At 51.8% G+C, this 69,957-nt stretch overlaps 2 protein-coding genes across 10 annotated transcripts in view; one reads left to right on the top strand and one right to left on the bottom strand.

Annotated features, from left to right (window-relative positions):
* Positions 1-7,924, top strand: part of NECAB3 (N-terminal EF-hand calcium binding protein 3) — a 26,633-nt gene extending 18,709 nt beyond the window's left edge. For all 3 annotated transcript variants that reach the window (XM_042050810.1, XM_042050791.1, XM_042050800.1), the window contains 8 exons: positions 2,698-2,834; positions 3,014-3,135; positions 3,557-3,636; positions 4,011-4,064; positions 4,605-4,717; positions 6,256-6,333; positions 6,587-6,678; positions 7,441-7,924. In XM_042050810.1, coding sequence (XP_041906744.1) covers positions 2,698-2,834; positions 3,014-3,135; positions 3,557-3,636; positions 4,011-4,064; positions 4,605-4,717; positions 6,256-6,333; positions 6,587-6,678; positions 7,441-7,469 — 705 coding nt within the window. In that variant the 3' untranslated portion in view covers positions 7,470-7,924. The remainder of the gene's footprint in view (positions 1-2,697; positions 2,835-3,013; positions 3,136-3,556; positions 3,637-4,010; positions 4,065-4,604; positions 4,718-6,255; positions 6,334-6,586; positions 6,679-7,440) is intronic.
* Positions 7,925-9,695: 1,771 nt separating this feature from the next.
* Positions 9,696-68,198, bottom strand: CBFA2T2 (CBFA2/RUNX1 partner transcriptional co-repressor 2). 7 transcript variants are annotated; one of them, XM_042050781.1, is made up of 12 exons: positions 42,890-42,894; positions 41,019-41,022; positions 25,287-25,430; positions 21,918-22,159; positions 20,211-20,300; positions 19,301-19,482; positions 18,428-18,681; positions 17,694-17,779; positions 16,568-16,763; positions 15,174-15,245; positions 14,651-14,841; positions 9,696-12,259 (listed from the first exon to the last, which is right to left on the bottom strand). In XM_042050781.1, exons 3-12 carry the CDS (start codon positions 25,402-25,404, stop codon positions 11,972-11,974), a joined length of 1,719 nt encoding a protein of 572 aa, XP_041906715.1. In that variant the 5' UTR covers positions 25,405-25,430; positions 41,019-41,022; positions 42,890-42,894; the 3' UTR covers positions 9,696-11,971. The 7 variants fall into 7 exon arrangements, with proteins under 7 accessions (XP_041906715.1, XP_041906663.1, XP_041906682.1 ...); XM_042050729.1 differs by lacking the exons at positions 41,019-41,022; positions 42,890-42,894 and adding an exon at positions 68,110-68,198; XM_042050748.1 differs by lacking the exons at positions 41,019-41,022; positions 42,890-42,894 and adding an exon at positions 68,110-68,198 and having other exon boundaries at positions 14,651-14,838.
* Positions 68,199-69,957: the final 1,759 nt, after the last annotated feature.

Below are 69,957 nucleotides of genomic sequence, written 5' to 3'. Positions count from 1 at the left end.
ACATCCTCTCGGGAAAGCCAGGAAACATGGAGGAGCCGCCTGAGAGCACGATGTTCCCCAGGATGTGCCTCCTGGCATGGTCAGGCACCGACTGGAGGCTCTGCCCGGCCAGCCGGTGCAGCCCGGGGCAGCTGTGGTGCAGCAGCTCTGGCCGGAACAGCGGCTCCGGGCAGCAGAAGCGCTCCTTGCCCAGGGTTATCCAGTGCCCATCGGGGGTCTGGAATCTGGCTGGGTGATGGGACCCTCTCTCCCAGAGGTCTCTCTCGTAGTCCAAGGACACGTAGCAGCATTGCTCCTTCAGCCGGGTCAGCGCCGCCTTCGTCAGGGCCTGCAGCACCGAGGGCTCCCTGGGGCTCTCCAGCAGCAGCCGCTGCAGGTGCCTGGACAGCTGCTCGCCGGCCACCCCCAGGCAGCGGCTGCCCTTCCTCAGGGTCCGGCCCCCGCAGACAGAGGTGACGTGCGACATTGCTGCCCCGGCCTCCACGGCCAGCCCGGTGACCCTGCCGTGGGCGCAGAGCGACAGGAACCCGGTGTTGGCCACGTGCAGGGCGGGCACCCCAAAGCCCTCGAACAGCACCTCGGCCGCCTTCTCCCTGTCGGCGGCGGGGCAGGACGGGGACTCGGCCAGGAGCACCGGGTGCTCCTCTGGGGGCACTTTGAGGCAGCAGCAGAAGAGGTGGCTCCACAGGGTTCTCATGGCATCCCAGTCTTCAACGACGCCGTACTTGAGGGGGTAGGACAGGGGTGCTGCGGCCCAGCCGCCTGTGCTCTCAGTGGCAGGGAGGTGCTGCTGGGCACTGTGGGGATGCACCAGCACGGTCCTCAGCACGCACTGGGGCTGCTCCTGGCCAGCAAAGCCCCCCCGGGTGAAGTGGCTGCCGCTGTCTATGACCACTGCAGGCTTCAGCATGGCTGGCGCTCCGCAGGGATGCTGGGCACAGGGGAAGAGCCTGCAGTGAGACAAGAGGTGTCTTGTGAGGGCAAACCAGGCTCAGGTAGGTGCTCTGCAAAGGAGGCTGGATCAACCCCACTGGAGGACAGCAGTGTCTGCTCTGGAAGTGTCTGGGTACGTCACAGCCTTCCCTTCTGTGTCCTCGCTCCCTGTCTCGCTGAGCATCCCTCCTTGGGTACCTTGTCTCCATCCCCGGAGACTTTCTAACAGCGCAAGGACAGAAATTCAGGTGGTTTTAAGGAAGCAAGTGAAAACTGGACAGGAAAGTTGAGCGGTTGGACCAAATGGGCTGTGGCCAAAGGAGTGTGGCCAGCAGGTAAGAAGAGGTGATTCTCCCCATCCACTCTGCTCTTGGGAGATCCCACCTGGAGTACTGTGCACGGTTGTGTTTCCCCAGCATAAGAAGGACATGGAACTGTTGGAGAAGGTCCAGAGGAGGCCATGAAGTTGCTGAGGGCACTGGGGCACCTCCCCTCAGAAAGCTGGGGCTCTTGGGGCCGGAGAAGAGAAGGTTGTGTGGAGACCTCCCAGCACCTTCCCAGTGTGTGAAGGGGCTGCAGGGAGAGTGACTCTTCCTCAGGAACTGTAGTGACAGGACAAGGGGGAATGGGATCAAACTGAAAGAGGGGAAATTTGTGTTGGATATTAGCAAGAAACTCTTCTCTGTGAGGGTGGGGAGGCCCTGGCACAGGGTGCCCAGAGAAGCTGTGGCTGCCCCTGGATCCCTGGCAGTGCCCAAGGCCAGGTTGGACGGGGCTTGGAGCAGCCTGGGACAGTGGGAGGTGTCCCTGCCCATGGCAGGGGGTGGAACAGGATGATCTCTAAGGTCCATTTCAATCCCTTAACATCCTATGATTCTATGAATGCTGCTGCCAGCAGAGCCCATAGCACATGGAGAGGAGCCAAGAGGATCTGTGATCCCAGCTAGCAAAGAAAGGAAGGAATTCGGGGTGCCTCTGTGTATGTCCCGGCACTTCCCCAGCTCTCTGTGCCTCCCAGACCTAGTCCTGTGGCATGGTGTTCCTCTTGACCCACTATTTGGGCACCCTCTAGGCCAGGTGACCTCTTCATTCTCTCCAGAGCTTCTAATGTGCCCCTCTGGAGCCACCTTTACACCCCCCAGTGTAAGCACACATCAGAAATTCATCAGGGAAGCTCTCATGGAAGCAGACAGGCTTGGCGCTATCTCCCTGGGCAGAGAGGGCATGAAGCCAGCCCTGCCCGGGCGTGCCAGTGGTGGGTGGGTCCCTGGAAGGAGCTGCCAGCACCTGGGGGGCCACTACAGGCTCCCAGCCTTGTGCCAGAGCCCTGGAGTGAGCAGAGCAGTGTGTGAGTGGGGGGCACAAGGGATGCTGTGCCGGCCCTGGAGCCCTCCCTGGGGCTGGGGGCTGTCCCTGAAGGTGCTCTTTACCTTGTGGCTTGTGTCCATCTGCCCTCCTCCACGGCTCCTGGAGCTGGGAGTGCTGGGGCCAGAGCTGGGAGTGCTGGGGCCAGAGCTGTGGGTGCTGGGGCCGGAGCGCTCATGGAACCGTGCGTGCATTCCCCTTGTGATCTCACAGGCAGTGCACCCCGAGGGTTCTTCTGCCCTCCAGCATCACTTCTGCCCTAAAGCATCACTTTTAGTGATAACTAAAAAATCTGATTGAAATTCACCCCATCTGGTTTACTTCAGGGACCACCCCTGTCCAGGTGTGCCCCTGCGCAGAGGCAGAGGTGTCTGACAGATCCTCTCCCCTTTGCCCCAGAGGTACGAGACCTCCTCGAAGATGGAGCAGTTCCTAACCCGGTTCCTGCTGCGGGAAACCATGCACCAGCTGCAGTCCCTGCAGGCGTCCCTCGAGTGCGCCGTGGACACCGTGGAGGAGCAGGCGGGCCGGGAGAGGTAACGGGGTGGGACGTGCTGGTCCCCCTGTCCCCAACCCCCGCACTGGGAGGGACAGCCGGGAGCGGGATCTGCCCTTTCCAAGCCCCCAGCGGAGCTGGCACCTCTAGGAATGACTTCAACCCCTCCTCTTGCTTTTTTTTTTTTTTTTTTTTTTTTTTTTTTTTTTTTAATTCCAGAAAGGACATCAAGAAATCGGAGACTTTGGTTGGCCTGAGGTCAGGGAGGCGGTGTGGGCGCAGGGGACAGAAGAACGTCTGCCTGTCCCCAACAGACCCCTATTCTGGGATGCTGACAACAGGTACCTGCTGTCCCTTGGGCTGTTTGTGCCCTGCTGCAGCCTGGAGGGGGTGTGGGACCAGCACAGAATCACAGAATCAGTCAGGTGGGAGAAGATCTCCAAGGTCGAGTCCAACCATTCCCCCAGCACTGCCAAGGCCGCCACTAACCCATGTCCCCAAGTGCCACATCTGCAGCAGCACTGGGCAGTGAGGGCTTCTCCAGAATGGAGCCTGGAGCATCTCACCCAGATGCCAGCTGGAGCTCCTGTGAGATGTTGTATCTCTTAGGCAGTGGGAAAAGTTTCAGTAGAAAAAAACCAACAGTTTTTTGGATTAAATCAGAGGTTTAGAAGCTTTTGTGTTGTGAGGTGTTGAGCAAGCTTTTGCAATGACAAAACGGAGCTTTTTTTGGGTGACGTCCCTGTGCCCTTTGCCATGCAGGGGTTTGTGTCGAGGACAACAGCCAGTGGATGGCTCAGATCAACAGGCTCCAGCAGCTCATCGAGAAGCTGGAGTGCAAGGTGTGTGCCCGAGGGGGGTGGCTGGGACTGCCCCACACCTGGGCATGGCCAGAGCAGTGCTGAGACCCCCCCTGTGCCAGCAGCCCCCCTCTTCAGCCCTGGCATTGTCACAGAGCTGCACCCACGCACCAGCCCTGCAGTCTGCAGAGCCACCCTTCTCCCTCACCTCTGGTGACCCTTTCCCGGCTTCCCCAGGATGCTGACGAGACAGTCGGGCCTCACTGACCCCACAGATGAGCAGGGCACAGCCCTGCCCTCCCCCAGGTACCACAGGGAGTGTCCCTGGAGCGGTGCCCACCTGTCCCCTGGGTTACAGCCCCTCCTGCTGCTGAGCTCTCCCAGTAACCTCGTTTTTCCCCTGGTGTTTGGCGCAGAGCCCACGCCTGGAGCCGCTGAAGGACGAAGCCATGTGCAAAGGCCAGGATGCAGTAAGTCCCTGTCCCTGTCCTCGTGGTTTGCAGGTGCCTCCTCTCACACACGCTGCCTCTGTGCCCCGGCATGGGGGGAGCTCTGGCTGATGGAGCAGGGTGGGATTCAGGGCTGTGGGCTGGGTGTGGGGCCAGCCACGGGACAAACGCAGCTCCCTCATGTCCCTGACAGCTCCAGGCAGTGCCCACAGGCAGCCCAGGGAAGGCAACACTCTGCTTGTGAGTGCCCAAAGCCCCCAGGGGTGCTCTGAGTGCCCACACACCCAGGCAGAGGGGTCCCCAAGCCCCTTTGTGCTGGGGGAAGCACACTGGGAACTGCAGCAGCCCCAAAGGACCCCACTGGGGGATGCAGCATGTCCTGTTGGTGTGGTCCTTGTAAAGACAACCTGTCCAGGTGGGAAGAAGCCCCTTTGTGTCCCCGTTGTCCCCAGCACGGTGGTGCCAGAGCCGCTGCGGTGCCACAGGATGGCACAGCAGGGTGGGAGCAGGGAGGGCAGGAGGGGACAGGCCAGCCCCTGATGCCGCGCTGTCCCTCGGCAGCACATCCTGGTGGCCAAGAGGCAGATCTCGGTGGCCACGAGCAGCATCGAGGAGTTCCGGCAGGCGTTCCGCTCCTACACCGAGGGCACGGCCGGGCACAGCAGCTGCCTGCAGTAAGTGGGGGGCTCTGGGGGGTGCTTTGGGGGGTGGCTCCCCCAGAAATGGGGGGTTTAACACCCTTGGGGGACGCAAGGGTTTGTATGGAGTGTTTTGTGTGCTGGCCAGGGCACGGGCGGGCTCGGACCTTGCAGACAGGACGCGTGTCGCGGCTGCAGCGCTGTCCTTGCACTATCACCCCAGTAAGAACCAGTGCCTGGCAAGGAGTGGGGAAGGTTTACGCCAGCAGGAGCGGCTGTGGCGTGTTCCTGTGAGCGAATGCACGAGCTCCTCCAGCACCGAAGGACTCGAAAGTGATGGAAAGGTCAAGGGCAGAGCTCCTGCAGGGCGTTCATTTATGGGGAGTGTGTGGGAAGCTGCCAGGAGCACCTGAAGCTGACCCTGTGTGAGGCCAAGGCTGCCCCAGCATTGCTGCTCTGTCCCTGAGGTGGCACAGCTGCTCCCTGAGCGCTGCTTCCCTTCTCCCACGGGACACTTGAGGCCGCTTGCAGCCGGCAATGTTCGTGCCGTTCCCGTTTCAAGTGTCATTTTTCAGCTCTTCACTTCCAACAGCACAAATTCACATTTTCAGCGCAAACAAAAGGAAGATGCTCGCTGTGACACGTGCAGCGGAGAGAATGGGAGGCTTTTTCTTTGGAATAGATGGGCGTTTTTGTCATCAGGGCTATTTGTGGAGCCAGCGGGGTGGCGTTGCATGGGCTGGCTCTCCACGTGAGCGGAAAGCTGGAGCCGAGCCCGGGGAGACTCCGTGGGCCTGGTTCACTCCAGGGAATGGCGAAGCCCCTCGTGGGAGCAGGGAGCCTCAGAGCTGCTGGGTGACACGCTGTGCTGTCCCCCCGGGGCTTGGCCCCCTCCAGCAGCCCTTGGCAGCAGCTGGAGGAGAGGCTGGTCCTCAGCTGGACTTGCTGCTGCAGCAGCCGAGCGCAGCTGCTCCCCTGGCCCTGCACTCGCACCCCGCTGCTGCCTCCCACCCACCTTCCCACGGGCTGGGGACAGCCCCAGCCTTTCCTGTGGCAGGAGGGAATGTGGGAAGCATCGCTGGCAGCACAGCATCGCTTTGGGGGCAGAGAGCTGCGGGTTTGTGCTGTGAGCTCAGCTCCTGCAGCCGTGCCTCAGTTTCCCCCCGTGTCAAGGGTGACAGGTGCCACACACCTCCTCCGAGGGGCTGGCAGGATGAGCTGTGCCCGTGCTAGGGATGAGTAAGGAATAATAAAACACAGAACGTGCTGGTTCCTGGGCAGCAGCAAAGACCTGTGCAGGAGCTGTGAAGCTCCTCTGCCACCTGGACATGGGAGCTGTGAAGCAGGATTTGGGTTCAGGATCCCCTGGAGCTGTTCACAAACTGTGAATGCATCCAGACTGTGCTCTGGAAGCCTCGTGGTGAGGCTGATGTGCAGAGCAGTGCCCCCCTGTCCCAGGCTGCTGGGGCACGTGTGGCCACGCCACTCCAGGCTCATGCCAGGGCCGTGCCAGAGCTGTGCCAGGGCCGTGCCAGCCTGCCCAGCCCCGGCTCAGGGTCTCTCTGTCCCCACAGTGTCTCTGCCTGCAAGCTGACGGACGAGGCCTGCTTCATCCTGTACGAGTTCTGGCAGGATGTGACCTCGTGGAGAAGGTGGGACAGTGTCCGTGTGTGGGGCCGGGTGCTGGGGGCTCAAGGGGGTTGCCCACTGCTCCCCCTCCTTGCCCTGCCCTGTGTGCCCTGGGGCCGTCTGCAGCTCGCCGGGGGTGAACACCCCGATAGAGGATTTGGGGAGCAGGGCAGGAGCAGGGGCTGGTGCTGGGGGGTGCAGAAGCTGCCCTGTCCCTGTGTGTGGGCAGGGGGGTCCTGGCACCACATCCCCCTGACCCTACACCGTGTTTTACAGCCACTTGCAGTCCAGCTGCAGCAAGACTTTCCAGCAGTCCATCCTCAGCTTGCTGGAGTCCCCGGAGCTGCTGACCACCATGCTCTTCCCAGGTGAGGGTGCCTCAGTCCTGCTCCGGGTGTGCTGCAGAGGGCAGGAGCAGGGCAGGAGCAGGCAGCGTGGCTCCCTCCAAGCAGAAGATTGCTTTGGGGTGACCTAAATAATGTTTTTCAAGCCAGGGTGAGACCCGTTGTCCCCAGCAGGTTTGGCTGTGTGAGCTGGGGTCTGTCCCCTGCCCACGGGTGCTCTGCAGTGGGGACAGGCAGGAGCAGGGACACTTCCCGGGTAGCAGATGAGCTGAGACCTGTCTCAAATACACCTGGTGCCTCGTTTGTTTTCCACCTGAGCCCTGAACCCGCTCTGCAAAGCGCTGGTGCTCCTGGGTCAGTCCCAGGGGCTGCATGCAGGGCTGGGATAGGGGAGAGGCCAGCACAGGGAATGTGCACGTTCCCATGGTCCCGTGAAGTGTGACCAGATGTGGGGAGCTAGAAACAATATCAAGCCCCAGTTTGCTTCCAGGCATCCCCTCAGGGTCTTGTAGAATATTTAGTCCATCAAAGATGGGTTAATTTGGACTGAACCCTGTGCTGCTGGTGCTGCTCCTGGCTTGCCAGTCCCGCTGACCACATTCCCTGTGCTCTGCTGCAGAAGCTGCCACAGCTCCAGGGGATCACCCCTCTCCAGGCCGTGCCATGGGTGGGGGTGGGTGCTTTAGAGCCAGAGACCTGCAGGCTCAGGTCCCCCATCCCTGCCCCCCAAACCCCCATTCCCACTTTAACACAGCCCTCACCTCCCTGGTTTCCCTCTCTCCCCAGCTTCCTGGTGGATCATGAACAACAACTGACCCGGGGCAGCCGTCTCCAGGACACCATCAGCATGCGGGAGGACGTGGAGCCCTGGGCACAGCCATCACTTTTGTCACCTCCCTGTCCCTCCTTCCCTCCTGTGGCCTGTGGGGGCTGCCTGCCCTCGGCCCTGCCAGTGTTTTGCTCCTTTGCTCTTTTCATGTTAATTTATTTATTTATCCTGCTCCTAAGACAGTGTCTGAGCTGCCTGGGGGAGCTGTGTGGGGGTGGCAGCCTGGCCTTTGGGGGAGCACTGGGCTGGTGCTGCAGCCCAGGAGCCCTCAGTCCCTCTTGCACTCCAGCTCCTCTTCCTCCTGGCTCCCAGGCTCCACAGGGTGCTGGGATGGGCAGGGGGACAGGGCTCTGGCCAGCTCTGACATCCTGCCCAGGAGCCAGGTGGCTTGATATGGATTGTGAAGAGTGTTTTATAGGGAAAAAAATATTTCATCAAGTACTTCTGGCAAGGTGTGCCTGCTTGTGCCCTGCCACGCTGGCAGCACGTGCTGTGGCTGTGAGGACTGGCTTTGTGCCCATGGCTGTGCCTGGCCCCAGCACATCCCACTCCCTGCTAAGGCCAGAGTGGCTCCAGGCTCTGCTGCTCCCTCAATTCCCATAAACCAGCAGTGCTGCCAGAGGTGGAGCTGAGTTAATGGGGAGGGGTCTGGGGTAGGGGACACTAAAGGAGGGGGGAAGGCTGGAGAAGATCCCAGCTGCTCCATGGCTTGCACTGGGGCTTTCCTTGGTGCTGCTGCAGCAGCAGATCCTCTGCTGAGCCAGGGAAAAATGCACTGTCACAACCAGTGTGGAGGGCCTGCCAGGGCACAGGAGGGACCCTCCTGGCATGGAAAACGTCATCCTTGTGCCCCTGCCTGTCCCCAGCACCAGTGTGGGGCACCATGGGTGCCTGCACCCTCAATCCTCACTCACCTGGGACCTGCTACCACCCCCCCAAGCTCTTTTCCCACTCCCTGTGGGTGCTGTTCCACCAGAAACATTCGAGTGTTTCTCCCCCAGTCCCTGGGTGCAGTCAGTAAAATCTGTGGCTGAAGGGGCAGTGGGTGCAGCTCCAGCCTGGGGACACCTCATCCACCCTGTGCTGGGCGGGTCTGACACGGTGTCACCCCTGGCTCCAGGGGGTGACACCACAGGAGGGATTGTTGGGTTTTAGGGTGCTTGTTTTGCTCCAGCAGAAGCTTCCTGCGTTTGGGGTGCTGGGGGGGACCTGGCTGATGCCAGGAGCAACCAGCAGAGATGGGATCAGGGGCGCTCCTGGCTGGAGGAGAGGAGGAACAGCAGCTGCTGCTGCCAGCTCAGCTGGGCACTGCCAGATCCCAGCCCAGGGCAGGCTCGGGAGCCAAATCACAACTGCCCCTCCCAGGGCAGGGGGAGCAGAGCCTGGCCCTGTTCCCATGGGGACCCATCCTCCAAACGCCCAATTATTGACCTGATTCTCAAACCCCGCTGCTGCCCCTGGCCAAAGCCATGACTTGCTGTGATCACGGGGCAGCAGAAGTGGCTCCAGCCCCGTGCAGGAGCAGCTGCTGGGCCCAGGGCCACAATCCTGCCCCTGGGAATGACATCCAACGGATCCCAGGATGTGCTGGAGCCACGGCAGGACCGTGGGCCATCAGTAAGGGACGAGCTGTGCCAGGGCACAACCAGGGGGGTTACAGAGGCCACCCGGGGCAGCCACAGAGGCAGAGCTGCAGCAGGCACTGGTTTGGGACTCCTGAGCTGCCTCCCCAGCTCCATGTGGGGTTCACGCCTCGGTTTTGGGTTTCTTCACCACCGGATTAATGTTTGCAGCAGCCTGGAGACCAAAATCCTCAGGTGAAGCCACAGCGTGTGCAGGGGGCATCCCCGGGGGCACAGGGCCGGCAGTGGCAGCCAGCTGTGCCAGCACATGGGGCTGCAGTGACAGCCAGCTGTGCCAGCACCCTGCAGGCTGCTCTGTGCTCATATTAAAAAAACACTTATAAAAAGCTCAGGAAACAACACATTGAACTATAAACTCAAAGACATCCAACAGCACTGAAGATAGGGCTGAACTCCAGCTCTGCCTGCACTGCTCCCAGGCTTTGGCCACAGCATCACCACCACAGGGGAGGCAATTTTTGTCCCTAAAAGTCCCCTGGCCAAGGCCAAAGCCACGGTGTGGCAGAGTTCCCCAAAAACCTCTGAGCACTGCTGAAAACCTCTGCCCCTTCCCAGAGAGAAGGGGGAGCTGGAGGATGAATATAGTCTTTTTATTGACTACTTTTGAGTAGAACAAACTAAATACATCTGTAACAGTTTGGGTTCCTTTATACAGGACATTAAATAAGTTATGCACAGGAATGAAGTAACAAATTTCTATTACAGAATTAAATGTCAAAAAAAAAAAAAATAGAAACCTCAACCCAATGTCTTCCCACACCCCAAGTTCACATTTATCATTCCATGTTTAAAAAAAAAAAAACAACCCAACAACAAGAAAAAAAAGAAGCAATCATTCTAATCATGACTGTTAGTATTTCATTCATTTACACCGGGGTTAATTTTAATACACGGCCATCAACGTCGCATGAGAATTATGGAAGACAATCTATTTACAAGCAAGTCCTTCCAGCCCTGCTCTGCTTCCCCTTCCCACCCCACCTTGCCACTGTCACCAAGGACCCACAGCACGAGGAGGGGCTGCAGGTGAGGAGGGGACGTCACAAGCATGTGGGATTGACCTGAGGCTGCTCCAAATGTGTCCCTGTCCCCTTAGGGCAGGAAATCCCTTCCTAAGGCCCTGGGGTGAACACCCCTAGGACGGGCTGCTGCAGGTCAGGGTGGCTCCAGTGCCACCCCCACTGGGAGCTGCCTCAAACTGGGCTCCAGCACCGATTCCTAGGGACACAGGGGACACATGCCCAGGGCCACTGGAGCTGTCTGCAACACCAGGAGACCTCGTGGCTTTTTAATAAAACCTTGCAGACAGGGAATCACCAGCTCTATCCCACAACAGCAGCTTCCCAAGGAGCCTTCCCAAGGGGCCAGGGCTGGAGCAGCAGGTCCCCTGCTCATCCCCAGCAGCGCCGTGATGACTCGTTACAGCTCCGTTATTCCAACTGAAAAAGTGATCAAAAATAATTTGGGAATTACTCACCTCACTGGGCTGCAGCCCAGCATCACACACACACAGTCAGGGAAACACAGCTCTGCTGAAGAGATGGATTTCTAGAGCTCCTGTGTGTGGCTGTGGGAGTTGGGAGCAGCTCCTGGAGGGCACGTCCCCCCCATCCCAGGGGCTGTGCCACTGCCACCCTCTGTGCCACAGCCCTGCTGCAGGGCAGTGCTGATCACAGCCTGCACTGCCCTGAGTCCCTGCAGTCCCTCCTTCCACAGCACAGCAGGGGCTCTGCTGTGGATGGATCTCCCCAGGCTGTGCCCGCAGCCCCACGGAACCTCGCTCCGAGCCGGTGTCTTTGGGACAATCTCTGAAGGTGGAGGCACAGCCCTGGGCACCTCTGGCTGCAGCACCGCAGGAACCCCCTGGGGCTGGGGTAAGGATGGACACAGGACACCCAGTGCTGCCTTTCTTCTACCACTTTGCCCAATGTGTGTGGAGAGTGCCGGCTGTAAATAACCCCTCGCATCAGTGAGGGTCCCTGGGCTCAAAAACAACAGCAGCAACTCCCAAACCAGCAGCTTCCAGGCAGTGAAAAAACCAAACACTTTCTGCACAGCAAAACAACAGCCCCCAGGTGGAAAGGGCACCTGCACCCAGCCCAGCTCTGCTCTGCACGTGTTCCCCCGCACAGGCCCCACCCAGGAAACACCAACTGTCTGTCTCACCACAGAGCAGGATGAAATCCAGGCCATCCAGCAGTACCTCCCTGCCACTGCCACTTGTCTTAGAGCAGACAAATCCTCTCCTCCCTCTCTGCAACCCTCAGCTGCCAGCCTGGAGGCAGAAGTGGGCTCAGCTTTTGCCATTGCACAGAGGATGAAATGCTCCTGCTGGGAAATTGGCTCTGGTCTGTTCACAGCAACAGCCAGCTAGGCACGGCCACCTGAGGCACAGCTGTCTGGGATGAATCAAAACCCGATGGATGTTATGGAGAAAAGGTGGCTGAAGGAGGCAGTGGTGGCTCTGACACCCTGGGGAGCGAGCCTGAGCATGCCACAAGGACAGGACTCCCTGCTTGGGCACCACACTCTCAGCATCTCCAGCATGTGCCAGTGCCCTTCCCTGAATCCAGGTCCCCTGAGCAGGTGCCCAGTGTCCCCCAGGCCCTGACGACGCTCTGGTGTCCCCCTGAGAGGAGCAGAGAGATGCTGCAGGTGAGGCTCACCCCAGTTCACGAGCCATAAAGGAAAAGGCAGGACGAGAGGGCAAAGCTGGAGTGCCGGCGCTCCGAGGAGGCAGCATGATTGTGACAAATATGCCAAGTGATAACAGTTGCTGTGGGGCGTTTTTCAGCTTAAAAAAACCCAGGGAACTCATCCAGGGGAGTGAAGCAAACCCTCCCTCCTAGAGTCCGTTCGTGTCTATGGCTGTCACGGATGCCGGGGTGGAGGAGCGCGAGGTGGTCGCCGAGGTCTTCTCGAGGGCCGGGCTGGGGATGCCATCGAGGCTCTTGGCTGCTGCTGCCACCCGGCCCGTGGGCAGGGCCAGGGGCTTGCTCTGGCCGTGCAGGCCTTGCCCACAGATGCGGTGGTGCCTCTCCCAGTCCTTGTGCTGGCAGAAGGAGCCGCAGTACCGGGCGATGTTGCAGCCGCTGCACGTCTCGCTGGCCTTGCGGCCGCAGTTCCAGCAGCTCTGCAAGACCAAAGACACCGCGCTTGAAAGGGGTTTAGTTTTCCTAAAAGCTGCAGGATGGTGCTGACTCAGCTCTGGAGGGGACTGTTCATCCCCTCAGGCCCAGATTTGGGAATATTAAAATGAGCAATCCATTAATTCCTGCTCTTTCCCAGCTCTTTGCCAACGGTTCTAACCCCCACTGCTATTTGCCCACAGCCGCTGTCACACTGCTCCAGGCACATCCTCTCCCCTAGACCCACCCGAATGAAGAGGAAACAGCAGGCATGGACTGAAAAACACGCTGCAGATGCTGCTATTGGGCCTTTTTATTTCCTGTTTTAAGCAGCTCTGTTTTGGTCTCGCTCCCAGCCAAGCACTCTCTGCGGGGATCACGGTGCGCTGCACAGGCACCATTTGCTCCGCACCCTGCCTCGCTGCACAAGAGGTTGGAGCAGGCCAATTTGGAAAAGCAAATGCTCATTTGAAAGCCTCCCAGCCAGGTGGAAGCACTGCCAGAGCCCGAGCTTCAATCTGGAAGCGGAGCAAAGCCCCTCTGGCCGCTGGGAGAGGTGTCAGCTGGTGGCTCCCGGCGTGCCACCGCTTCCCTCGGAGCGCGGGGCAAGGGGCCAGCGCCGGAGCGGCGGCTGCAGCTGCTCCGGGGAGGGGAAGGAGCGGCGGAGCAGCTTCCCTGCAGCTGGACCAGGGCGTAGCAAACACACACTGGGGAGGGCAAGCTCAGCTGTGGGAACGCAGCCTCTGTCAGAGCTGGCCTTTGTGGGGACACGGCTGCTGTGAGTGCCAGCAAAGAGCTGTGGGAGCAGGGTGGTGGGAGATGCTGGCTGTACCAGGCAGCCCTGTTGTGGGGAAGGGCAGTCAGATTCCCACTGCCAGGCTCAGCACTGGAGCCACCAGCTCATGGTGATGTTTTATGGGCTGGCAGTGAAGCACCCAACTGGTTCACTTTGGAGTGAGCTGCTCCAGAGCCTGTGTGTCCCCAAGGCTCCTCCACCTTCCAGGGGAAGCAGGACTTGTGACCAAAAAGCCCCTACACCAAGGGCCGTGGTAGTTCTTGGAAAACTGGGTCACTGCTTCACAGCTGTTTACACTTCAAGTGTTTTTCAACTGTGTTGCAAAGGTTACAAGATGGGCCAGAACACAGGACAGCTTTTAGACAAGGGCTCTGGGGCTTGCACAGAGGGTGCTCAGCAGCTCCCAAGGTCCCAGAGTGCTCCTCAGCACAGCTGGAGGAGGAGGACACTCCTCTGCTATTCCCCTATGGAGAAATCACTACTTGCCTCATTCCTTCCATGGCTTCCTGAGCAGTTCCACCCACTCCCATCATGTGTTTATTGACTGGTGTGTTCAACCCTCAGCAATTTAATGGGGAATTGCAGTATGGACATCATTCTCTGGAATGACACCTAATTATTCCATGGTTCCAGCCATGGAACCTTCCTGAGGCCCAGTTGAGCTGAAACCCACCAGCAGGAGGGGATGGACCTGCTGCCCCCACATCCCAGCAGACATGAACAGCACGGTCCCATCAGATTTCTGCTCCACAGACACAAACCCTCTGCTCTTGCACGTGTAGAGAAGTTAAAACACGGAGTAAAGCCCACATGGATGGGATGTGGTAGTGCAGGAATGAACCATGTGACTCCCCTTACCCAAAATCCCAAAAGCTCTACCAAGTGAGCTTCCTGTTAAGCAACAGGGAGGGTAATTGATGACTGAAGAGTAGAAAGAGATTCTCTGAGACACCCATTCAGCACCTGTCACTGGCTATGACAAACCAAGAGCCATTCCTCCTTTTCCAACATGCAAGTGTGGTACAGACCACCAGGAATGTGCAAGAGCTTCTCCTGCAGCCCAGCTTCTGCCCTGCCCTATTTTCAAGCCCACAAACGGCAATTCCTTTTCTGCAAACATCAAGTACCCCACCATAATTTCTGAGCTAAACTGCTGCATGCACCAGCATCCTTTTCTTTTTGCTTCTACACCTCTTTCAACCCCACAGAATCCCTGCTCATTACACTGGGTGCAGCTCAGGGTGCCCAGTGGTTGCACACACATGTCCACAGACATTGTTTAGGGAGAACTCCCTGCCAGCAAAACCTAGAAAGGATGTTTTATGATGTTGGTGCATTGCTTTAGTTGTTGGTTGGAGAGAGACTTCCAAAAGGAAAATGTGTTGAACACTGGATGGAGTTTGGAGCACCCTGGTCTAGTGGAAGGTGTCCCTGCCCATGGCAGGGGCTTGGAATGAGATGATCTTTGAGGTCTCTTCCAACCCAACCCATTGTGCGAGATCTATGATTCTATGAAAGGGGATGGGGGACCTGCAGGCTTGACCTGGAGACTCTGTGAGCCTTGGAAAGCCCTTTCCCAGGTTGTCCCCTGGCACCTCACCTCGGTGGACTCCTCCTGCTCATTTATGACGAGGAAGGCATCCTCGGTGGCCTGGCGCTTGGCATCAGCAATGGTCTGCTCCATGCGCGCCCGCTCCGACGCGATCATCTCGAACGCCTTCTGCTCCGCCTCGGCCACCGCCTTCTGCACCTCCGACATGGCCTGGCGCTTCACCTCGTTCACAGCTTCTTCTGGAAGGAAAGAGCAGCCTCACCCACCCGTCCTGGGAGCAGGGGGAGCCTTCCACAGAAACACAGTTCCAGCAGCGCGTTCCCAGAACCAGCACCCTGACCACTCCCGGGAGTGCCGAGGCCGGGCTCAGTCCCACGGGATCCCCGCTGGCATCACAGAGGAGCAGAGCCCTTTGGAAAAGGCAGGGTGGGGATGTTGGCAGCCAGATGTGCACATCCTAGGGTGTTCCTGCAGCTGGGCTCCTGCTGTTTCTGCACAGCAAATCCGCAGCATCTGTGTTTACCCAGAGCGATCCGGCAGGAGCCCGGCCGGGGTCACCGCAAACACTCACCGGCTTTCTTCCAAATCTCCTCAGTGACGTAGCCCGTCCCCGACCTGCTGCTGAACTCCCGCAGGGAATCTGCTGGAATAAGGGACACAGGGAAAGGTTGGCAAAGCCTCATCCCACTCAACTGCCGCTCATGTACCCAGTGGTACCTCAGGAGGTCACGGGGCAGGGCAGGATTGACCAGCTAAAACTCAAAGCAGAGGATCCCTACGGTTAAAGCTATTCCTCAAACACTCAGATGATAAATGACAACATTCAATTAGCACCTTGCATAATTTATGACACTGTATAACCTATCTCCTGGTACTCTAAAGCAACAGGCAATGCTTATAGATGTATGTTATCCAACTCCTGCACTGTCCAGAGGCTGTGAGCATCAATCTGTAGGCCAGCAGTTTACATTAAGCACAGCACTTCCCAGTCCCAGGGCAATTCAAAGGCTTGAACAGAACAAACTGTCCTCCCAGACACCTGGAGGTGCTGCTTGATGCTTAACTGCACCTTCTCACAGGAGCAACAGAGATGAAAATTATCCCTAGGTCCCACAAGGGGAGAAAGCAACAGCGTTCCAAAGTTATATAACATTTTTTAATTACATCACCTTTAACAACATGGGGCTGGAAGTGTATTAGTCATGATATATTAAATATAGAAGGGCTAAAAGCTGGCTGTGCCCCCCAGACCATCACACACACACCCACTGCTCCTCAGGCTTTGTGGCAACTGGAGCCAGGGGCACTTGGATTCCTTGCAGGAGGATTCCCTCTATATTTTGTTTACAAACAAGTAGAATATACATCAAATTGACATTTTTTCTTGCTAGAAGAAATCCATTTTTATTACTGAATAATCGGAGGGGTTTTTTTCCCCAGAACTTGATTTGCAGCAGATTTGTTTGGATGGAAATCAGAATTGCATTTAAATAAATCAGCATTTTAGACTTGTTTTTTGTATGGGGTCAAACCCTTGCGTACTGGAGGGGGAAACTATAGTCTGCTTTGATAAAGTTGACTCATGATACAAAAAACAGAATTAGTAACACAGGTAGCTATTACACTTACAAAAGCCTTTGGTATTTTTAAAATAAATAGACCTTGACATTTAAAATCCTTCAGGCAAGAGGGACTGGAAGGGGGAGAGTGGTGGAGACAAACACCTCTCTCCTGCCTTTTCACCCCCAGATTTATCAACTTCGGGCAGCAGTGACAAGGAAGAGGCCCTTCCACCATGAGCAAAGGTGCCTTTAGCTATTGCCAACAGCTGCTTCCCTGCATTCCCTCTCTTCAAAGCCTCGAGAAAAACACTTAAGCAGCGCCCAACCAAACTTATCCCACAGCTGGCATAATTAATCCTCTCTCTCTGCCTGGCAGAGCCGTGGCAGGCAGCCCCCTCCTCACCGCTGCCCACGGAGTCGGCGCTGGCGGGGCTGTGCTGGCGGCTGAGCAGCTCCGCGCCCGCCTTGCGCGGCTCGGCCGTCTCGGAGCAGCGCCGCTTCCAGTAGTTGAGCTCCTCCCTGTCGGCCTCCTGGCAGCGCCGCAGCACCGCCATGGAGCGCCGCGTCTTCTCCACCATCTCCATGATGCAGTTCAGGGCCTGCGGGAGGAAATGGTCCTCAGTCAGCCCGGATTTCACCGTGGAGGGACCGTCCCAGGGTGATTTCGCAGGATTTGGGATGGTGCCATGGCCCAAGGTGGGGGTCACACACAAGAGGTGGCTAAATGCCTCCAGGCCATGCTCCTAAAAGTGGAGAGGAAAACCCCACCACTTTCCTATGGGATTAGGGTTGGTTATGATCCTGGTGCCAGCGCTCCACAGTCACAGCCTCACTCCAAATATTCAGCTACAGGGCCTTTGCTCCACCCGAACCCCATCCCCTCCAAAAACCCATTAGCTTTAGACCATGAGGTCCCTCTGCATTTATGATCAAAGCCGAATTTTAATCCCATCTCTTGGAAGGAAACAGCAGTGAAGTGCCTGGATGAGCCGCCTCGCTCAGAAGGAAAAAGCTCAGCATAAAATCTGCCAGAAGCACCAGGTCTTGCTGTTGGTGCCTTTTTTGGTCCATAAAAGGCTGGCACCTCAGGAAAAAAAAAACAAACTTAAAATACAGTAATGATAGGTTTACTAATTTTCTGAGTCCATATCCTGACTGCACTTAGCACATCTGTGCACTTGTGCTGGCCAGGGCTGCGGCAGAAAAGACCCCCGTGGGGATAAAGCTGGGTTTGCTTGCTCAGCCAGCCATGGCAGCACCTGGCCACATGCTCTGCAGGAGAAGCTCCCCAGCTCCAGATACTTCATCCACACCGATTTTAGTTTCCACTGGCCATGGGCAGAGGAAACCTGCCAGGAAAGTGCTACAGCTCCTCTCAGCCCTCCCCACCATCCACCTGCTTGTTCCTCCACCAGCCACCAGGAGAGCCTGGATACGGTACCAACAACAAGGAAATCACCAACTGGAGCTGGTGGAACACTGGGTTGCTGCTTCTCACAGAGCTTCCCACACACCCTGCCATTCCTTACGTGATCAAGATGCTTCCACTCATCCGCCCACTCCCTCTCTGTTAGGCGGTGATCCACCAGCTCGTCCTGGTAGCCTCCATTCAATCCTGCAACAAGCCACGGCCACAGAGGGATTAGATGAACCAATGGAGAGAGAAGCGGCCCCAAAGCAAGAATAAAGAGCTTTTTTCCAGCTCCACATAGCTCGGATTTTAAAACACATCTCAAGGTGGCAGCTCTACAGGGGCAACTCCACGCTGGTGCTTTTTTATCCCTGTCTGGGAAGTGCTGCAATCCACTTGTGGCTCCAGCTCTGACCTGCTTGTGGAGCTGGTTCTCCTGTTATAAACTCACAGCAGCTCAGAGCCTGTGATTCACGCTGTCCTGTTGGAAACGCATCATGCACCTCCCACACATCCCTTGGAGAAACAGGGCAGGGGGTCAATCTCTACTCTCCTGCTTTGGAGATCTTGGAAAAGTTAATTTCTATTTCCCTGCCCTCTCTTCCTGCCTGCTGGGTTGGCTACACTCAACTCACACATCAAGTCCTTCCTCCTCATCCTCAGTGACTCCAGCCTTCACACAGGGAAATACAAACTCTCAATCTTCCAGTTTGTCACTTCCCACGGGCAGTTGTTTCCTCTGAACTCCCTGCAAAGACTCTGCTGTGAGGACATGCCCAGCATCCCACATCTCTGGGTACAAGTGGCCAAGTAGAGACCAACACCAAAGCTCAACCCTCCAGGCTTTCTCACCAAGCCCGCCGTGCCTGTCCCGGATCTCTCTGTGCTCCAACATCTTGCTGGGGTCCCTGTAGAGGTGGGAGGTGGCAATATCTTCCAAGGTGTAGTGCTGGAGGGGCGGTGGGGTGGGGTGGAACTGCCCGCTGGGGTTCATCAGGGGGATGGTGAGGGCAGGGCTGTGCCGGGGCGCGGGGCTGATGGTGCAAACCCTCTTGGCCGGAGGCTCTGTCGGCAGCGGCTCCCTCTCAAAGCTGCTGTCTTCCCTCCTGCAACCACACCAGCAGAGACAGGCATTCCTTAGCATCCCATAAACGTACTCAACGATGCAGATTTGGAATCAGCAGGGTTTGGGCAGCAGTGATTTTACCGGGGGTAAATGCAGAGCTCAAACAAATGCGCTCAATTTGTGAGGCGATGCACAAAGTGACCCCGTCAAAGAAAAGGGTTCAGGATGCCTGAGTGTTGTGATTCATCTCTCTGAGCATGACCAAATTAAAATTTCACAGTTTTTATAAATTTGAGGCATGCTCCACATAATTGCATAACAACTTTTATCTTGGAATAAAACGTGGTGAAAATGAAGCACATCCTTCCCAGCCCTGCCAATGCCTCCGTTCATTGCCTTGGAGGTGGGAAACTGCTCAGCTCTCTGGCTCAGGCTTTTCAGTGCTACCCAAAAGTCCCTCTGGGACAGAACCTGCCTGAAAGAGGAACCCAACCTGAATTCACAGTGCAGCAGGAGCAGTCATTGCAGTCTTAGAACAGCCAGAACAGTTGTTGGGAGTGATAAGATCCTGGATGCTGCTTAAAGCTTTGTCAGCAGCAAAGATAAAACAAAAGTCACGACTTCAACAACTGAGCAGAGTGACAAAAGCTGGTTTTCACCTGTCTGGACTGTGCCTCTTGCCGTTGCCATTGACCTCGATGAGCAGCTCGGAGGAGTCAGCGGGAGATGTGGTGTTGGTGTTGAGCAGGATGTGCTCGTGCTGTGCCAGGTACTGGGAGGGCGTTTGCTTGGCAGCACGGGCACAGTGCAGCAGCTCCCGCTGCAGCAGTGGGAGGTTGGCCTGGAAAACAAGCACAGGGCTGGATTACAGCAGGGCAGGGGTTTCCAGCTGTTCCAAAAGGTTTGGTCTTCATTAATACCCCAGAGCAATAACACCTGTGGCCCATGACCCCCGCTCAGGATCCTCCAGCTCCTGGTATCTGCACTGTCAGATTTACCTGTATTTTCCCAGGAGCCTGATGTTGGTGGACCCAAAATCCAAGTGTTACAGGAAGCACTGTGTGCTTCCAGCATCTAGTTACCCAGAGAAATTGTGGAATCCCCATCCCTGGAAGTGCTCAAGGCCAGCTTGGACACGGCTTGGAGCAACCTGGTCTAGTGGAAGGTGTCCCTACCCATGGCAGGGGGTTGGAATGAGATGAGCTTTAAGATCCCTTCCAACCCAAACCATTCTGAGATTCTGTGATTTAACCATCCCAGACAGACTCTGTGTGCCAGCACTTCAAACATTCTAGATCTGAACATTTGCAAATAAGATTATAGGCTCAGAAGCTGCCACATGGAGCTTGGTTTGCCTCCTTTATCTCCAGCACACAAGCAGACATATGTGGCACACGGCACAACGTCAGCCAGTCCCACATGGCCACCGCTACGCTCTCTGCAGTCTGTCTTGGACTCCAGCAGAATTGCTGTGGTGCTTGCAAGGAGAGCTTTCCCAGCAACGTCACACTGCCAAGAGGCACAGGCAGGCACACAGAGTGTCAGCAAGCCCCAGCAGCTCCCCGTCACCTTCAGGAAGGGGATCACAAATGGCCGGAGCGGGAAGTTGGTCGCCTCTTGCAGCTTGCAGTGAAATTCCTCGATTGTCACCGTTGAGTTCTGAGAAAAGAAATTAAGAAATGGAATGGCAATTTGTTCTTATTTTTAGACATGTGGGAAATGGCTCCAAACGAACAGAACTGGGAGGGAGACAGCATCTGCCACTCCAGGACTGACAGTGTTTGCATTGGATCCTGCTGAATGCAGCCAGGAAGGCTCAGGCCAGCAGGGTAGGAATGCTGCACTAGGGGAGGGGTGGGAACTGCCTGGCCCAGCACCCTCCCAGCTCCAGGGTGGGAGGCAGAGGCTGACTCCAGGGCAGCAGGACCCAGCTGGCATCTACTGCATGCTGGGGCAGGCTGTGGAGAGTCAGACTTCAATCCCAGCTGCTCAGAACTGCACACCTTCCTCTCCTTCCTCCCTTTCAATTCTCCTCATCTAACCTATCCGTGGAGTCTCATCAGCCTTCTGCTCACCATGGTCCTCTCCTGGCCCAGCCCTGCATCCCCTGGGGCTGCTCAGGCTGGGGAACCCCAGCACAGGTAGCATTTGATAACCTGCACATACAAAACTCATCTCTTGCAGCAATTACCACAAGCCAGGCTGAGAATGACAGGCAGAGGGACCTGGACAACTTCTCATTCCCTCCCCAAAAGGGTAAGCTAAGGTACTACCCTACATCCATGCAATTGAATATGCTACAGAAAAGCAGCAGCAGCACTTTGCATTGAGTCCTTGAGCCCTGGGAGTGACCCTGAGGACATGGACAGACTCAGGTTTGCTGCCAACCTTGGAAGCAGAAATGCTCCAGGCTGCTGCAGTCTAGCTCCCTTCAGTGCCTGCTGAGCCTCAAAGGAAATGTGCCAAAAAGCAGAGATCAGTGCAGGAGCCCCACTGGGTGCCCCACGGGACCACAGTTGGCCAGGGCTCCAGGGCCTCAGTCCAAAGTCACAGAATGGTTTGGGTTGGAGGGACCTTAAAGCTCATCCAGTGCCACCCCCTGCCACGGGCAGGGACACCTTCCACTGTCCCAGGCTGCTCCAAGCCCCATTCAACCCGGTCTTGGACACTGCCAGGGATCCAGGGGCAGCCACAGCTTCCCTGGGCACCCTGTGCCAGGGCCTCCCCACCCTCACAGGGAAGGATTTCTTCCCAATATGCAATCCAAACCTCCTCTTTCTCAGTTTAAAGACATTCCCTCTTGTCCTGTCACTCCATGCCTTTGTAAAGCATGTGGAGTATCATGTCTAATGCACTGGACAGCATTTCTCCCAGTTATTCTGTGTAACTGCAAACACTGGATATAATTCTGCAGCAAGACCCGTCCATTTGGGTTTGAAGGGTGTTCTCATGGCAGGGGTTAGGAATGAGATGATCTTTAAGGTCCCTTCCAAATCAAACCATTCTGTGATTCTGTGATTTACAGAAAAGCTTTGCCCAATTCCTTCCAGGTTTCTTTAAGTTTAGCTGCACACAAACTCGTGCCTAAGCCACTGGACCAACAGCTTTTTGAAACACAGCAAAGGCACGGAAAAAGAAGTCACTGAGTTGCCCATGAAGCACAAACATAACAGAGCCTTGCTCAGCTACCAGCTCTGCTTGCAAAGACACAGACAGACAACACTGTGTGTCAGGACCTGGGAAAAGCCAGGCAGCCCGGGATGGTGCAGGACTTACCACCAGTGCCAGGACAAGGGTCCGGACCTTCTCCCCGATCTCCGGTGAAATGTCATTCCCAAACTGCTGCAGGGTGGTGAGGAAGCGCTTCAGCTTGCTGAGCTGCCGGGCTCCACACGTGGCTGGGAGCTGCTGGTTGGTCAGTGAGGAGGAGGAGGACGAGGAAGGGCCGTTGCTGAATCTCTGGGGTGGGGATGGGGCCCCGTTCAGCGTCGGGGGGGAATGGTTTATTCCGTTGGGCACTGCAAAGAGGAGACAGAAGCGATGCTGAGCACCACATGGGCACATCCCTGTGGTCTGGTGCTTGAGTGGGTCCATCCTCCAGCCAGGAGGCTGCTGCTGCTGAGGGGCAGCTCAGGTGGCTCCACCTCGCCCGAGGAGGGCCGACAGATCCTGTCCTGCGCCTGCCATCCCTCCCTGGGGATTTACAGGGAGTTTCGCAAACACAGTTGTTTTTTCCAGCCTGGTCCCATCTGCAACTTTGCCTCCTGTCAGTGGTGAGCATGTCAAAACAGACTGAAGGGCTGGAAGTTTGGGAACTCGGCAAGGGATTAGGATAAATTGTTGACATCCCCACGCTGTGGTTGCACAATGTCGAGCCTTGTCTGATGAGCAGCTGTGCACTGGGGGCCCAGCTCGGTATAAACCCAGAATTTCGGATTGAAAAGCACACAACTGGAAATAAGAGTCAGAGCTGATCCACTGGGTTTATCCTTAAAAACCCAGTCCTGAATCCCTTATGGTTTAAAGTGCTGACAAGGGGGCCACAAGGTATAAAAACCATTTCAAATGATGGTGTTCAGAGAAGCCCTGAAACCACCTAGCAGAGCTGCCCCTTGCCTGTGGGAAGAGCAGAAACTTGCGAAAAAAGATGCCAAAATTTCTGCTGCAGCTTCATGAGGATCATACCAAATCCTGATGAATCCAGTGAGGGGTTTTTCAGAGAAGACAGGAGGTACATGAACAGTTAAACCACTCTGGGGCATGCCAGGGTCGGAGGCTAGAAAGGCTCCACACACCTGGACCTTCGTGGTGAGCACAGGAGGGAAACTTAACCAGAGTCAGTTAAGATGCAAGGAAAGATAAGGCTACAAGAGACCATCAAAGGTGGTTCCTGCTAACCAGGAGGTGAAAGCCCTCACAGACAGACAGAAGATGAGATGAAGGTGAAGGCCAGCACTGAGAGGATGAAGGTGCAAAGCCAATGTGAGCTCATGCCTTTTGTTATGGAACAAAGCAACCTGAAAAACTCCTGTCCCCACTCCCAAAGCAGCAAAGCAACAGGGACGGCAGGATGTACCCACAGGTACAGCTCCACACAGCACATCGGAGCTGTGTGAAAGGCAAGGCCTCTGGTAATTACTCATAAAGGCATTTATTTCACTATAAAAGGGTTATAAATAGGGGCGAAGCTGCCAAGAGAAGCTCCTCTCAAAGAGCAAAGGCTGTGCAGCTCCGTGCTCTCCGGCAGCCACAACTGAGGCGCTTTCCCCCTTCTCTATTTCACTTCCTCTTATTCTTTCAGATGAAAGCCTGGGAGAGCAAGGGGCTCTATTTATACCTCAGGACAAAGAGGGGCTGTGAGACACCCCTGGACGGGGTGTACAGAGGAGGACGCTCGGGAAAGGCTGCCAAGCAGGGAGCAGAGGATGCTGGTGGACAGGGGGATGCCACGGAAGCGGAGCGGGGTCGGGTGGGGGCTGCCGTTAGACACGGCCCCGTAACCGCGCTCTGTGTTTTTGGGCTCACCCCTCCTGACCCTCTGCCAACGGCACCACCGCAGGGCAGCTGGCAGTTATCTGATCCTGCACGTCACCAGGATCTGCTCCACCACAGACCACACAGCCGGGCCGGCACCTCGACTTCCAGGTGAGAGCACAGCGCTGGAGCAAGTCAGGCAGTGTACCAAGACCAGGGGGATTGCCAGTTTGGGGGCAGCAGGATGATAAAATTCCTGGAACAAAGTCATCATCTAAGGCTACTCTTAAATTCTGCCTTAGGTCCTACATAGTCAAAGATTTCGCTGCTTCTCCAACCCTGCGTTAGTGATCCATAGGCAGGCATGGCTTTGTTCCAACTGCTCCAGCTCAGCTGCCCAAGCCATGGCCTTTCACAGGGCAGGTCACACACCCACCGAGTGACCAAGGGCCTCTGGTGCAACTGAGAAAGGAAAAGGCAAGAATGAACTTCACCACAGGTCGCATCTCTCATCTGTCTTGGAAAGAGGCAATTAAGTCATCTGCAATCAGCAGATTCAGACTTCTTGGCCCTTAACAGCATGCCAAGCATCCTCATTGGAAAAATTAATTTCTGTCACTTTGCTAATGGTCTTTTTCTGCCTGAGCAAAAGGAGAGCCATTAAAAACGCCTGAGCACATAAAGATGGGGACAATGTGTCTGGCGGGATAACCCAGTGATTAGTGCTGCTGCCAGCACCACGCAGCACATCAGAGTGTGTCCTCCAGGAGCTAGAAATCTCCGAATCCCACTGCCAGCATGGAACTCTGAGATAGCCCAGGCACTGTTATGGACAGCACAGCAACACAGAACCAGCTAGGGAACACTCTGTGCAGGGAAAAGGGGTGAGGAGAGCGTGGAAAATATGTACATGCCATGTGTGGGGGTCAGATAACTCCATGCCCAACAAAGTAAAGCAGCTTTGCTCCGGAACAATGCCTTTAAAAAGACATTAAATAGCTTAAATGTTGGCTAAAGAAGGAAAGAAAAAGACCCTTTCTAGGCTGTAAGAAAAGGCTGAAGGTCCTTTCCATCCATGCAGTCACCTCTGAGCAACGCTCAGCTGGAAGAAGTGGGTGCAAGGCTGTGCTACAGCCGGGCAGGATCAAGACTGACTGAGGCTTAATAGGAAAGATTATAAAGAGAAGCTGGAGAGAAGAGAATCTGGATGGACAGCAAGGAATTTTCAAGGCTGGGAAATTAAAAAAAAAAGAAAAACTTTCTAATCTCAGCCGCAGGAATGCTGTCTGCAAAGTGAGATACAGCAGAGTGGGAATTAACTCCTCCAAAAGATAGAGCGGAAAGCCCAGCTCTTGCCTTGCTTGAAGCTGGCCTGATAAAAGATTCAATTTCTTAAGGAGTTTAGGGTGGAAATCAAGGCTGCACCTGCAAAGGGAAGGACTCAAGGCAGCACCAGGAGCAAGGTAGGAGCAGGCAGGGGGGATTACACAGCCTGTTCTATGTCCTGCACGCACTACAGAACTGCAGGAAAGCCCCAGGCCCCCCTCCCTCACAGCCAGGCAGCACCACCCGCCATGCCCTGGCTGAGACAGCCCTGGTGAGTTCTCTGAGCAGAGCCTTCCCTCCTGGCTACAGCTGGTCCCAGGAAAAGCAGCATTACTGGGCTCTTACGTGCAGTCGGAGTGAAGGACACGGGCCGGGGGCCGCTGGGGTTGACGGGGGGCAGCGGTGGCATGCTGGGAGGAGAGGACCTGGACTGTATCTTCACTTCCACGGGCGATCCGGGCATCACTGGAACCCTCTTCTCACCAGCAACTGTACCAAGAGAAGGTGGCAAGGCTCAGTGACAGTCACTGACACGCATTTCCCGCCCAGCATGCCAGGAACAGTTGTGAGGGTGAAGATAAGAGCTGGGGGAAGTCACGCAAGGCTCCCACGCCGCTCTGCACGGCCCCGAGCTGGGGACAGGCACGCAGGGTCATGCTCGTGGTGTCTGTGCTCACCACCCCAGCCTCCTGCCTCCATCTCCTCACCCCTCATGCCTGAAGATGCTGTTCAAAGTATTTCTCTCAGTTTCTTTTGTCCCCATTTCAGATCTCTCTGATACTCCCCAGATGTGCCCACACACACCTCGCTGAGCCTTTCCAGAGGAATCACAGCCTCTGGAAGCCATGCAAAGGGGAACCTGGATTTGTGCTGTGCCAGACGTGACTGGAATGGTGGGCCTGGGGCTGCAGAGATGAGTTGATATCAGCTACTCACAGCCCCTCTCCTGTGTGCAGTCTCTACTGTCTAATCTACCACCAGCTCAAACTGCAGCTTCCTTCCCAGCTCAGGGGAAGTGTGACCACACTCCCAGCTCCAGTGGCTGGGATCAGATTCACAAGACAAAAAAGAGGAGACGTGCTCATGTAATAGGGGGACGCTTTTTTTTTTTAAGTGGGATGTTTTGGGGTATTTTTGATTTTTAAAATGCAGACAACTCAGCAGACGAAGCCTAAGGATCTCCAAAGCACAGCTCCCATGGCAGCCAATCCCATTCCAGGGGTGCTCTGTATTGCACTGCCAGCATCTCCAGTGTCCATGACCCCAAACAAATCACCCTCTGAGATGATGGTCCCCACTCCCTGCTCTTCAAGCTGCCCCTCCTCTCGCTCAATTAACTCACTAATGAGATGTGAGCAGCTTGTCCCACCCAGGAACATGGCCGGGTCCCCATCACGTCCAGCTGCACCCCAGCTCAGGCTGTGAGGGAGCTCAACTCAACTTCCACCTCTCTCCAGTCATGCAAGCTGGGCTTGGGACCATTACCATCTAATTTGTTATCCAAAGCTCTTACCAGTACCTGTCAGCTGCAAGAAACTCAGCTTTTGAGCCAGGGCAAAGTGATTAAATGCTGCATTCCCATAGAGCACTGAATAGGTGGCAAACTTCTGCACTGAAATACAACACCAACCTGCTACTTCTCGACTCCCAACAACAAAAACGCTGCTTTCGAGAGCAGGGAAGACACAAACTGGCACCTGAGCCCTCGTGCTGCTGCCTGGGATCTGCTCTGTCAGCCCCAGCACCTGCTCTGCCACCGAGCTGCCTCATTTATTTTCCTTATGGCAAGTCATGGGGAATGCCAGCGAGGTAACAAATGAACTTCATTATTCCCAGCATTTCTTTCTGCTGTTTGCAGGAAGGGAAAGCAGGGATGACACACACTGAAAATCCATGTTTTCCTGCCCTGTCAGTGCAGGTGGAGTAACTTGAGTTGGAATCACTACAAAATCCACGTCCCAGAACATTTGTGTCTTCATTTATCTAAGCCTGCTTTCAAGAAAAGGAAAAAATTCTAGGCTTTCATGAAGTGGGGAGATACTGAAGCCAAGGGAAACGACTATTAATTTTAACATATAATAACTACATTAATCCCATATTGCAAACTACTAGACATGTGGTCCAACTTCCATACAATTGAACCCTGATGTGCAGACTCTCCCTGCCATTTCCATGCACGAATATGATGTTGAGATGAATAACCATGCATTGATGTAGGAATATAACATCATTTATACATGTAGGCACCTATTCCAGGCAGGTGAGTTTATCAGCAAGAGCAGGGAAAACCCCCTGACTTTCCTTCCTCTCCAAAGAAATGCAGCAAAACAGTGAGAGAGCTGATTTTGTGCACAAAGTTATGGGTATTTCTACCACAGAAAGTCTGGGTTCCCTCACCCAGGCAAGGAAGGGAAACATTGCTAAATGACCCAAATTTTTCTATCAAAACAGCACTAATTGTGCCTCTCCAGCACTTGGTGTCAGCTGTGTGATGACCATCCAGGCACCCACTGTCACCACCTGCCTCCTCTTCCTCTCCCTCTTCCCATGAAACCCCCTTTCGCAGGTGTACATGGCCAACCTGGTACTGCCATACTCTGGAGAGCACAAAATCCTTGAGTTTTCTCCAATTCCTTCCTAAAATGTTCCTAGGGCACATTAAGAAAGCAGAACTAATTTGGTTAATTTACAGGGAGGAAGATAAATTTCACATGGAATTTATAACCCCAAAATAAAACCAGCTACTGTGTGAGACACCAAAACTGAAGCCCACAAGAAGCCAACACCTTCTTTTCCAAGCCCACTCCAACAGACAAGAAGCAAACAGGATTGTTAAATTTAAAAGCTTCCTGCTAATGACCTGGGGCATCTATAAATGGAGATAAAAACCATCTTTCTGAAGCTCTTCATTTTTAGCCTAAACACATCCATTTAATGAGAATCATGTGAGCAAACCAGGCTGTGACCAAGGGCTTGAGTCAGCCTTGAGTTGACCTGGGGCTAAAACTGAGCCAGTCAGCTGCTCCCTGGAGAAAGGCTGCCTTCCTAGTCTCATTCTTTCACTTCCACCACTTGGAAATATTTACTGGCTCACCAAGAGCAGCTTTTCAGCGCTGCTTCCAGATGTGCAGGGAGGGTGCAGAGATGCTCCTTGAAACGTGTACAAGTCACTCAGCTGTATCACTCACCTAAAGAGTCAAATGCCATCACATATTTTGGATGATAGTCTAACAAGAATAATTGTTGTCAATGACTGAATGCTCCAAGTACCAGAGCAAGACACCTGTCCAGACTGGAAACATTGAACTGTTTTCCTTCCGAAACTCCTCCTTGCAAGCTTTACCTGGATTAGAAACCCAAATGCTGTTGCTACTTCTCAAGCAGTGCCTGCAGGAGCAGGCCAGACACGTTTATGGCATGACACTTTGGCTGCCAAGCTGCCAAATGTCCAAACTTTGCAGTGACATGTGCTCAGCTTTGCACCAGGACCTGCCCAGGGTAACCAGGGAAGGAGGCGGCAGCGACGTGGACACCTGGGCGGGAGAGCTGCCTCCCCGGCCTCAGACACACTGGAATTTCACATGGGAAGACGACTCAGAGAGAGCAAAACCCAATGAGATGCTGTTTTAGTCTTGGCTCCATGCAAGAATTCCATCTCCTCCCAACAGTGGCGGGCTGTGCAGCACAGATTTCGCAGCGCTGAGTTACAGATCTCAGACGCTCGAGCTGCCGGCTGGGCACGGGCAGCTGCAGGCACAGACCAGGCTGTGCTCCTGCCCTACATATTCATGTGTCCCATTTAAGGAGCCCAGGTGTGCAAGAGACTAGAAAGCCCAGAGCTGTGAGTACACCTGGAGCCCTCCCTCCCTCCCCGACACGCTGCAAGGCCCTGGGTTCATCTGTCTCTGCTCTGGCTGTCGGTGTGCACCAGATTTCCTTCGCTGCTCCAGTTCCCATCCTGGCGTAACAAATTAAAAAGGAACATATGTCAGGATTAAGTGCAGCTGATGACTTGCCTTTCTGGAGAGGAGAGAGAGCAAAGTGAGACGACGGGACAAGATGGCAAGAGAAAATCTGGGGTCTCAACAGATCCTCAGAAAAGTCCCACTCCTACATTCCCAGCTCTCCAGCACCACAGCACATTTCAGAGGGGGCAGTTTCAACACCAACTCGAGACAGATTTTATCCTCTTTATGTTCTTTAAAGAAGTCTTCCACCTATGGTGTTTAGTACAGAGAGAGTGTTGCTGGGACAGGTAGCCCCTGACGAATGGCCAGCATTTACTTGCACTATAAACTGCATAAAGAAGCTGTTTTATCAATCTCTTCATGCCTGTGGGCTTGAGAAAAGGGAAAAAAAAACAGCAACAAGTTAGGGAGTATCTCAAGTACACTGGAATTTAAATTAATCCTTAAATTCCTTTGGCAATTAGAGAATAAACTAAGTGATGAAAAAGAAGTAAAAACAGGGCATGAGGAGAACAAAAAGCAAGATAAGGAACTGGAGAAGAGTGACAGCGAGGCAGACAGACACAAATGGTCTCCTCCTCTTCCCAAAGTCCAAAATATAGTTCAAGGCAGTATCAGGAGGTGCTCCATTCTGCTCAAGATCTAGATTCCATGGCAGAGCCATGGATTTGCTGAGACCAAGGGAACACAGGAAGAGCCACTGCTACAGTGCAGAAAACGTGGATGTTTTATCTGAATTTACACTGTAGTGTCTGCATGGGCACAATTTAATCCCTGAGCGAGCACATGGAGTATGTGCAGGTTTAAACCCTGCTATCAGCTCGAGACAGCAAAGCTTTCCTCCTCCCTCACGGGACATGGATTTAAAGCCTGTGGCTGGGTGTTTGGAGGGCTCCTACAGCAGGAACGTGGATATCTTCAAGCCATTCCTGATGCACGGGTAGGATTCCCCTTGATTCCCTGGCATGAAAGTTAAGGAGGAAGGATGAACCTGCCTGCCCTGGGAGTGACTCTGGAGCTCTCATTTGTAAATAAGCTGCAAAGAGTCAGAACCCCGTCTCCCCAATCCATGTGCCAGACTCGAGCTCTCCAGCTTTCTGCAGATGTTAAACCATGAAATATCTTGGAAGAAATAAGAGAAAAACCACATTAAACGTGAGACAGCCCTGCAACACCAGCAGCTATGCCCAGGTAAGGGTTTGCTTTGCTCTTTGGCAGCTTGCAGGATGGAGAACAGGCTCAAAATCAGACTTTGTCAGCAAAGCTTTGACCACCAAGTGGTTACATTGCAAACCTGTAAATTAACAAAGATATTTTTTGAGCAAAAGGCTGTGTACAAGCGTTTGCCCAGTGCTTCAGTCTCAGGAGGGAAAGCATGTAATGGTTTCAGACAGAAAGAAGAGGCTTAATCAAAGCAGATGTTTCCAACTTTCATCTAGAAGAGGCAGAACATATTAATAACCTAAAAAGCCTCTCCTCACCTCAAAAAGTTAAAAGCCCCAAATTCATACCTGCCTCTTGAGAGCAAGAGACTGGAGAACTGTCCCAGTAACAGCAGCCAAGCTTAGCTCCAGCAGGAAAAATTCTTTGCTCACCCACGAGCCAGGTCTGAGCTTGTTCCAGAGCCAGTGGACAAACAGACACCCCAAAGGTGATCCAGCTATCCCAGAACATCCCCCAGAGCAAGGGAGATCAGCCACACTCCAGCCACACCTCTCCTTCCACTGGCCCTGACACCTCAGGTGAGCACTTGGACTAGAGGCATGAACTACAGATCACCTAAAAGTCAGCAAAATACCCCCTTCCTACAAACAGTCCTTGGAACTTCTTTCCCCACCGTTTACACAGATCAGAGTTCCTGGTTTAAGATAAAGCAGTGCCAAACTTGGCTAAATGGATAGAGAGGCCATTGGAAACAGGGAAATGAAGGAGGGACAGACCTTTAACAGCCCCTTCTGACCCACACAATTCTGTAATTCTACAAGCAGCTCAATGTATCATCGTGGAGGACAGGCCAGGGAAATGCCCAAGCCCAGCCATGCCAGCCCCAGCGGCCCCAGAGAGGAGGATGTGCTGCAGTTGGCTCATCACAGGGTCCCTGTTGATCGTCTGAATGCAGACGAGAGGCAGCATCAGTGTAACCTGACCCGATAATGTAAATAGGGTGAAATGAAATATGGTTCGCCACCTCCCCAGCTTTGGCGAATGTTTATTTTGAATAACATGCTTATCTGCTCCAACTGCTCACCATCTGTTTTCAGTCTCCACCAAGCTAATATTTTTCACATTTAGGAACTGAGAAATGGGAAGAATTACATTTTAATTTTATTAACATCTTTCCTCTGCTCCAAGGTTGCCTTTCCCTCCCCTTGATGGCTCTAAGCCATCTGTAGAGCACCTTTGCAGTTCTCCAAGGCATGCAGATGAGAGGTGATCTACATGCAAAGCAAGAGCATCATTACTCAGGCTTCCAGAAGATGCCATTTACTGCTTCTCCACCGCAATTCCCTCCCTCACCTGCTTCCAGACAGCTTCCCCCAAGCTCAAACTCAAATCACATCGTCAAGGGAAAAGTAATATTTTATCTTTTTGCGGCATCGCTGCATCAAAAAGCGATGGAGGGGGAAGACTGAAGATAAGCATCAGGAACAAGGCAGCCAATACAGCAGCTTTCGGGAAAAAAAGGATGGTTGGGTCTGTCCCAATTTGGAGACGTTGGGAGGTTTGTAGTCAAGATGACTTCTCTATACAAATACTGACATTTATTTGCACGAGGGGTGGTTTCTAGAGGTCTTTCTTTCCTTGAGTCAACAGAAGGTCATTTACAACCAGAACTGCAGGACACAAGTGCGTGGCATAACCAGGTCACCAGCAAGGCCTGGTCACACAAGGTCCTTGTCCATCCTCCTGCCTCCAGGCCACAGAGCTGGCCAAGATGATACTACAGCATCTGTGGCAGTGGGTAACTCATGGCACTGCACAGATACTTCCTCCACTCCATGTGATCGGCCTATTTTTACCCCGTTTAGCTTGGGTTTATGGCACATGCCGGCTCCTGAGCTGTAAGATGCTGTGGGAGTGGAGAGGGCTCGGCACCTCGCAGGAGAGCCTTGCATCACACAGGAGGGAGCTGCTGAGCCTGGGATAGGCATTTTATAAATCAAAAATAAATGCGTGTATCTCCATTGCCATCTAGTCCTCTCCCACACACAGCTGTTTCACTTTAAATCTCAATTCAATGTGAAACTCAGATAGAAGAACTTGAAAGAGCAAAGTATGTTATCGTTTGCAAGCAGTCCAGAAAGCAGTTAATAAGGGAAATAAGATTAATAATTTATTCCTGAAGGCAGACTGCAGATCTTTATCCGTCTTGCCCTTCAGTGATTTTTATAAAATCCTGTTAATGTGCCTGGCTCTACAAACTCAGCGGTAGCACAGGTTGGATTTCGGAGCAGTTCCCACCCAGACAAGGCGGCTGCAGCTCCAGCTCTGCCTGTGCCATGGCCATGTCAGACCCATCAGCACAAACCTGCCTGCATGGCATTCCTGCCTCCTGAGCTCTGCCTTCCTCTGGGGCCATGGACTCAGGCCAGGACCAAACCCATGGATGCAGGATTCACCCCACAAACTATCACATCCAACATGTCCCAGAGCTGTTGGACCTCAAGCCCCCAAATTCTGGTCATCTTGCTTCTACAAGAACACAAACCACTCTGCTGTGGTAATCCCCACTCTCCTGCTCTCTGTTCCATGAAGGAGGCAGGGAATTGTTACTCAGAGCATGAAAGCTGCCCTGACAGCCATTTCCACCCAGGAGCTGCTGCTGCTCTAACCACCACACCGCAGCCATTCCCTTCCCACACCACCAGCACCCCTACAAATAAGTTCTGGGGACCCAAGTTCAGCCCTTGATGTCCCTGGCAGCAGGTTTTGCTCATCACTGTCTCAAAGGGATGCTGTGAGCTCTGCCAGGGAGCCCATGGTGCCCCAGGGCACAGAACCCTCCTCATCCTCACCAGCTGATTGCTCTGCCCCCACTAGAGACAGCCACCCTGGAGGGAGGGATATACTCCTGGAATATAGCCCAGGAGAGTATATTCCTGGAAACCAAGGCCTGCATTGCAGTTTTAGGACAGGAAGCACTTTGGGGATTGAGGGGAGTGATCCAGCCTTCCCAAACCACCCTGTTGGCTGGGTTATAGCCTGGGACAGGGCCCTCATTCAGCAAAGCCAGAGTTGCTCACTAATTCATTTGCTTAGTTACTGCTAAGTATTTTGGTAATTTTTCATTAATTCATTGTTCCATTTAACATTACAGAATCAAGACTATTTTTTATTTTATAAATCACCCACTCCTATAACAATATTAAGAAATATTTCCTCCTCCGCACTATTTACTCCTTGGGCTAAAGCGCTCGGAATGAAAAATGAAAGCAGTTACAGATATCAAACAGGCAATTATCACAATCATAGCAAAAAATTAGTTCTTAAAAGTCTCAGCCTGCTGCAGTGCTCTCCAAAGCCTCTGACTGAAACAACGGTGGCGGGAGCAAAGTTTCCAGATGGGAACATCTGTGCCTCATTTGCCGCAGGGAAGAAAACACCAGGAAGATTAACGGCTCCCGAGGCTGGTGGAGCCCAGACACAACACGTACAGAAGGGATACCGTGGAGAAAGGCTTGGAGCAACAGCCTGCTATCAAAGATTATTATTATTTTTTTTTAATTTAATGATTATTTTGTGGGGCTTCTACATGTGGGGAAAGGAGAGCTTGAGTTTTGCTCACTGTAAATTTTGTGTAGAGTGAAAGCAAGACTTGAATTAATCATGCTTATATTAAAAAAAATAAAATAAAAGCAGCACTTTTCCCATCTACTTTTTAGATAGAAAAAGTAATTTTAAGAGTTGGCTTTAAGGGGTTACACCCCCAAAAGGTCTGAAATTGCTCCCTGCCCAAAGCATCAAGGCCATGGATTTGCCCCTCTGGGGTCCAGTGAACACCAAGTTTACACCAGAGAGTAAGAAGTGATCCAACAAGTGAGAAACTCATGGTTGAATGATCAAGTCTCCCCTGACAATGGCAGCAAAAGCCTGTTTCCCTCAGGGGCATTCCTTAAACACTACCACAGTTTAGGGACCACATTTCCCTAGGTGGGCAGGCATATATAGAGGAACAACTGAGGTTGTTATATAGAGGAACAACTGAGGTTATATAGAGGAACAACTGAGCACTGGGATTTTGGGAGTGCAAATCTGTTTTTCATTCTGCTTAGGCTAAACACCATGGGGTAAACAAATCTGGAACTTTTGTACCTGTAAAATTCTGGGAGGTCCAAAAGAGGGGAAACACAGTGAAACAAGCTCTAAGTTTAGAAAGCATTTTCCACCTTAACAGAGGCTTCAAGACAGCCTTTAGGACATGATTTTATCTAGCCCTCATAAATCCTTTTAAAACTTGGATTGCTGGCCATTTAACAAACAGCTCCACCCTTCTGCTCTCCAGATGAAACACATTCGCACTGGGCTCCATTTTGTTCCCTCCTTCTCTGACCCAGCAGTACCAGCAAAGCAGCAGAGCCTGGGGAACCGTGGTTAATTGGCATCCTCTAATTACTAATTAGCTCTGAGGGGCTCTCTGCAGCTCCAAACAGTCAACAGGAATGCATCCACTGATTTAAACAGGCTTGGGAAAAGCAGAGCTGCGGGAGCAGGCTCCTAGGAATGACCCAAGGAACTGCACAAGGAATCCACAGCTCCCCATAGAGGATCCAGCACGGGGCCACCACCACTGCAGCCCTTGCTGGGCTCTGGAGGAGCCTCAGGGAGGCTACAGGGTTGTCTCACCCAAGAGGAGCATTCCCAGAGGGTTCTGGCTGCTCTGCAGCTTCTCCTGCACAAGAGCCTCTCACATGGATGCTGCAATTAGAGAAGTCCAAGCAGTGTCTGTGGCTTGAAAATCCATCAGAAGAGATTTAAGCCACAAATTCATCCCACCACCACTCCACAAACTGCATTTAGGACCCTGAGCCTCCTCACTGTCCAACTCCACCCTTTAACAAAAGAGCTGAGGAAAGGGCAATGTGCACAGAGCAGATCCCAGCAGGAGCTGACAGCCGCCGGTGCAGCACACCCAGCGAGGCCACAGCTCCCACTCTGCAGCACTGCCCTTCTCCCCGCTGAGCTGCTCCAGGAAATCCAGGCGAGCACTGCAGCTCTGGCATTCCCATGGCTTCCCCAGGAGAAGCCCCTTCCCAGGGGAGTCCTGCAGCTTCCGCACTGTGAGTCTGGTTCATCCCAAAAGGGATGGTCACCAGGTCAGCGACCCTCCTTTTTCACTGCCTGGTGTTTTATATCCCAGCTCTCAGCTTCAGTAGGAAAAGCTGTGGAAAAGAAGGGCATTTTCTAGCCAATTCCATAAGAAACTTAGGAGGTGCAGAGAAGGATGCTGTTTCTGGGTCAGCACAGTGAGCCCCTTTGCTGAAAGCTTCCCACCAGCGGTCCCGCTCTGCTCACTGCGGGATGAAACCCTGCCTCTCCAAGGACAATCATTTTGGGAGTTTCCTCTGAGAAAAGCATCCCATCAAGGAGAGGCCACTGCACCTCCTGGTGCATTTTTAACCCCAAGCAGCTGAGGGATGGTGTGACACCCTTTATCACAGTGCCAGGTGAGCTCAGATCCCAAACCCACAGCTCCTGGCACTTCGGATCCTGCCCACCCTTGTGCCTCTGCTCACAGTTAGCTGCTGGGAATAAGCCTGGCCACATGCAGGACGAGTTCCTACAGGGATGTGAATGGTCTGCACAAAAGCTCCCACAGGTTGTTATGAGGGCAGCAAGGCTTACTCAAGTTTTTTGTCATCAGAGAACCCAGAAATCCTTCAGCCGCAGCAGCTCCTTCGGGAGAGACAGCCTTGTCTGTGAAACGTGTCCTCTTCCCTGGGCATCCCTGAGACTGGATTGCACCTCCACAGTGATTCTGGCTCACTGGATACAACAAACACAGGCATTGTCCATGACGTGGACAGGTCCCCAGTGCCACACTGCTCTGCCTGGCACACCCCAGGGATCCCTACAGCAGGGCAGAGGCAGCCTGGAGCACCTCGGAGGAAGGAAGCACAAGGAAAAAGGGGAACAGCTTGAAAATCATTAAATCGTTTAAAATAAAAGATGAATTTGAACCCACCTTAAAATCACCCACTAACTGAAGATTTGGGAGCTTTAAACCTGACTACTAAAGATATACAGGAGGAGTTGTAAGTCAAGCTTTAAAACCATTTAAGAAGACATCCCTCTTGCTGTCCTCCATCTTCCAAACCCTGCTGCTTGACAGTTTGGTCCCCAACATTATAAATCAACCTTAAAACCAGCACTGACCTCAGAAAACAACCAGTACTGAGCAAATCTGGATTTCTTAGAGCATCACAAATATCACTGAGCACACAGGGATGTGGGCTAATGAGAACAGGAACAGCAGGTCTGGGGTTTAAGGGTAGGGGTACCCAGTGAGTAGAGAGTACTCAAAATGAGTAAAACACAAACTGGGGTAAAAAAAGTCTCTGCATACCAGGCAGACCCAAAGCACCAGTGCCAGCAGCTCAAGCACCACTACCAATAACTGTAAATAACAGCAATTAAAAAAAGCAAGGGCACTTCTGAAAGAAGCGAGATCTCAAGGCAGAAAACCACATTTAATCCATAACAACCAATGTGACCACAGAGAGGCACAAATAATAGCAAGGACACCCAAAACTACTACAAAAGCCTATATTAAACTAGAAAAAAACCCCAAACAACAAACCTGTTTATAAAGCACAGACCAGGTACAAATCCTGACCATCTGGAGAAGGAAGCAGTCCCCAAGCTCATAGTCAGAGGGGCCAATTTAGATGAAAACAATGGTCATTTTAGCAAAAACAAAACAGAAACCAAATCCAGTGCAAAACAAACCACTAACCAAGTTCTACCACAAACCCAAAATGAAGCAATCAAGGAAGGATACAGAAAAACATCTCCCTTGGGTCCCTGAAGTCATACCATTTCCAAATACAAAGCAGTCTAACACAGAGTCTCCCTTCTCCAGATGGAGGCTGAAGAGCAGGAGCTCACCACTGCCAGCCAGCTCCAGGGCTAAAGTTCCACCAGACTTTATCCAAAACTGGGCAAGTTGTCCAAGAAATCAAGGAGGAACTTGGGAAAGATTTGGGAAGTCTCTTTCATCCCTTTTATTTACAACCTCCTACAAGTGCCAGAGGGGACTCCATCCCTCTGTCAGTGTCTGCAGGGAAGGGTCAGAGCAGGGACCAGACTCTGCTCTGTGGGGACAAAAGAAACAGGCAGGAACCGGTGCCCAGGAAGTTCCACCTGAACATAAAGAACTTCTTTACTGTGTGGGATTGCCCAGAGATGGCAAATATCTCCCTCACTGGAGAAATTCCAGAACTGTCTGGACACAACCCTGTGCCATGTGCTCCAGGATGACCCAGCTGGAGCAGGGATGTGTGACCAGAAATCCCGCTGTGGTCCCTTCCAATCTGACCCACCCTGAGATTCTGTGACCAGGAGTGTCCCTTGCCCCGCAGAGCCAGGGCGGCTTTCCCAGGCAGCCCTGGCACAGTGCTGGCAGTGCTGCCCACACCAACACCCTTCTCACTGCCCTGCTGATATTCCTGAGGTAGCCAAGCCTCGCTAATGACTCCCCAGCTCCCTGGCTCTGTGGAGAGCTCACTTCATTCACTTGGGCGCTAAGTGCATTCTGTGCTGCCCAGCTAATAGTCCCTGCCATCAATGGCACACACAGGAGCCCTGCCAAGACGACAATTCTGCCTCTTAAAAACACTCCTCACACCACTACACAAATTGCTCTTCCTCTGTGCCCCAAGCCTGACCAGCATGTGGGAACTTTCCACCATTCCACGGAGCTGGAAGCACAGGAGGAATGCGTTTAGGGGTGTGTTTTGGAGGGGTATAGGGGCCTGATGATGTAGAGGGGCCCCTACACAGCTGGAGCACCACGAGCCAGCATCTCCGGCAGAGTCCGGGCACAGAGAGATCGGGATGGACAGGAGAACCATCAAAAGTCACTATTTAGAATCGTGGCATGGTTTGGATTGGAAGGGACCTTAAAGATCACCCTGTTCCAACCCTCTGAACACCTTCCACCAGACCAGGTTACTTCAAGCCCTGCCCAACTGGGACACAAACACTGCCAGGGATGGGGGATCCACAAATTCTTGGTCTGTTGAGGGAATGATCCCAGCAGAGATGGATCAGAGCAGTGACTGTTTCTGCTGTGCCTCCTTCCCCTCCCTCTCGTGGGCAGCAGAGGTGGAGAATTTCCATGGATAACCTCTGGAGATTCAGTGATGCACGGGGACTGGAGAGTGAAGGTTGGCCCAGCAGCTGTTGCACTTGCTTTCAACCCATCCCACTGCAACACAGCACAGACAAGACTTTCCAACTCATCATTCTCAGGGTTGTCCTCAGGTAGTTACCAGTAAACTGCATTAACCTGCTCCCCATCAACTGGAGTACGGGGGAAAGACAAAACCCCCAAAAGCTCAATTGCCAAAACTGCAAGACCAGGGCACAAAACAACCCAGCAAACCCCCAAGTTTGTTCTGAACTGCTGTTTTCATCCCCTGGTCACAGCAAAGCCTGTGCCACAGTGCCTATAAATTTCCTCTAATGATGCAGCAGTGAGGCAGAGCCCCATCTGTGCCTGGGCACAGGTGAGACTTTTCACTATCGTGTAAGTGCAGGCTGCCTTTCAATTACACTCACCAGCCCATTAGGCAAATTAGATTTGCATATGAGAGGATAACTAGAAAGTCAAGAAATAGGCCCTGAAGGAAAATACATTCTATAAGCTACATATCCCTGGGAAGATGTGGACAGGGAGTTTGCTGTTCAACCCAGGGCTACTTTAGGTTTTCATGGTGTTCAGCTTTCTCTCAGTGCTGGCATGGGTTTGAGGACAGCCTCTCCACCAGGCAGAACTGAAGCCAGACAAAGACATCTGCGTTCCCTGCATTCCCACCTCCCTAAAAAGATGCCCATTTCTGCAGGGCTTTGCATCATTTGCAGGTTCTGCCTTGCAGTATGCTGGATAGGAGATTAAAATATTACTGGTGTGAGAGAATTTCAATTGACTCCACCTGGATTTCAATAATATATCACTAAACTACAGAATTATTTCCAGCACCCTAAGAAGGTCCACGGGGATGTGATAGCCAGTGGTACGGCATTACACTGGTGTCCCATGCCACTGAGGACAGTCATGTGGACTAAACAGTTCTGCTCAGGTGATTTTGAAGAATTCATCTGCCTGCACACACTTTTTTTTTTTTTCCTGAGTGAGTGTATGCAAAACAGAGACAACCTAGCTCATCTCCCAGAATCCAGATGGCACTTGCAAACCTTGTCTGTGTATCAAATGTTGTTTTTTAGATCAAGTGTCCCTGGTTGACAACACAGAACTTCACGATGCTATCTTTAGAGAGGCTTCTCTGCAAAGAAACACCCTTGGAGCATACGTTGCAGGAATATGCTAATGTGGCAGAGTGTTTTCAGCGGCCACAAATGGATCTGTTCCTGGGAGCTCAGACACCCCACAACAAGCTGAGCCTGGCTGGAGATGAAGGCTCACCCTGCCCCTACGGAAAAGATGCGCCAACAAGTGAAAAACCGCAGAGAAAGGTTAAGTTACACCACTGGAGAGATGCAGGATGAGCTCACAGCAAGGGCACTCACACATGAGAATGATGATTACCAAAAAACCCGACTAAAGGAGTGAGGGCAGCTCAAAACAGACAGCAAAATCTGAGATTTTCCATTCCTTGACTTCTCCTACAGGTTTAGAGATTCTTACCCTAGTTCCTGTTCAGCTAAGTGCAAGGATCTTACAAAAACCCAATGATTTTCTTCCTCAAGGTCTTCACTTCCTCCTCCAGATTGCATGCAAAGATAAAAGCAGCACATGCAAAGTAAGTTGTTTAAAACCAGCCCATTAATAAAGAACAAAACTCTACAAAACTTGCAGTTTCACATATTCCTGAGATAGTCATGTTACCCTCAATGAAAAAAAATAGTACCAGTTGTTAAAAGAAAACACCAGCACCTCCCAAAAAACCCACCCTGAGTTGTTTTCTATTCTCCTCAGCTCCAAGAACAAGAATCATCACCTGCATGTGAAAAAGCATGAAAAAACCCAACTTATACACAGTCCCCACTAAGCAGCAAAATGGCTTAACAAAAACCAGGAAAAAACAAAGAAAGCTGCAGAAACAGGCTATGATCCAGCTCAACCCTGGGGTCAGAAGGTGACACCAACAGCACTGAGGTGGCAGAAATAACCCCCTGTGCCTGCTGCTGAAAAGAACATTTCAGAACAGTGACATCAGGTAAAGCAGCAGCTTTTGAAAAAAGAAAGTGATCCAGGAGGTAGCTCCTTCCATATTGCAGGCGCTCACAGTAAACACCATATGGCCTGTTAATTTAATTAGGGAGAAGAAACCCCCTAAGTTTGAGATTTGACTTTGAAGGGTTTAAAACAAGTCTGAGGAAAATTGTTTGAGATACTCTGTTAGGTTGCCTTGCCTCCTTCATCCACCTTCTGACCCGCTGGACCTGGTGGCTCTCCCCAGGCTGCACAGCACCCCTAAGAGCTGGAATTTTTTTTTACACGTCCACTACCTTCACCACCACTGCACCTGCACAGATGCTTCCCAGGAAGATCTGGGTGGTCCATGCCAGGCAGCCAAGCCAGGAGAGGTCTGGATCAGGAAGGAGGTACGTGCAGTAAATAAACCAAGCATTTCAGCTGAACACATCTTCTCAGATAGCAACCAGAATTTTTATCTTAAATCCTCACAATCTACATTGGCAGGTCCCACCCGTCAAAGAGAGGATGGAGCTCACGGTGAAGGTCAACCTGACAAATGGTGGAGCACCAATGCTGAGACACAAAGCCTCAGGGCAAGTCCCCTCCCTATCCATAAATAAGTTTGCATTTGTAATCTTGAGATCAACCAACCAAACTCCAGCCATCCCCAAAGACTTTTGTATGTCAACAAAGTCTCACTGCAGCATCTAATTCCAGACTAGCCAGGACACTGCTGAACAAAACGTCATTCTCCATTATGAATATATATTCCATGTCCTCATGTGAGGAGGGAGGGGCATTTCTAGGATCATTTCCAGCTAGAAATCTGTATCTGTACCATGATGGGACACTGCAGCACCACTGTCACGCTGCCCTGCCAGGTCTCAGCACGAACTGCTCAGTGCATCACGCGAGAGATCCCACGGAAGGGGCTGCTGGGGCACCACCAAGAATGCAAAGACACAAAAGGTGATGATTGCCTGAGGAATGGCCTCCCGAGCTGTAACAGCTGAGGCTTACAAGGCTCTGGTAGGCTCTCAACTTCAGCAGCCCCCTGAGGCCCAGGCAGGAGCAGGAACACCTCAGCCATGGTGCTCCAAGGACCACCACCCCCTCAGGAGCTGCTGTGTCAGGAGCCTCCAGCACAACCTTCCTCAGCACAACCTTTAGGGAGTCCCAGCTGGGTAAGGGAACCACAACATTTCTGCAGAGATGTGCAACAGACCAACCGACCTGGGGCCTGGGACAGAGCTTTGGCACCCAGGCTGCTCGGGCAGAGGCACAGAGGGAAGCTCTGCCTGATGCCTCCAGCATGGGCACGAGCTGCCACCCTCCTCTACTCCTGCCTGGCACAAAGGAGGTCAGGGCTGCGTGGACCCACCTGTGCTCCCCACCGGAGATGTTCTGTGCCTCTGCAGAGCAGGTGCATTTCCAAGGCCCAGGTAGGGCAGCAAGGGATGCTCCCTCCCTCCCTCTCTCCTCTTACCAACTGCAGCCCATCTTGCCTCGAGGAAAATCCAGGATGCTCCACGCCTCTCTGCCAGCACTACCACAAGGAGAGATTTTGGGAGGTTTGGGCTTTCATGGAACCTGCTGCCCTGTAGATAAATCGTACCAGAAAACCACATCGTTCCTGGAAATTTGTAACCTCAGTTGGCATGGAGTTTCTCCTTGGCTCCTCTCAAGAGCTGACTACACTCACAAATTAACATCCCACTTGTTCAATTATGTTCTCCTTTTCTATCCAGACCCAGGTTGGGATCTGTGTGTCCCTTTAATAGGTGTGTCACAGCAGTATGCCAGAGTTTCCCATTTTCTAGCACAAAAAAAAAAAAACCAAAAACAAGGCCAAACCCAAATAACAAAACATCTAAAGCCCAGCAGACTTCTTCCTGCTAGCAAGGAAACCTCCTCTCAGGACACTGCAAAGATTTAATTTACTACCAATTGCCCTCTGGTTATTTTACATTTATGGGGTGGGGGCTGAAGAAAGGAAGAAAGCAGAGAGGGTGTAATTAGCTTTGCTTGTAAAATGTTCATCCCAGTTGTAACAGCAACTGGAGCCTATCGGGGGCTTAACAGATTTCAGGGTTTTGTTGAAGCTGAAGGGTCGGCGGCGGCCCCCGGAGGATAAAAAAAGGGAAGAAAAATATAAAAAAAAAAAAAAAAAATCAATATGTGGATCCTACATCTTGCCACAGCCCCATATGGAAGTAATCAAGCACAAGGGTGGCAGCTGGGGCCAATAACAGTCACCTGCAGTTGAGGGACGTGGGGGTTTCGGATGGGTTTTTAATGCTAATTTCCTGGAGGAACAATGCGGGAGCGGGCGCGGAGCGGCAGCCGAGGGCGGCTGAATGGGGAGCCCGGGGAACAATGGCTGCACCTGGCGCGGGGAGCCGCGCACGGAGCCGGCACGCGGCGGCAGCGCCCGGCACATCTGTTCCGCACAATGCCCGCTCCCCTCGGCACTCACAGCCTGCCTGCCGGCCTGCAACAGGTCCGAGCTGGCCCTCCTCCTCCTCCTCCCCGCTCAGCTCAGGGATGGGTGTCAATACTTCGGGGGGTTCTCGGCGTTGTTTGGTTAAAGGGATGGTTACGCAGCATCCCGCCGGCGGGTTGCGGCATCCCGCTGCCACGGGAAGGTAAGGAAGGAAAACTGACTCTTGGCTTTGAAGATCTGCAAGTGTTGGTTCTTCTAAATGGTCTTCTGGCCACCTGTGACTGTGCTCCTTCGACACCCCGAGTCCTGCTGCAGCCACCAGAATCCCATGGCCAGGAGCGCGCCAAGGAAATTCAATACGCATTATTCTCAAACCTTAAGCTTGGCTTATAAAAATGCCGCTACCCAGCCCAATAAAAGGCATGATAGTTACACTTTAAAATGCTTTGAAACCTCTGAAATCGCTATTGTCCTGTTGGACATAAGCTGCTGACACACAAAGCAGTGCTAAGGTCAAGGTCCTGCCTCAGAAAATTGCTTGCAGACCCAGGAACTGAACCCAAGCCTCTCCGTGCTGCACTTTAACTGTGGGATCATCGCTCACCATTTCTTCCTGGCTGCTGCTCCCGCTCTAAACAAAGGTTTTTCCAGCCGTTCCCTGAACGCTGCATGAATTAAGGCAGTCTCCACCATAAAAATAAAAGTTGAACAGACTCCCAGAGACCTGCAGTGACGCTGCCCCCGGGGACTGCTCTGGAGTGTCTGTCGAAACACATTTCATACCTAACTCCTAACAAGCAATCAGATATGGAAATAGTCACTAGATAAAGGCAAGCTTACAATCCAGCCCAGAACAAGTATGGATAAGCCAGCTCTTATAATGGGAAAAAACCCAACAGGCAACAGATTATGACCATCTCCTGCCTTAAATCTGCTGCGTGTGCCCAAGTCCTCAAATGACTGCATTCAGCTCTCCAGCTATACTATAAACATCACATATACACGTCAAACAAATCTCATTTTTTGTCCAAACCTTAAAAAAACAGATCTGGAAAAAACAAGAGGCCACCTGGCTCCCCCATCCCGTCCCATAACCGTGGGAGAGCGCTGCCTCCTGCTAAATGCTGCTGGTGGTTACTGCATTTATGGGTCAATTTGGGGCCTGGAGGGCTGATTCACTTGAAAACTCAGCTCCTGCAGTCAAACCACACAAACCTGTCAAACCAGTGATAACCTCTACAAGCCAAAATCCACTGTGGGAGATGCAAGACAAAGCTCTGTAAAGCAGCAGTAAAAGCATTTGGGACTCACACTCGATGCGACAGGCGAGGCAGCATTAAGCGAAACCCCGCTCTCTTGGGAACACCAGTCCTGTAAGACTGAGAAGAATAAACCAATAAAAAAACCAAACCCAAGAGCCCGACCCAGGGTTCACGTGAGCAAAGCTCCCCTTGCTTTGGCGGGTTTAAACAAGCCTCTGCAACACCAGCAGATGCAAGTTGCAAAAATAGCAGCATCTTGGAAGTGAGCAGGGGCTGTGGCTCCAGTCCCTGGGCAGAGCAGAGCCTGGCTTGGCAGCACTGGTTTGGCCTTTTCACTATTAAATGGAGTTTCTGCTCTTTTCCTCAGGGCATTCCCTGTGTAATAGAGTTCTCAGATTAACGATTTATTCTCCTTGCCTTCAGCAATTCTGCTCCTTCCTCAAACCCTTCAAATCCTTCCCTTGGCTTAGCTGCACTTTCCTGTTGGCAGTACTCACTCCCACTGCCTTTGCTTTACTTCTTTCTCCTTGTTTCCCACACTGGAGTCTCTTAGTTTTGCATTATTTGGGTGTTTCTCTAACTGCTGGATATGCTGGGGTAGGGCTACCTGGCTGTAAAGGGCACATGGTCATTGCCCTAGGTAGTTCCAAACATCAGACTAAACATCTTTTCCATATTAATAGTGAAAATCATGTCATCCAGTAGACAGTAGTAGGGGAATAAAAAGTGTCTTCACCTGGCTGTCCTACACCATCTCTATAAAATTATTAGGGTTGGGGACAGAGTTTCAAGCCACCCTCTTCCCCAAAATACAGCTACCTCTCTCATCTGAGCACTCGGCTCATCAGGCATCCTAAATCCTTAAAAATAAAGGAGCCTGAGAAAAAAAAAAAAAAAAGAAAATTTCCTGCAGGGCTTGAGCAAGACTCTACCAAATTAGTTGTTTAATGGCCAAATTGTGCTGCCCTGATGCCGGGAGAACTTCCGTTTGCTTAATCAGGGCTCGACCTGCAAGGAGACCGCAGGAGCAGCTGCTCCAACACCCTGTGCTGCCTTCACAAACTCGGGCAGTCTCCAGGAGAGCTGCAGCAGAGGAGCATGGCTCTCTGCTCCTAGATATCATCACACCCTGGATGGCTCTGCTGGATATTTTTGGGGTTTCAAACTCCTTTGTGCTGGTGCACTTTGAGACGTTGAAGTGCACACACTCCTTCTGCCTCCTCCTCCAGGGACACACAGGAGGTGTTTGGTGCATCTCTAGAAGCAGACATATAATATTTTGAAAAGCTTCTACCCAAATGCTTGCATGCTGCAAAAGAAGGAAAACCTTAAGGTGGCCCACGGAGTGGCCAAACTGGCCGAGCACAAAGCTGCAGCCCAAGCACCCTGCCAGGGAGCCCAGCCAGGCTCTCCCCCAGGAGACCTTGTAATTTGGCATGTTTAAAGCTACCCTGGACAAAGCAACACCAAAGGGAATCCCCCTGCACCAGACAGCCCAGCAAATATTCCTCTCTCTTTTTCCAGCCTGACAGCAAGCGATGCTCAGCCACATTTAAGCTCCCCAAACTTTGAGCACTGATTTTCATGCATCTCCTGTGGCTGGGCAGGATTTCTCCAGCACATAAAATGGACTGAGTATCATTGCACAGGAGCTGAGTGGTGCAGGGGGCAGAAAAAGCAGTTAATATTTTGGGGATCAGCTTAAATATGCAACAGAGGGATCTTTACAACAAGCTACACCAGAGGGTCAGACGAGCAATTTCAACTCCCGAACCTTCCCAAAAGACAGGGAGGGGGGAAAAGGGCAGGTTTAAACGAAATATGCAAGGTCCAGGGGTTACAACAGAAAAAGGAAAATACAGCCTGTCTACAGCTCGACAGTGAAAATACATAGAGGAGGTGTGTTCTGGTATCACAAGATTGATCTGGGAGATTTAGATGCTGGGAGCATCAGTTGCTGCTCAAGGAGCGCAAAGACAAAAAGGGAGCAGTCTCTGCCACAATGCAGAGAAGCCCTGAAAACACTGGGAAAATTAAGGAAATTTGGGAGCCAATGGAAGAAATCCACCTCTGCAGTTTACCCCCCCACTCCCAGCTTCAATACCAGCATGCAGAAGCCAGAGTCAGCCTAGGCACAGCAGAAAAACCACGTTCTGCTAAAACACACAAAACCCTTCCTGCTTTGCCATTTCCCCAGAAAACGCCAAAAATCCCAACCCTCTGCTCATGGAGGGGGGAGCGGGGGGAAAGAAAAAAAAAAACAACCCCAAACCATTCCATAGCAACACGGAACGAGCTGTACCGCAGCTCTCCTCAGAGAGAGTTTAGTGTTTTTTCAGCTGCAGAATCCTCGCATGCAGCCGGCTGGGCTATTGAAGTTTTCCCCAGCACTGCAGAGGACCGAGGCAAGGCTGCCGAAGCGCTGCGGCCGCCGCCGCTCCCAGCCTCTCCCTCTACCTGCTCCCGAGGTGGGGGCTCTCCCCAGCCCGCCGGCAAAAGCCACGGCGCTCCTCCAACCTTCCTGGCGGCCCCGGGGCTGAGCATCCCCCGAGCATCCCCCGCGGCCCCGGATCCGCCGAGCGCTGTTTAAAAATAATCCCATGCCTTGCTTACCCTACCCAGCGAGGTTGCAAGGATCCAGCTGCTGTGGAATACACCTCGTTTCTTTGAAATAGAAAGAAAAGCGCTCTTCCTCCTCCTCCTCCTCCGCCCGTGATCTTCGAGCGCAGCCGGAGCCCAGCCTGCCTTCTCCTTTCATTAGCTGGACATGTGTCAGGTCCCGCACATCTGCGATTTCTCACTGCCTGGAGCCGCCTGTCCGATTCCAGGGAAACACAGATGGATCCCAGATGGGAAGGTCCTGCCAAACAGACCAGCTCTCCACCTTGCCAGAATACCCAGCTTAGAGGCACACACCCTCGGCTCCCTGCCTGCTCCCTGCCTGCGCCGCGCTGCTGCCAGGCTGCTCGCCAGCTGATGTCACCAGGCACACACCTACCAGCGCCTCGCCGCCCGCCTGACATTAACTTGTTAAATACACGGAATTTGTTTATGGCCGGCAGGAACAGCGAGACAAGGGCAGGAGCAAAAGAAGCTCCACCGCCCCAAACCACCCTCCCCAAACCGGCCCTGCCTTGTGCAGCACCGGGGGCACAGCAGCCTCTGTCTCAGCCCTGGGTTTTGAAATCGGGATGAGCTGTTGGGTAAACCGGCGGATTAATTTTCCGAAGGTTTCCCCACGCACGTAAATCTTCGCTGCAAACTCCCCCCGCCCCGAGCCCAGCGCCGGAGTTTGCGGCGCTGGAAAGCTGGCATGTGGAAGCAATTAGAAGCAACAACAAGATAACAAGACACTGATGTTGCAAGGGTACCAAACGCGGACTGGAAAATTCAAAGGAAGAGCAATTAAATGTGTAACATACTACCCGGCTCGAAGAGGAAGTGTTAAAGGAAAATGTAAATCCGAAATGTTTTATACCGGGAGTAAACTCCACCAGAGATCTCAGAGCAGTGAAGGAGGCTCGGAGCAGAAACCCACTGGGCACGACCACATTTGACCATTATCCCCCTCTCATAATGGACAGACGTGGCGGCTCTGCCACCTACAAACCTCCTGGCAATCCTGACAAGCTGCTCCCCGAGGTGCGGCGTGAACAACAGATATTAACTGGAGGCCCCTGACTAATCCCATCAGCCCGGCACCATTCACCGCCAGCCGGGTGCTGGGCAAACACGGATTTACACAACAGCATTCCTGGCCACGCAGGCTGGCATCCCTGGCTGCCGGGGTTCTGCCCTGAGCAGGGGCAACCACCCCTCCAGACTGCCCAAACTATCCTGCTCCACACCATCCCACTCCCAGCTCCTGTAAAACCACCCAGGAGGAGAAGCAATGTTTGTATTTTGCCTGCAGACCATGCACAGGCACATTTTAAGACCTCAGGAGGGATTCACTGCTCCAGTCCATACAGCTGAGCAGGTTCAGGTCTTGATATCCTTTCCAAATCTTTGCAGTCAACACCACCTTTCCCTCCAGCTACTTGTTTTGAGAACCAGGGACTCAATACTTTCCCAGTTCTGCAAACTAAGAGCCTGCCACTACCCAAGCTGGGGGATGCTGGTTTTTCACAAGTCCCAAAATCATACATGCCAAATTCTCCACAGTTGGTGTAGGCATGACAGGATAGTTACTTGTTCACAGGCAGCAAAATGCTCCTTTTGATGAAATTCCCAGTGCTGTGGTAGGCTACTGCTAACTGCCAAGCCATGTTCATAAACCTTCTGGAGGTACTGCCCCCCGGCATCTCATCTAACCCTTCACCCTGGCTTCTCTGCTGCTTATTCCTAATTAGTTTAAGGTACCTCTGCTTCCCTTTGGGAGGGAGAAAACTGCTTTAAAGGAAGCATTAAAAAGCATTCTGCAAGCAAGCAGGCATGGCATGAGTTCATGAACACACCAACTCCTCCACGATCTCCTCCTGCAGAGGACAGGCCTCCCAGTACAGGCAGGATGCTGCATGGTAATGGAGGCAGAATTTGGGCAGGAGACTTTGGGCTGTTGTAGGAGCACACAAAACTGCTGCTTTCCTGGCTGGGCAAACACATCGCTCTGAGAAGAGCAGCCTGGCTGCAGGCAGAGGGGGCACAGGTTTGCAGCAGCTCTCCCTCCTCCAAACCTCACCCAAGAGCAGCAATTCCACATGCTTCAGTTAGGAAAAAAAAATAAAAGTGAATCACATTCAAGTATCAGCACACGAATACCTGGAACATCCTGTGAGGTGATGCTCAGGCAGCAGAGCAGGTTGGGAACAGGCAGATCCAAGAGTGCCTCCCAGCACTCCCTTCTTCCAGCACCCCAGTCCCCACTGGAGGGGCTGCTGGCAAGGCACGTCAATAAAACATTTAAGTTCAGAAAGTTCAGCTCGCTGGGGCTTCTGACACTTCTGATGGAGGTTGCGCAAAATACTGAAGCTCTCAATATTTCATAAGCTGAGATGGAAAAACCATCTCTAAATTACACAGACAATGGAGGGAGACACAACCCAAGCAGCTCCAGCAGCACCAGAACTAATAATTTTTCTATGGACTTGCATCTCATGGTCGGCTCCCCGGCACCTCACGCTGTGGGGTCCCCAACAGGAGCTGTCCCCGGCCGGGTTGTGGCGACAGCGGTGGCTCTTATGTGGATTCTCTGATGTCTTATAAGAAGCAAGCTCATGTTGCAGCTCTGTCCCCAGTGGAGATGGTACCAGGCAGATGGATGCAGCCCCGTGCTCCCAGCATTAAGTATCCAGCACCAGACACCGCTGTTCCCTGTCCAGCCCTGTCCCAGCATCCCCAAACCAGCCTGAAACTGGGCAGTGAGCTCAAAAACTGATTTTGGTCTGAACGTAACAGAGGGGGAGATGCTGTATGGTGAACAGCAGATGCTCAAAGAGATGCTGCCTGTCAGGATCTGTCAGGTCTTTGCGTCAAAGCCATCCCAGAAGTACCCTCAGAAGGCACAGGGACATCCTGGGGCTGGGGGGGCTTTATGGAAAATAGGTGACCAGCACAAGGAGTTCCCTTGCCTGCTTTTTAAAATCACAGTTCAGCTTAAGGACCTGAACAGTTTGTAATGTTTCACTTCACACAAATAAAAGCTGTCCACAACTACGACAACTGGGTTCTAACTACCCTTTGTCAACCCATGGCTAAATAAATCTCTTCAATGTTTTTACAACCTAAAGCACTTTGAAATGTCAAGAACACAGGTCACTGCAAGTATTTTGAGCATAGTTACAACGACTTTATAAACCTTTATGAAAAGGCACAACTCTTTGCCATGGTGTCCACAGCCCAGTGTCTACCAAAACCCCACCATCCTCAAGGAAGAAATCACCACTTCTGGCTAGAGAGGCAGGAATATGCTCAGCATCAGAGTGAGTTTTGGATTCTCCACGCACAAAAACTACAGGTGGGATCACCTGGGTGCCCTGAGTAGAAGCCATTGCCAAACCTCCTTTGAAAGCCTCATGGATTGTGCCTTTCACATGATCCATGTGCCTCAGCTCACCCAAACCATGACCTATCCCTAAGCCCATCCCTGAGCTCACCACTGGCAGATGCAGGTCCATGAGGTATAAAAAAATCACAGAATCCCAGAGTGGGTTGGGTTGGAAGGGACCTTGAAGCTCATCTCATTCCACCCCTGCCATGGGCAGGGACACCTTCCACAGGTTGCTCCAACCCCCTTCCAACCTGGGATGGGGAGTCCATTCACACATCATCTACTGACCCCCCTCACTGTTCCCAAGAGGCTTGTCTGCTCCTAAATATGCATTAAAGCAGATTTTGCAGCCCAGGCATCACCGGCACAGCGGAAGGAAGCAGAACTGCAGGCAGCACGGGGAGAATGCTTTTCCCTGGCTCACCATGCTAATCTGCTTCTGCTTTCTTCTCCTGGGAATGTTCCATGGAAAGAACGATGCAAGCAAAGTTTGAACACTGGGAGCTATTGATACCTGCTGCTCAGTGTGGTTTGTGAGGAAAGCAAGGAAATCTGAAGAATTTTTCCAGTTTCCAGTGGAATTTTTATGCCTGTCATAGCCCATTGCCACAGCGAGCACAAGAGACCCGAACTGCTTCTGATTTCTCTGCTATTCCACAGATATTCCATGATGTGCCTTGGCTTTATTTTTTGCCTGCTGTGTTCTTACCTCAGAAAGAAGCTTCACTTGAACTCAAGGCAACCCTGGAAAGCCTTTGCCTTTTTAAGCTGACCACTTTCCATTGCACAGAAAAATAAATCCAAATGCACTGAGGCAGCCAAAGCCATTTATCAGGCTAAGTAGAAACCGTAAATTCATACTAACTGGAATCTGATGGAAATCAATTGGGATCCTCCTTCAGGCTCAGGTCTGGCAGGAAAGTCAAACATTTTATTGCCTTCTTTATGCCTTACAAGACAGTGGAGCCAAGAAGGGACTGCTCCCTTTGAAGCGATGCTGGTGGGGTTGCAAGGGAGACTCAGTGACTTGAGTTCAAGCTCAACCCCCTGAAACAGAGATAAGACCTCTCCATTCCTGGCAAATTTATCACATTTAACAAACATCCTCCTTTCAATAAATAATCCATTATTTGAATTAGCACATGGCAGATTATGTTAACAAGCTTAATTAGTCACAGAATCATAGAGAAAGGTTTGGGTTGGAAGAGACTTTAAAGCTCATCTCATCCCACCCCCTGCCATGGGTAGGGACACCTTCCACTAGCCCAGGTTGCTCCAAGCCCTGTCCAGCCTGGCCTTGGGCACTTCCAGGGATCCAGGGGCAGCCACAGCTTCTCTGGGCACCCTGTGCCAGGGCCTCCCCACCCTCACAGGGAACAATTCCTTCCCAATATTCCATCTAACCCTGCTAAGGCAGGTTAAAGCCACACCCTCTTACCACTCCAGACCCTTGTCCAAAGTCCCTCTACAGCTCTCTTGGAGCACCAATAGACACTGGAAGGGGCTCTAAGGTCTCCCTGGAACTTTCTCTTCTCCAGGCCAGACACCCCCAGCATTCCCAGCCTCTCCCCAGAGCAGAAGAGCTCCAGCCCTCAATGAAATCCAAATACATTGCCTCCTTCTGGACTGAACATGAGCTGTATGGCTTTTGTGCCATTTCAATCCTGCCCAGAGAAGGGGAAAAACCATATTAAAAGTTGACCTTAATTGAGCTGGAAGAATTTTACACCCAGAACATCCCCAAGCAGATATTGCCAAAAAATCCCCCAAACAAACAGGGGGAGCAAAGATGCAACAAGGAATTAAACACAACCTGAGGAAGTTACTGAAACTACTTCTGGCAACCCATTAAGGGAGGGGAGACATCACCTAAGCAGATGATACCTTATTCCTGTGGCCACATATGTAAAGAAAAAACCTGCAGGAATTGATGTCCTGTCCAAAAATATCCCCCCCAAAACAACAAACCAATTCCTAAACCTAACACCCTTGCTCTGATTAGAAATCCAAGCTTCTGTAGCCGTCACGGGTATTTAAACCAAACACAGAAATATGGAAAAAATGAGTAATCCTATTTGGAGAGAGTAAAATCCAGCCTGCACAGGATTAATTCTAGTCCAACAGCTCTGCAGCTTGACAGTATTTTCCAGATCAATAGCAGTGCCATTTGATTACAGATTTGTTCAAATACATACATCCACTCCCCTCCAATTGTCATTTCGGTGATGCTCAACTTTAATTGCCCAACACCCCGACCAGGAGCATTCCTGGCTTTGGAAGCTGTGAGGATGGAGCTCTGCTGCAGCTCTCAGCCACCTCTCCACTACTTCAGAAAACCCAATCACCTGTCTCCATCTGACACTTGTGCCCCACTCCTTGCTGGACCATCCTCTTCAGCACCTGTTTATGGTGCAAACAGGCTTTGGAAGCCAAACTCCTCCCTTTTGCAGGTGAGCTGGTGGCTTTGAGAGCTGTGTCCTGGATCACCCTGCTCCAGGCTCCCAGTGCTCCTCACCACCAGATGTGGAAGACCATTTACAATTAAGAAAGCACAGGTTAAAGCCTATCAAAGCAGCAGAACTTGGGGGTTTTTGCCTCATCCCAGAGGCCAATGTGAGCAATAAAATGCACGTGATGGATCCCAAGCCCCTTCCCTACAGCAGGCTCACCACATCCCAGTTTGCTTCCAGCACCTCCCTCCACTGGTGCCTTCCCTGCCACGAGATCTGACTCTTGCCCTGAAAATGGTTTTTCCTTCTTTATCTTGGGCTCTTTTAACAGAAGCCTTTCTCCCAATTTCATCCTGAGCTTCCTTCTGCTCCAGTCCCTGGGACTGCACATCTGTGAGGACTGCTGGGGCTCAGCTCCTTTCCCAGTGCTTCGGAGGAGGAAAGTGGTACCTCCCCACCACACAGCCACCTAAGGAGCCTCTTTTCTCATTAATTAGTTGTCACTAACCTGGCAACCTTGATTAAAAATATCCCAATTCCAGTCTCCCTTTAGAAAAAAATAAATCCTGAACTGTTTTGTTCATTACACCCAGTAAAACCACCAGCTCAGGATTTTAAGGAAAGCTTCCCAGTAGCATCCCAGTTTGTTGGCTTTGCAGGTTTAGCACTGAGCAGGGTTCCCTTCCTTCCAGCCTCAACCAATCACAAAAAACCCACATTTTCAAACGTGCTTTCTGCTAGTTTTTCCTACATTTATTTTTTATCCATTTTTCTTCGCCAGCTCCCTTCTCCTGCTTTCCACTGACCCTTTAGACCTAACAAACGCTGGCTTTGGGGAGAGAAAAAAAAAAAAAAGAATAAAGAGCCCAGCGCAGCCCTTTGCGCCTGGCCCGGCATTCCAGCGCTGCGCTCCCGGCTCCACAAAGTCTGATTTAGGAGCACTGCTGGGAGCTATTAGTTTACGAAAGGCCCAGCACGCCCACCCAGGCACAGGCGACGGCGAGAGGCTCCCCTTTCACCGCTGCCATGTGCCTCCCATCCCGCCCGGAGCGCTCGGGAAGGCTGTGGTCGGGCTCGGGGCAGGAAGCCAAGGGAAAGGCAGCCCGGGCGGCGGGCGAGGAGAGCGCAGAGGTCAGGGGAGAGGGCTGGATATCGTCCACAGCCCCGTGCTGCCGCAGGAGAAGCCATTAATTAATGGGATGCTTATTAAGAGAGTTCAGCCTCCATCCAGACTCTCCTTTTATCCTGCCTGTTTTGCTCCTTGTTTCCATGTCCTGTAACCACTTCTTCCTTTTTGTGTCCTTTTCCCCGTTTCCACTACCATGCTTTTAAGCTCTTCTTCAATCTGCTTTTTTGCCTTATTTTTGCTTATTCTCCACTCTCTGCTTCCACCATCTCCAGCTCCTTGCCTGCCTCCGCCCCTTGCCTGACAGCACAGAGAATCCCCAGCAGCCCCAAGAGCTGATCCCAAAAATCATCACTGTCAGCCCAACCACTGGAGGCCCATGGAATCTGCTGAGCGGGCTCAGCCACCTGCCCAGGTGTCTGCCACCTGCCCCTGTTACCCACCCAGAATTAAAGCATGCATCAGCCTCCCAAAAATGTGTGCCATGGGGAACTTAATGGCATGGCCTGCCAACAGCTGCCAGACTTTGGCCAGCTCATTATCCCAAACTCCTGGTGTGGATGTAGGACAGAGTTAACGCCCCAAAACTGAAGATCAGCTCAGTGGTGGGAGAGGCAGGGAGAAAGGAAAGGGGAAAACAGGCAATAAAGCATCGTTTTGGAGACATCAGGGTTTTGACATTCTCCAACTGGCTTCTATTACCATTGCATCTGTCTTTGGGTGCCTGAAGGGGAAAAAATAAAAGGAAAGACTCATTTCCAGAGGTACAGAGCAATCAGCAGGTTCTCTGCACTTCCACTGCCTCTGGAGTGCTTGGATGCAGCTCAAGGAAGACCAGGAGCAGTGAACAAGGACCTGAAATTTTATTACCTTCCCCTCCTGCCGGAAGCAGAGCCTATTTGCAGATTTACAGCTCGTGTCAACAGGAAGTTCGTGTTTACAAGTTTCCTGGAAAAAAAAGCCAGCATTCCTGTCCTCTGCCATAGCCCGGTGGGAATGCTGCCTCGTAGGGACTGCTCAGATGGGTATGGGAGACAGGAAGGAGTTTTAGCCATGTAGAATATCCAGACAAATAGATAAAGCTATGGGGAAAAAAAAAAAAATTTGAAGGCCAGAAGGAGAACAGTAATTCAGCAATTTGGTGGAAAATGCACAGCAAGACAGCACAGCCGTGTCTGGAAAAATACTTTTGTAGCATCTGGGATTCACACTTCAAAGAAGCAGAAGAATTTTAAGAGGATAAAAAGCTATATTCAGGCTAACATGAATTTTTCTCCTCTGGCCCAACTCTCTTGTCATTCCCATTACACTGTTCCTCCAAGAGTCACAGCCAAGCTCAGCTGGTCACACTGGGGTGGGTCATCCTCCCAATAAAGGCATGAATGGGACCACAGCAGTGTTTGGTGGCGCTGCTGGATCCACCAGGATCCATCCATCCCCAAGCTCAACCCCAGATTGAGCTGAGAACATCATTTATTGCCTTCAAAAACTGGAGCCCTGGGCCTAAACGATCCTATCTTGTGAAGCCTGGATTTAAAATCTTCCCCTTTTATTTACATGGTTATTAAAAAAAACAACCTGAAACCAAACAAAAAAAAAAACCCCAATATTTGTTCCAAAATTACACAAAAGAAGAGGACATGAAGACAGCCAAAGGTCAAGCAGCCAGAGCTCTACCAGGATGCCAAAGACTCAAATCAGTAAATATTTATTTAGGCCATGCTGTACAGTTTCGTAAAGACAGATATGGAGTACCTAGGTGTCTGATCTCCTGAGAACATGCTGCTCCCAAGGAAAGTTTCTGTCTTGACAGATGGACATTTTCCAACAGAAGAATGATCCAATCACAAGATCCCTCTGAAGCAAACTAATTCAACAAAACACAACAGGTACAGAAAACCAAGTCTCAAAACCCCACAGCTACCTTCTCCCTAGAGAAAGGGCTGGAGAAAACCAAGCTGGCAAAGCACTCAACCCACCCAGCCTTACAAACCTCCAGGATTTAACATGCAGAAGCTTGAAACAACTGAGCTGAAGAGGAAACTCAGAACTGCTGCAGGCATCAGATCCTTCCAACACCACCACAGCTGTCCCCCAACCCTTTCAGCCACAGCTGATCCCAGCACAGATTTAGGGTGACCCCCCCTCAGCCAAAGCTGCACGTCTCCATTCCTTCCCTGGGCATTCAAGCTCTTTCCATATCAACCAGCAGCACTAACAACAAAATTCCCAGTAGAGTCGGAGAGATGGGGAGGAAAGAGCCATGCAAAGGTCCCCAAACTTGTTTTTCCCTCCTAAGTTCTTAGCAGGAAACCATTACTGAAGAGCAGCCTGCCCTGGATCCAAGCATTTCACATCCAGGTGTCACCATCCCTGTGCAAGAGAATGGAAGTTCAAAGGGAAGGTTTTGCAAGAGGCTGAAAGGAGCATTTGCTGAGAGCATCACATTAAAGCAGTCAGGTGTCTTCTACCCCACACACTGGACACACGTGTTCAGACAACTTCAAGAGCCAGAAGAACCCAAACATGTGTATGGGGAAGGTAATTTACATGCACAGAGAGGAAAAAGCAAGAGAACAAAAATTACCTTCAATCCAAACCTCAGATTTACTAAACTTGAAACTTTAAAAGTCATCAAAATCTTCATTTTCTACACCATGAGTTATATTAAAAAAAACCCTAGCAACAACTCAGGGGGACAAATAATAAAGAGACAAAAAAACAGAATAAAAACCTGGAGTAGGAGATAGAAAAGAGAGATTCATCAGCAAAGCTCCTCCAAAAGGGGGTTTGGAGCTGAGGGCAGAGGCAGCTCAATGGCAGCATTCTGGAAAGAGCTGATTTGATTTGGCTGTTACTACTGAGGAAAAAACTAAAACAAAACAACAAAAAAAAACCCCTAAAACAAAACTAAAGCAGCTCAATCATGTATTTACTTCCTCTTCATTTCATTAATACTACCCAGGGCTGCAGCTGAGGCAAAGCTGAGTTTATTGCCCCCAACCCTGCTTTGGGGTGTGCTCTGCCCAGGTGAGCCAGCACCTCCCAGGGCTGCTCTTAACTTCCCCCAGCTGTGTTTTCCTGATGTCCCAAACATCTCCACCTGGTTCTGCAGATGGAGCAGCTGCAGTTGGAGGCAAACACCTGGTGAGCCACAGCCCTGCCCTGCTTTGCAAGGGGAGATCTGAGTTACAGCAGCTCCTGCCCTATTTAAGGCCTGTAAGTGCTGTGTTTGTGGTAAATAATTTGCCTCCTTTGAGCCCAGCGAACCTGAAAAGCTCAGCTAGGCAGCTTTGCACTGACCAGCCACCAAAAACCTCCTGAAGATGTGGAAAGGAGTGCTAAATCTAGCAGAGGTTGTACTCAGAGCAGACCACTACTGGATGCTCCAGTGATTGTACCTTTACAACAGTTGCATTTCTCACACACCAGCTTTGGGCTACACCAACCCAACCAGCAAGAGAGCTGCAGATGTGCCCGGCTCCAGGCTGGCAGGAGCCTCCCCTGGGATAGAGGAAGAGCCTGGTGCTGTTCACTGCTTATGTCTGACCTGGTGCTCCAAGCTCCAGAGTGAGTACTTGGAAATTCACTTCTCTAGAAAAACATTTGACAAATCCTCTAGGGAATGTCACAATGAGCAGAGCAAGAGAAGTAGTAGGACTGTTTTCTGAGGGATTTTTACAACACTCATGTCAAGTAACACCTCTCTTCAAATCAATACTGCAATCTGAGCAGGCTTTCAGCCCAACAGTTCATTCTTCTTGGAGACTCCTTACAACTAAGCAGCAGTGTCATACATCTACCTGGCTAACAGTGCAGCTTCAGCATTTCTTTGTACCATTTTCCTGCAAGTTCTTGGTCAGTGATGGTAGTATTTATGTTAAGAACACAAGAGTATATAACTAAAACACTACAAACTGGAGAGGGGGACAGTGCACTCAAAAAAACCCCAAACCCACTTCCCAACAGGCTCCAGATGTCTGGAGACTACAGCATCAGCAAAAGCAGCTGTTTGTTACTTAGCAGTCATTTCCAAGTGACTTGAGCTGAATTCAGTATTGTAGTCACACAGGACAAACAATCCGTGAGAGATGCTCAAGGCCAGGTTGGAATGGGCTCTCAGCCACCTGGGATAGTGGAAGGTGTCCCTGCCCATAGCAGGGGTTTGGAACAGGATAATCTTTACGGACCCTTCTAATCCAAACCATTCTGGGAGTCTATGTAATAAAATTTTGGGGGAAAAGGAGATAATTTAAGGGTTAAATTAAATCTTGCAAGGCCAAACTGACAGGAATCCATTCCAGAAAGCCTGCAGGGTCAACTTGTATTGACTACAGAAGATCCTTGTGCAAATTAAAAGGTTTCCCTGCCTGTTTGTTTTGGCATATGGAAAAGCTGCGAATTCATTCCCTAAGGTTCGCACCAAGGAGGCTGTTAAATGCCAGGACAAGTCTCGGGCCTGGGATGTTTGGATGGTAAGGAGTGCTGGAGGTGCAGCCTGCTGCAATTCTCCCATGTGCTCAGGAGTCAAATCAAATCAAGCTGACATTTGTAAAAGCCCCTCTCGGGTCCCATTTCCAAATACCTGCATCCCTGGGTCCCCCAGTTCTCCTGTTTCTCAGTGCCCCTCTGCAGGAAGGAGCAGTTCACTATGAAAATGGAGAGTGCCTGTCTTCCTCACCCATGCAGAACAGCTAATCCTACCAGGATAATCCCGCTTTAATGAGAAAACTATAGGACCTTTGATAAAGCATATAAATCTTAGAAAAGCCCTACTACAACATTCCTTAGTCTCTGGGACTGGATGACCGACCTCTAAAATGAATTTTGCATGTGGCTTCTCAAGCTGTGGAAGGTAACACGTGGCAGGGAGAGCAAACTGCTCCCTCTTGTTTGCAAGACACCATAAAATCTGTAACAGTGCTGCAGGCAAATTTCCCATGCCTCTGGACATGTGTGCTACTCCATCAACAAAATGCCTCAACCTCTGCCTGCCACAGGAGCCAGAGGACACCGTCACATCCAGCTCCTTTTATCCAACTCACAGCACACTTCCCAAAATGGGAATGGCCATGATACAGCTGACCTGCCCCAAGTCCGTGGCTCCAAAGGTTCAGTGATTTCCTACAGCCCAACAAAGAGCTGGGAGATGGCAGGAACTGCGTCAGAGCCAACCTGGGCTGCAGCACAGCTGCTGAGCTCCAAGATAAACTTTCGAGCCTCTGCCAAACTGAGAATCTGTGTCAGGTTTTGTATGACAAAAGAAAAAAAAAAAAAAAAAAAGACTTGAAAACAATTCCTCATTACAGCTTAGGTGTAGAAATCCACAGACACTTTTTCCTGACCTCACAAGACCTTGCTCCAGCACCGGAGGAGAAGAACCCAATGAATTGACATTTCAACACTTTCTTTTCCCCTCAAGTACAAACACACAACTGCTGAGAAAAAGCAGTGATGCTCTGACCTGACACAACCAGTCGTGTTGAGGGATAATTCCTGTGCTGTATCAGTGACTGGAATTACCAGGGCTTTGCCAACAGCTTAATGAGATGGAAACTCATGCTCCCACTGCCAGAATTTGTTTGTCGGGCTATAAACTATTTAGATGCCCTGAATATTTTGCTCCTGTGTTATAAAACAGGTGTGACGAGGTGCATCTCCATTCACGGAGCTGCTGCTCGGAGCAGCACGGCCTTTTGGACAGATCTAAATTCCTGGTGTGCTGTGTGTACACAGGGAGATCTGTCCACTGGCTTCTCCTTCACCAAAAGGGGCTCTCAGAGCCTGGATGGCAACTTGGGTCAACCTGCCCAGAGTCCTGGACTGGCTTTGTGTGGTGCTGCCAGGCTCTCCAGGGCTTCCTGGGCCACCTCAGACCAGCAAGAGCACCAGCAGGACAGTAAAAGTGCAATGCTGGTGGAAACTGAGGCAATCCTTACACGTGCACAGGGGAAAAGGGGAGATTCTATGCCAACCAAACAATCTTGTTTGGTACCTGTGAGACTGAAGGCAAGAATTCCTGCATGGATGAGATCCTGGTGTTTGGTGCTCACCTGTCCTCACGCCATCAGGATAGTCCTCAGCACTGATGGAGGATCAAAATGAGGTAAAGAATGTTCAGGAGCACTGACTGAGTCTACAAGTGTTTTTTTCTGAGCATATTTTACCATAAAAATATAACTAATTTTATTCCATTAAATTTATCTCAAACTTAGCTTTCTTAATTAGAGGTACAGGGCTCGAGGGGAACTGCTGTAATTATTAAATGGGAAATAAAACCTGATGAAAACAGTAACTGCAGTGACTGAAAACTTAAATAAAACTGCTAGAGGACAAATCAAGAAACATCCAAAAATCAGCTGCTCAACAGTTTATGTGCTCTGATAGTCATTTACCCATTCAAATGCACAAAGAGGTTTTATTTTCCTATTTTCCCTCTTGCTAAAATCAATACTACCCTGGAAAGGAAAAAAAAAAGGGTTGTTCAATGAGACAAATATATACAAGAAGAAAACAGTCAGAAAAGTGCCCGGGAATGTTTCTGGAATACTGCAGTGCAAAACCAAGGCTCTCCCTCAGAAGATTCCATCAAATTAACTCCTAGGTGCTCAGCATGTCTAGATAAAGAGGGAAAACCAAGCTTTCACAGAAAAAAACATCCCCTGGGGGGGAACAAAGGGCACCACCAGTGTATTCTGGAATGTGGAAACTCAGGTGGGCCAAGGGCAGTAATCTGAAATCAGGTATTTTGCAGCAGAGGGGTAAATAAACATCAGTAAATGGATGCAGGGGGTCCAACCACGATCCCAGTGCGAGCTGATTTGCAGTCCCTGATATGGGAGTCATATGAACAAGCCACTGTGTGACACAATTCCTGACCCGGGCTGGGTTAGGAGTGGGAATGCCTCTCTGGAAGAACGCTCCTGAGGACGACGCAGTTTTTGTAAAGTACAGTGTGTCTCCTTACTCACCACGGAAGGTGATCCATCAGCATCTGTAGTGTGAAGAGAGAAGCAAACAGCAGAAGGAAAGCAAAGTGCTAGAAAGAATTCCTGGCTAGAATCTGCTGCTTTAAATCTTCCCATGAACACGGGCTGTGAGCTGCAGAACGACACACTCGCACCGGGAAAGCAAAATGGGTACAAGGCTCCCATCCAACTTGGATTTAATGGCAGAGAAGATAGATCTGCTCTTTGAGAAAAATCCCAATTGTTGATTTCTATTTTGTCTGGCGATGGAGCACAGTATTCCTCCTTCCTTCCTGCCAAAAGTGGTGGAAGTACGATGTGCTTTAAAGTAATTACAGCAGCTCATCCTAGAAGTGGCTGCATTTCAAACGAGGCAGGAGATGCACAAGAGGGGAGTGGCTGCTCCTGGCTGAAAAAGCTGAACCTGCCTTCAGACCCGGGGATGACAACAAACCACCACATTTGCTTCCGATACCTGTCCAATTTGCCCCCTTCTGGTCTGCCTAACCCTGCTGCACCTCCGTGGATGGCTGGAAAATCCACAGCAGCATGGCTCAACGTGGCACTCATGGGCAGGACATGCCATCCTACAGGGACTTAGCTTGATCCAAGGTTTTTTGAGCTGGTATCTCTCTGACTCCTCGGCAAAACTGGCAAACATTTGGCTGTGCCAACCCTGTACCCCTCTAAACATTGCAGTACGCCTGGAAGTGCGCAGTATTTTCATTATTGGTAGAACAGCCATAATTATCCAAATAAAACTATTACTATACTGGGTCTCTGATCATAAATAGAACTTAATGGATTTTATTACATCCCAGGAAGCAAGAGCTACAGAAGGAAAAGTATTGCTAAATGTGCTTTGCTACTATCTATCAATTTCTCCTAAACACTCAGCACTTAAGAAATACCCAAAGAAACACACTGCTCCCACTGCATAACCATTGCAAGTTCCCCTCTGAGCTCTTCCCCTGTAGCCAGCTCGCAGGGGACGTTTCAGCAGCTGAAAATTAAAGGGTCACAATATTGAGCCTCCAGGTATCAAGTTCACAATGGAAATAGCAGCTGACACAGAAAGGGCTCTGCTGAGCACGGCGGTGATAATTCTGTTGCCTCAGAGCTGGAAGCAGCTCACTTACGCAAAGTTTGTTATTTAACTCAGCGAGGAATGAAAGAAAATGCCACAGCCATGGATTTATTCCTTACACAGCCTCTTTCAAATCACACTCCACACCGGAGGCGCGCTAGCAGTGAGTCTTTAACTCTGGCTGCAGCATCCTCTTATATCCAAATAATTCCCTGTCAAGTGCCGGGGAAGGCAGTGATGGCCTCAGCGAGTGCTGCTTGTCCTGCAAACCCTTCTACTGGAGCCCAACTTCCAGAAAACTTCGCAGGAGCCAAACACCACTAGATGCCACAGGTCCAAGAGCGAGTGACAACAAATCTGGGATGTCCGACAGTCACCAGTCCAAGTGGCCTCATGGAGAAGGGCAGGAACAACGAGGACTTCAGTGGGGCAGCCAGATATGCCAGCTTCCCATTTGCCCCTGCTCACATAATCCAGGAAAAGCCATCTTTCCACCCCCGGGGACTCCCCACCTGGCCCCGCTCCGCGGTGACAGCCCAGGCCTGCTGCTATCTCCCAAACAGATGCATTTATTCTCCTGAGAGCCTCCCACGTCTTATCTAGCTGGCAGTTTCTGAACGTCGAGCGCCAAGTCCGGCTAAAACCACTTTAAGCTCTTTTAGGCAACAATTCCTGAGAGCGTTTTGGCAGTGGAGTGAGGCAGGCGGGACGGCAGCCCCGCTGCAGCATCCTCTGCGCTGTCCTGCCGGGATGGGCACGGAAAGCAACCCCTGCACCCCGCTCTAGAGATGCTGTAAACATGACCTGGCACAGGAATGGATGTAGAGTTTACAGAGATGCCTTGCTTCAAGCAAATTTGCCTCTCAACACATGGCCAAACTCTCACGCAATAAATTAACTATTTGGCAGCCACCGAACTAGCGCTGGAGCCAAACCAATTAGGGTTTAATGTGATCCCAATTTCCTATTTCTGAGACGGGGGTCGGGGAGGTGGGGGGAGCAGGGGGAAGAGGAGGGAGGGAGAGCAAAGTAAATCCCCTCCTGGTTTATAAATCCTTGCCAATCATCCCAGATAAACCTGTCACCCACAGCTCTAAATCTGTACTTGCACTCGCGTGCTCCGAGGGACGTGGTGGGAAAAGGCGCATCGGACGCAGCCAGCCTGACTCCCGACATGTGTTTTCCATACTTGGGAAATTCAATCACTTAAAAAATATTTACCAAGCTTTGTCTTTAATTAGAAAAACATGACGACGGATAAGGCGAGTTATTGTTTCTAAGCTAGAAATGTCAGAGATCCTCATGATGTCAGAAGATAAACCCCATCAGCGACCCGCGGACGCGCTGCCAGGGCCGCAAATGTTTCGAGGGATTTTTTTCATCTCCCCTCAAAGTTCAGCTCCTTCCAGTCAGAATTCATCGGTGGCTTCTTGGCCCCCACCAAAGCTAATCAGGGAGGAGGAGGAGGAGATGGAGGGAAGGCTCCTGCAGCAGATCTGCCAGACGGGTGTTTTAATGCAAACGAGCTCGCACAACGGGGGAGGAACAGAGGAACATTTGACTTCTTTGTGTTTTAACATCCTGACTCTGGTACCTCCCTTGCACAAGTAATTACCTGCCCTCAACTAAGATAAGCAAATTAATCTCATCCACACCTGGAAACGCCACAGGCTGAGCTGTCCCCATCATTTAAAAAAGTGTTAATTTAAGTTTCTGCTTAGCCAAGGCTCAGAGAAATGCTCGCTCTCGGGAACACAGCCACAGAATACTGCAGCCCACAATACTCACCTAAGAAAAGGAAGCTGCCTGCGCTCCAAGCGGACAACCAGGAGTTCTGCCTGCCCAGGACCATGGGGGCCCTACAGCTGTACCCCACACTACAGCCCCTCTTCCACCTCTGTTTGATCCAACACTTCTGGCCAGGTCCGGAGAGGCTCCGCAGGCAGGATGCATAAGTTAGAAGTACAAAGCAAATATTTGTTGGCAACAAACAAAAGACAGCCGGGATGTAATGAGCTGCAAGGCCCATTTGTGGGCTCACCACTCCTGTTAAAGTGACTGAAGAGTCTTTGCTGACCAGGTGGGGGTCAGGGAGGGTCCCTGGACTGGCTCCTCAGCACTGCCCGGCTGTTGTGTGCCACCAGCCCAGTCCCACCAGTGCCAGCAACTGCTGGACCCAACCACCCCTCGCCAGTCCCTGGCCAGACCAGCCCACTCCCACACACCCCAAACATGTACAGCCTCCCTGCTTTATCTCCTTTAGGGCTTTATACCTCCTTCTCCTCCTCCTCTTGTTGCCTCCTGGCAGAGAAGGCGGGATCAAACACACAAAAAGGCCAGGTGGGAGCGTGTCAGGTGATATATTTGGAGGAACTTCCTGCTACAACAACCAGGTGCACTACTAGGAAGTGAAAGCCAACTCCCAAGAGGTCATGAGGATTAAAAAGTACGGCTAAGCAGGGAGAAGCTGGTATTGATGCCAACAAACTGGTGTGTCTATCGAAACCACTTGGACAAAAGCAGCAGTAAGTCTGCAAGCATTCACTAAGTATTTGTTTGATCATTTTATATCCACAGTCAAAAAAAGGCTAATCCTGCATTTTTCCATTCAAAACCATACCTGTAATGAGAGAGTTCTATAATATTTTTCAAATATTTTTTAGCAAGCTTTGAAGCGTCACCTATGGCCCCAAAGCCAAGCCATGAGTATGCCATGTACCTTGTGAAAACACCCTTGCTACCCAAGGCTGAGGGCTAATAGCAATGACTATCTTAAATACCAACATAAATCTACACTGGAGAAAATCCCTGCCTGAACAGTCTGATCCTTTAAATTATCCCAAGTGTGCAAAGCACGTCACTGAGGAAAACATATGTGCAGAGTTTGACCTCAAAGTCCAAGTGCCAGAAAAGCTGCTACCTGTAGAAGTCAGTGACGCTCTCTGATGACACGGAGTAAAGGACATTTTAATTGACTTCTGGGGTCAGGGTTGATTAACCTGGAGCGCAAAATACAGCCAAAATGACGCCCAGGACACCTCTGTAGCTGAATCAAACAAGGGTGTGCACACAGGATGTGGCACAAAGAGATGGGAAGGTGACAGGGACACAGGACAAGTTTTAAGTCCCAGACACTGGCTGGACAAGTGCCCTCAGGACTGTGGTTTTCTGGAAAAGCTCCAGGTAAATCACCTGTCTGGGTGGAAACCCTTCCCCTGGGACTTTCTACATCAGAGGGGGAGAGATGGATTCACTCCTCACCTTTTTGAGTTTTACAGCCACCTCCTTCTTCTGAAAGGGAAGAGTTCACCTCTGATTCTTGCCAGCAAGAGAGAAACCTGAGCAGTTCCCCCCCCTCCAGTGGCTCATGGCAGCCTCTCGAGGTGCCTGTGACTCCTTGGCAGCTCAGGCAGATGGCAAGCACTCAGCTCACTATTCCACTCCAGTCCTGCTTCCAGCAGAGTCAACTCCACAAGCTCTACCCCAAGTACAAGCTCTTTTCGACCCTCAGAGTCCCTGCAAATCAAAAAACTCTTTTTCTTTTCGCTGACTGCTTTAAAATGTCAGTTTATTTCACTCTCCTGAACACTGGCACAAAGGAAGAGGAACACCTTAAGCCTTTCATTTTACGGCATATGAAAATCAAGACTAAGTCCCTGAATGATCCATTTCAATTTCTGCCCATTGGAAATGTAAGAAGAGCATATTCATGAGAGCCACTATGTGCCTCAAACTGGAACATCCCAAAGTTTCAAAGCACTCCTTCTTCATTGCTTCTCTCTTTCCCCATCATTAGTTTCACACTGAGCACTGATCCACTTCTCTGTAACACACACCCACAGGAATCAAGCAACCTCCTGACATTGCCAGGATCTGTGTAACACAGCAGAAATCATTGGGCTGATAACCAAAGCAATGCAGATAATTAGATTTATAAAAATTATGAGTCTACAGCTGATTATTACTTTCTTGAGACCAAAGATAAACCCCAGCAGTGTTCTTGGGCTGACACTGGGCTCAAGAACTAAGCGATGTCTTGTGTCAGCGTTCAGGCTGTTAACAGCTGGCACTAACAGGACATCCTTACCTGATCTATCTACAAAGGTCCTGATAGCTATAGCCCATATCTATGTGCTTATCTTTATAAAGCAGCTGCATGGCTCACCAGGCTTATCCTTAGCATTCCCCAATGGATGCTGGGCCACAGGCACATTAAAGCTGCACAAAAATAACACCTTAGCTCCCACTCCAAGCATTCCAGGTGCCCTCACCCTCTCCTGCCAGGGGCTATGGCTTTGCTGTCCCTGCTGCCATAAGGTCAGTGATTGCTTCCGCAGTCCTGTCAGCAGCGCCCAGATGAAAAGCCCTAATCACAAAATAACAAACTGGTTTGGGCTGGGAGGGACCTTAGAGACCACCTTGTTCCACCCCCTGCCATGGGCAGGGACACCTTCCACTATCCCAGGTTGCTCCAAGCCCCGTCCAGCCTGGCCTTGGACACTTCCAGGGATCCAGGGGCAGCCACAGCTTCTCTGGGCACCCTGTGCCAGGGCCTCCCCACCCTCACAAGGAACAATTCCTTCCTAATCTCAGACATGGTTTAATATTGCAAAACTCAACAGCTACACACACATCCATACGTTCCTGCCACGATCCAATAAAACATTCAAACAGCTTGCCCTGTGTTGCAGAAAGTGTCACAGCTGAGAGAGGAACTGGTTTCACATACCCATCCTGAACCTATGATGGAGGCACAAGATCCCTGTCTCCCTTAGCTTCAATGATTTTTAGCAGGATTTCAAAGGCCTGTCTGTCCTCCCTGTGCTCAGTCTGAGGGAAGCAGGGAGTCCGAGCAGTCTCTGCATACACCACTGAGCTGCACCACGAGCAGACACACTGTGTGGGATTTGTTTCATCCAACTCCTCACTGCCAAAGCCTAAGCCAGCTCTCCTGGACTCCCCTTGCAGGCAGTGAAAAAGCCCAGGCACCTCCAGTGTGGAATTTGTCTCATTCAAAGAGAGGTGTGCAAGGCTGGAGAGATGCAACACCCTCAGAAGCGCCTGTTTCTCCAATGTGACTTCAAAGGGAGCTTGGGGGAAGGAGATGGGGCACAGAGGGCTGACTTTGGACAGCGGGGTTAAAGCACATGATCTCACCCAAGCTCCTTCTGTGGGCCCTTTTCTTCAGGGCTGACAAAATGAAGGTTAGGAGCCAGGTGCCAGGGCTCTCCACAGCCACGTGGATGTGGACATGGCTCTCCCACCACGGTGCTCTCCAGGCACCTGGGACACTGGCTGGGTAAAGTCCACGTGCCTTGCCAGACTCATATATTTCTAACTGCCTTAAGGGGTAACAGCCTCACTTCAACATCTCCACACACTTTGCATCAAGCAGCACAACAAAGTATAAAACCACCCGCTGCAACTTCTGTCACTCGGTAATTCCTTCTCCATATCGGGAATGCAGCTTTCAGAGTGGTTTCCACATTAGCATCAGCATCTATCTTTACACTGCTTCCCTATGAGCAATCACACTTCATTTTAAAATTCCTGAATTTCCTGAGCTTTGGGATGTGCTTTTAACTGCTTTTCTCCCTTTCCTGAGCTATGGCTTATCCGCAGTCACCTTGAGGCCATGATCCAGCCCATGTGCAATGGACATTGCTACACACAGACACCCCGGCTCCGTCCGGCACCTCACTCCTCATCCCGGGATGGGCTCATTCTCCATTCCCAGTTGTGGATAAACAAGCACAGGCCACAAAACGCTCAGGAGATTGAAAAACAGGCTAACCACGTGCTCTCCTGCCAACCTCCTGGCTTGCAGAGGGCACAACACTTCTGGCAACAAACCCAGGAGTTTTGGGAAATTAATGCAAATGGAGCTGAAGAGATCCACCTTCCCAGCTCCAAGCAGGAGAGGATGCTGCCAAAGCCAGGATTTATGTGCACAGGATTCACACGCACAAGGTGCCGGGTCGCTGCCCGCAGTTTGCAGGGGTGGGAACACTCGTGGCCAGCTCTGTCCCGGGTATCCACTGTGGTGGCACTCCCCGGGACATTTTACCGACGTGTTCCAGCGGCCGGCTGGGAATGTGGGAAGTGGCAGGAGGGTGCAAACCTTTCCCTTTGGCTCCAACACCTGAGCTCCGGCACTGCCGGACCCAGCCGCCTGCCCAGGGGTGAGCGGGGGGGGGGGGCTGCACCCCTTGTTCCCGGCCGCCAAAGCCCATCCAGCCTGGAAATTCCACATAAACCCGGGGAACGCCGGGCTGGGCTTGCGGGTGGGGGTCCCCCAGGCCCACACTTCGGGGCAATGAACCCGCACGCTGAGAAACACCCACGAACCACACACACAATTACAGACCGCGATACAAAGCGCGTGTCCCCCTCCCGCGCCCCGCTCCGGGGGCTCAGCCCCGCTCCCCCCGGCCCGGCCCCGCTCGGCCCCGGCCCAGCGCTGCCTCCCGCCCGTGCCCCGATCCCGGCTCTTACACTGGCAGCTTCCCGGGATCCCCACCATGGCCCGAATCCCCGCCGCCTCCTGCCCGGCCCGGCCCGGCCCGGCCCTCGCCGTGACGAGAGCGGGGGCGCGGCCTCCCCCGGCCCGCCCCGGGAGCCGGGCAGGAAGGGGATGTGGAGGGAGGGGAGGTGCGGTGCGTGTTAGTTCAGGGATGGATTACAGCCGAGTTGCGGGGTGTAACCTTCACAGACCCAACTGTCCGCATTCTCCACCTCCACGGAGGTCTCCCGCTCCCCCTAAGGTGTTACAATACCAGTGCACACCCCCAAAGGTGTTACAATACCTGTATCCCCAAAAGATGTTAAAATACCTGTACCCACACCCCCAAAGGTGTTACAATACCTGTATCCCCAAAAGATGTTAAAATACCTGTACCCACCCCCCCAAAGGTGTTACAATACCTGTATCCCCAAAAGATGTTAAAATACCTGTACCCACAACCCCAAAGGTCTTACAATACTTGTACCCCCCTAAAGTGTTAAAATATCTGAGGACAAATAGGTTTGTCCCCAGCTCAGCCCCAGTGCCTCAGGTGTTGTAACCAAAGTGGTTTTGCTCCCTCCCGGCATTTCCCACATTCCGAGCCCACCGCTAAACCACGTCCACAAAGTGTCCCAGGGAGTCTTGCCGCAGTCAAATATCCATGGCAAAGGTGAGATGTGTTTCTGCTCCTACAAGCTAAAGCTTTCACTGCATAAGTACCTCAAAACCTAGAAATGCCAGAGTTTGGGATCACAAGAGCTTCACTGACAGCCTGAGACTCCTATTCGGGGTTTGTCAAGGCAGCAGCCTCATAGAATCATGGAATATCCCTGAGCTGGAAGGGATCCATAAGGATCACCCAGTCCAACACCTCTGCCTGCACAGACACCCCAACAACCCCACCCTGGCCATCCCTGGCAGCGCCGTCCAAATGCTCCTGGAGCTCTGGCAGCCTCGGGGCCGTGCCCATTCCCTGGGGAACCCAGGCAGTGCCCAGCACCCTCTGGGGGAAGAACCTTTTCCTTATGATGAGGTCTGATTGGCATCTGAAAACGAAGCACAGCTTTGCTCCCATCCTGCAGGGATTTGCCACTTTAGGTGCTCTCTGGGAAGCTGAAAATATGCCAGCTTGGTCAGGAATGTCCCAAAACACTTGGGAGTAGCTGTAGGAGGAAGATATGTGCCTGCAAATTGGGTTATAGCTGGGGTTTCCCTTCCCAGCAATAAAATATATATGCGGTCCTGGAAGCAGGGCCAGGACACAGTCTCCTGCCCTAGGTAGATATCCTCACCAGTTACCAAGTCATGCTGGTAACAGTGTGGCTATGGATGCCCTGCTTCAGTCTAGGAAGAGCTTACTCCAGTGAAAGAGAGCTCGTGGGATGGGGCAGGAGATCCGAGCTGGCTCTGTCCATGCTCTCAAGTCACTGCCTGTATAATCAAGGCATTGAGATCTGTGAGCCCTGCTCGGGGAAGAAAGGGCACACGGGTCAGGGCTGCTGTTTCCCAGTAGGACTGTGGAGGGCTGGGAGCCTTTGGCACAGGAGCCCTTGGCACAGGAGCCCTCTGCACTCCCTTGGAGGAGAGAGGCCTGAGGGCAGGATGACCTTGCCCAGAGATGAGCAACCTTCCTCTGGGTCATGGTGACAAAGTGAACCACCCCCAGCACGCCTTGTTTCTGTATGGTAATACCCAGTACCCAGCTGGCCAGTTGGTTTCTACCCCACCCCCTGCCTACCCCATAGAACCTCTGCCCCCCAGCCCTGATTAGGGAGCCTTGTCCCTGGCCACCCCTCCACAGGGGCTGCTGGACAATGAAAGCTGCCTCTGTGGAACTG

Source organism: Corvus kubaryi, unplaced genomic scaffold (assembly GCF_017639235.1).
Source record: "Corvus kubaryi isolate FWS band 111438036 unplaced genomic scaffold, C.kubaryi_AGA036_p1.0 134, whole genome shotgun sequence".
Lineage (NCBI taxonomy): Eukaryota > Metazoa > Chordata > Aves > Passeriformes > Corvidae > Corvus > Corvus kubaryi.
The sequence above is the reverse complement of the archived record's forward strand: the minus strand, read 5'-3'. Positions and strand labels throughout refer to the sequence as shown.

What these genes read in the sequence shown, in the direction of transcription:
- CBFA2T2 (XM_042050729.1), bottom strand. Translation starts at nt 68,137, where the DNA reads ATGGTGGGGATCCCGGGAAGCTGCCAGT. An exon ending in GATCCCGGGAAGCTGCCAGT is followed by an intron (nt 25,431 to 68,109) that starts GTAAGAGCCGGG and finishes CTCTTGGTACAG; the next exon opens with TTGCTGGTGAGAAGAGGGTT. An exon ending in CCCTTGTCCTGGCACTGGTG is followed by an intron (nt 20,301 to 21,917) that starts GTAAGTCCTGCA and finishes TTCTTTTCTCAG; the next exon opens with AACTCAACGGTGACAATCGA.